The sequence below is a fragment of the Tasmannia lanceolata genome, unplaced genomic scaffold (assembly GCF_043159265.1).
Source record: "Tasmannia lanceolata isolate RefF3 unplaced genomic scaffold, GAP_Taslan_0.1 ptg000036l, whole genome shotgun sequence".
NCBI lineage: Eukaryota > Viridiplantae > Streptophyta > Magnoliopsida > Canellales > Winteraceae > Tasmannia > Tasmannia lanceolata.
In genome coordinates this window covers 3005901-3077989 of record NW_027518713.1, presented here as the reverse complement: position 1 = coordinate 3077989, position 72089 = coordinate 3005901, and the positions used below count along the sequence as shown (strand labels likewise).

Below are 72089 nucleotides of genomic sequence, written 5' to 3'. Positions count from 1 at the left end.
GCGCCGGAGCTGCAGCCGTAGACACTGGGTGTGCTGGTGTTCTACAGCAGCCGATGAGCAATGAACATACTTTGTATAATGCTGGGTGTGCTGGCGTTATACATCAAGGGTATGGTCATAAGCATAGTACCCTGCAGAAATGCCCGGGCCCTACTTTTATTTCATTATATTATGTATATATATTAGTTTCTCCCTTTAGAACCAAAATTAGGGAACCCTTGCTAGGACACTATATATATGTACTCATATAGGACGAACATGTGCGACCAGCATATGTAAGCCTAGGATAGAAGTCAGCCTACCCATGTAGTGTAGAAGGGTAAGTCACACCGTGGTTACCCGCCGCGTTATCTAGTACACTCACAGACACTTCTGGGTCAAGATTTTCTTGGCTGCGCTAGATTAGACTAGGGTTGGTGCCCCTGGTTAGGATGTATATATATATATATATGTATATATTTATTATTAGATTAGGGCTTGCTTCTTAGTTAGGTTTCCTTCTAATCTAATCAATTTTTCCCCATCTATCCATTCTATGGATTATCATAAGATTCTTGGCTCTTTTAGTCATGATCTGTTTTCCGTGAGCCTGATCATTTGATCGATCCTGATCAGATCACTCCGCATGTCGATTATGAGTCTATCTTGCCATCATCAGTACCGGAGTGTGTGTTCTTGCTGAGAGCCCTGCTTTATCTTGACCATGACGGCATACTCTTCATGTTTAGTTGCTGAGTCTCTCCTACTACAGCCGTCATGCTGCCGGATTTTTCCTAAATACCTTGAGTGTGGTCACTATCTTTTTAGGCTTGTTGACAAACCATGTGCTTACCGTACCATATCTCCTAGTATAGCCGTCATGCTGCCGATTTTTTTTTTAGAAACCTTGAGCGTAATCATTATCTTTTCTGGTTCGTTGACAAACCATGTGCTTATCTTACCACATTTCTTGCATAGATGTTATGCTGCCGGATTTTATCCATGGGAGGATATACTCGTATCATCTTTTGTCTCAGCTTGTGTATGGGATTTTCATTTGATTACCCTATATTGAGCTATAGTGTTTGTCCATTCCATGGCGGGAATCTGACCTTATTGACCTCACTCATTTGCAGTACCTATTTCTATTCAACCCACACCAGAACCTATGGCTGAATCTGGAAATACTCTGGCCGAGATGAATGAGTTGATGAAGTCTATGCTCCAACAGATGAATAATATGAGTGAGGAGATAGTCCGTCTGAAAAGTGATAGAGGTTCTACTTCTGAAGAACCTGTACCCCGGCAAATTCCACTTATACCTCCCCCACATCCTGCAATGGCCAGGCTTGCTGTTTTGAATGTCGAAGACGATGTCGAGGATGAGCAGTATGCAGAAGATAATTGTCTCCCTCATCTGGAGAGAGCCAATGAGGGCAGAGCGATAACAGATAGGTTGGATAAGCTAACCCGAGAAATGGAAAGCATAAAGTTCCAAGGCCCTAAGAAGTTGAGCATGTCCGACTTCATGATAGTCCCGGGAGTTGTTCTTCCTCCTAAGTTCACAGTACCTGATCTTGACAAGTATGATGGGACGGGATGCCCCACCAGTCATCTGAAATCTGTCATTCCTCTTCTACAGCAACATGGACTTTCTCCAGAGCAGATTGCCCTCGTATTCCCTCGATCTCTAGTCGGAACTGCTAAGAAATGGTTTTTGAGCTTAAAGTCTGAAGAGATCCGAACCTTAGAAGACATTGCTAACAAGTTTGTGGAACAATTTTCCATGGAGGAAGGGATAGAGGTAACCAAAAGGGATCTGAAAATGTTGAAACAGGGGCATAATGAAACTTTCACTTCCTTCATCCGAAGATGGAGAAGAAAAGCTGTTCGGATGACCCACAGATTGTCCGATGAAGATCAGATTAAAATTGTGGTGAAGAATCTGTCTCCACAGTATTATCATCATATGGCTATCCAATACTTTCTCGATTTCAATCACCTCATCAAGACGGGAACCCAAGTAGAGGATGCACTGGCTAAAGGCCTAAAGACAAGGACCTCAACTGATGTTAGAGACGGAAAGAGGACTATGGTGGCAGCTGAAGAAGTCAGTAATGTGGAGACCTCTCGTCAACCTTTCAAGAAGGTGGCTCAGAAAAGAAACAAGCCTATTCAGAAGCCAGGTAAAGAGATTCCTCCATTGCCGAAGAATTTTGAAAAAGCTTTGAGAGGATTGGTCGAAGTGGGTAAACTTGAACTTCCTGAACCTTCTTCTCCTCCAAATCCTCTTCCTAGCAACTTTTATGAACAAGACTTCTGTGAGTATCATCGAGTTCATGGACATTCAACCAACAGTTGCCAAGCCTTGAAGCATAAGATCCTAAAACTTATCAAGGATGGTAAGGTAGTTGTTGGAGAACCCGGGGCTACCAAAAAACCAGTGCAAAGATCAGTTGGCCCTTTACCGATGGTAGGAGCTATCTCTACAGATGAACCATTATTGGATCCTGCATCCCTTATTCGTCCTATCTCAGAAATGCCACCTGTTCCATCAAGCCTTCGACTAATGGAGGAATCTTTTGAAAGGTCGGCCCTTATCCGAATGGAAAACTGGATGGTTAAACTCTTTGGTCAGATGGCCATGTTAACTGAAGAAGTGAGGGAGATGAAAACTCAGATACGATATCTGTCTACCGGATGTAATTCAGCTCCTAAGCAGTTTGCCGATATGGGTATTATGACAGAAGAAACATCAGTTCAGAGTTTAATTCTTGACAGATACGTTGATTTGCATAGTGGGACGAAGCCTGTATTTGTTCCCAGTGAAGTTCAGAATGTTGAACCTTATCGTCAACCTTTTAAGAAGCCAATCATAGAAGTGGAAGAGAGGATGGGTCAGAGACTGAGGAGAGAATGCGCTCAGCTACCATGTTCTCAGGAAGTTATCATGAAGAAATGGGTCAGCGAAGGTCGTTTGACACTTTTAGATCCGAAGCTTATTCCTAACCCACTCCCCAAGCACTGGAGAAGAGATCAGTATTGCGAGTACCATAGAGGTATTGGTCATACAACAGAAAAGTGCCTGGCATTGAAACACAAAATTCAGGACGAGATAGATGGAGACTCTTCCCTTCTTCCTGAACTCTGTGCTTTTATGAATTATGCACCGGTTAGACCTATTCAACCCTTCAAAGGTTCCACCACCTCTGTTTATGCTGCATCAAAGCAGAGGGATGAACCGAAAGGGAAAGAAAAAATGTCAGAATGTGAGCCTCCGAAGAATGTCAGGGCAGAGAGCATGATGCCACCAGCAGGTTTTCAAGGGCAGTTTGGGCCAGGTCGACAGAACTGCATGGGACCGCCTCTTCCGAGATTCCTATACCAGGACCGAAACCACTAGCCGACAACATCATGGAGGAAGACGTGTACTTCTGAACTTCAGTGCCTAGTCCTTGTCCGCGTCCAAGTGTCATGTTTCAAGTAAGGTGTTCCAAATGTCATGTTTCAAGATTTAACTTCTATCGAGTGTATACCAACTCTTGTGTTGAAAGTTGGTGAGTCATAGTGTCAATGTCAAAAAAAGAAAAGAAAAGAAGGGGGTGTCCTGTTTGTCAGTCTTTTTCATTTAGAGTCGGTGTTTTATTTTCTTGTCAAGTCTGATGAAGAGCCCACTGAGGCGTGTTGAGAACTATTGATGTACTTGAAAGTTTTCAATTCAATAAAGTTTGATTTCAATATCTTCAATGTTTTATGATTCACTCTTGGATCTAATGTTTAAAATAACTAAAGACACCCTCCTCGGACGAGGATGCCGATGAAATTCTCCTCGTGATTTGAAAGATAATCAAACGAGAGGAAGAGCGTCGAGCAAAGCCACTTGCAGATGAAATCGATACCGTGGATAGTGGTATCGAAATCCGAAACTCGGGAAGTAAGGATTGGCAAAATCTCCCGAAGAGCGCAAAGAATCGATAAACCTATTTAGAGGGTTCAAAGAAGTGTTGCTTGGTCCTATGAGGATAAACCAGAAGCGTGCCTTGGCATCGTTCAATGTGAGTCACCCTCGGCTTCAGACAGGTCAAAAAAGCAAAAAAATTCAAATAAAGAATACCAAACATCAAATGCAGTGAATGAAAAATTGAGAGAAGACTTTCAGACAACAAAGTCATGAGCATAGAGCATGAACCCCAAAAAGAATACTTGGGCTATACATTGCGATGGAATTTCAAGTTAAAGCATTCCAGGCGTAGGGGCATTCCCCACATCCAAGCAAAAAAATAAAAATCAGAATGAACAAAGAAAAATAAGATAGAATCCAGAGAAGAAAGGAGAAGGGAGCATGCCCCGCGTCAACTCCTCAAGAGAATCAGAATCGCAGGAAGCGGAGTCGATAAGTAGATTGAAAATTTCAAAATCTTCAGCATTCAGAGAAGACCCAGAGTCGTAGAATCCCAAATATCAGTGCAAGATCTCAAAGACAAAGTGGGAATTCAATCAGTCTAGCTTGCACAGTGCAGATGAAGTCTTGCCAGGAAATGCCGCCAGACTCCTAAAAAAAAAAAAAAGTTCAAAGCCATTGAACCTTAGCCATTCAAGAAGCTTGTATGCCAAAACATCAGAAGGTCATCCTTGGACGCCAGAGCCTTAAACGCCACAAATCCCAAGTTTAAAAAAAAATCCTTTTGCGAACACCTTCGAGCCTCAACAAAATCAAACATTCTTTTCAAACACCCGCAAACCAGGGGCATTTCGACCCGAACTACGCGGACCTGATCCCCAACTCTTCGGGGGTACGTAGGCAACTTGATCAATTCAGGTTCGGTCAAATCCTTGGGGATAAAAACTAAATCATCCCCTTTTCAAACTTTTGAAGCTAAAAAGCTAAACCATTCTTTGTTAAACCCAAAGCGAACTACGCGGATCTGATCCTCCATTTTTGGGGTACGTAGGTAGTCTGGCAAGACCAGATTCGATCCAAATCGTTTGAACTTCCGATATCTAACCCTTTTGAACCCAAGCCCGCCTAGAAAGTCCTTCTGGTGAACAAGCAGAGGTTCAAAGTCAAGAAGAAAAAACGATGGAGTCTGAAGACCCGTTAGGCTGAAAACCCAGGAGGGCGGTCTAGGCAAAATTTAGGGTCATTCACCCGCTAAGTTGACAACTGAAAATTCAGCTTAGGCAAAAGTTAGGGTATCGAGCCCGCTGGATTGAAAACCCGAAAGGGCGAACCAGGCAAAAGTTAGGGCAAGCGGTCCGCCAGATTGAAAACCTGACAAGGCAATCTGGTCAATGGCAATGACTTCCAACGAAAAAGCGAATCATTGAGGTGGAGAAACAGTCTTCAACCAGGGTAAAATCTTGGAGTCCAAGTAGTGCCAGCAAGCTTACTTTAACATTCATCTAAACTAGGGGCATTGAAACCGAGCAATCCGAAAGGGATAATAATCATGACATAAACACCGAAAAAGGAGAATAGTACCTCTTGACACGGTCTTCGAAATACTCTAAGAGTGGCTAAGCCATACCCTTGAAAAATAACACATCAGATCCAAGAGTGAGTCGAAAGCGAGTCGAGTCCTCCGAACAACAAGAATCTTCTTTGACCGAGTCCTTGGAAATCTATTCCTCCTTCATATTTGTGTTCCCTTTCCTTGCAAAGTCCAAACTGTCGGGTGCTAGAAGAATGAGAGCGTGTCCTCCAAATTGCGAAGAAAATTCAGAGTAAATCCTGGTTTAGGTATCAGAAGGGGCGGGAGACATCTTGTTCAAACCTACCCGAGACCTTAAGCCTCCAAAAGTGAGCCATGTGAAAGAAGAGATTTCCAGACTCAGCCATCATGGTTATTGTCCTATTCTCTCCATACAAAAGAACTTTGCATCCTCGAGCCTTCATGAAACGAAGCATCTTTTCTTCAACCATCATTGCCCTGCCTCCTTAAAACTCCTGTCATGGAAACACAATATACTAGGGGCATCTTTTATGACTTGCGTCATAAAAGATATCAAGCACAAAAGGCAATCAATGCCAATGTTTTCAGTAAGTTGAGATAAGAGATGTACGAGTATATCTCGAGCCAAACTTCAAACTTCTCAGACGAGTGCACTCTCTGAAAGGTCAACTTCCCCAGAAAATCAGTTTCCCAAGCAGAGTCTAGAATTTGCTCGCGCAGCCTTCAATCCCTGGCAAAATTAGAAAAATGGTCAATACTCAAAACCTCAGCAAGTTACCTGTGTCTGGTTCTCAGCAGAGATCGCACACTCCTAACGTTCTCGGCAAGAGACAATCAATCATGTAATGGAATCGATCGAAATCTCGATTTCTTGAATCAAAATTGTTCCTCCTTGAGTTTCGTGTTCTTGATTCTTAGAGTGGTTTGATCATGATAGCTGTCTAATCATTCCGCCATGTTGATCTGTCAAGATGCTATCTTCCCAGATCCCAATTTAGGTTTGATCATGATAGCTGTCTAATCATTCCGCCATGTTGATCTGTCAAGATGCTATCTTCCCAGATCCCAATTTAGGTTTGATCATGATAGCTGTCTAATCATTCCGCCATGGTGATCTGTCAAGATGCTATCTTCCCAGATCCCAATTTCGGTTTGATCATGATAGCTGTCTAATCATTCCGCCGTGTTGATCTGTCAAGATGCTATCTTCCCAGATCCCAATTTAGGTTTGATCATGATAGCTGTCTAATCATTCCGCCGTGTTGATCTGTCAAGATGCTATCTTCCCAGATCCCAATTTAGGTTTGATCATGATAGCTGTCTAATCATTCCACCATGTTGATCTGTCAAGATGCTATCTTCTCAGATCCCAATTTAGGTTTGATCATGATAGCTGTCTAATCATTCCACCATGTTGATCTGTCAAGATGCTATCTTCCCAGATCCCAATTTAGGTTTGATCATGATAGCTGTCTAATCATTCCGCCCTGATCATCTGCCAAGATGCTATCTTCTCAGATCCAAATTCAGGTTTGCATATCTTCGACCTTTCGGTTCATTCGCAACCAGGTCAATCCTTGAGTTTTGACTCATTCGCAGTCTCGCTCATATCCTCGACCTTTCGGTTCATTCGCAACCAGGTCATAGGTTTGATCATGATCACTGTCTAATCATTCCGCCCTGATCATCTGCCAAGATGCTATCTTCTCAGATCCAAATTCAGGTTTGCATATCTTCGACCTTTCGGTTCATTCGCAACCAGGTCAATCCTTGAGTTTTGACTCATTCGCAGTCTCGCTCATATCCTCGGCCTTTCGGTTCATTCGCAACCAGGTCATAGGTTTGATCATGATAACTGTCTAATCATTCCGCCCTGATCATCTGCCAAGATGCTATCTTCTCAGATCCAAATTCAGGCTTGCATATCTTCGACCTTTCGGTTCATTCGCAACCAGGTCAATCCTTTGAGTTTTGACTCATTCGCAGTCTCGCTCATATCCTCGACCTTTCGGTTCATTCGCAACCAGGTCATAGGTTTGATCATGATAACTGTCTAATCATTCCGCCCTGATCATCTGCCAAGATGCTATCTTCTCAGATCCCAATTCAGGTTTGCATATCTTCGACCTTTCGGTTCATTCGCAACCAGGTCAATCCTTTGAGTTTTGGCTCATTCGCAGTCTAGCTCGTATTCTCGACCTTTTGGTTCATTCGCAACAGGGTCAAAATCTTAGGTTTCCGACTCATTCGCAGTCAGGCCTGTTTTCTAAACTCTTGACTCGTTCGCAGTCAAATTAATCTCTTTGACTTCAGTTCGTTCGCAACCAAGTCATCATTCCAGCCTTTTGGTTCATTCGCAACCGGGTCAAAATCTCGGACTCTTCGGCACATTCGCTGCCAAGTTCTCGCTGATTTCTTGATTCATTCGCAATCAAGATAATCTCCCTGACTTCGACTCCTTCGCAGTCGAGTCAATCTTTCAATTCTTAACTCATTCACAGCTCAAATCAAATTCCATCCTTTTGGTTCATTCGCAACCAAGCTAAAATCTTAGACTCTTCGGCTCATTCGCTGCCAAGTTTCTTGCTGATTTCTTGATTCATTCGCAATCAAGCTAATCTCCCTGACTCTGACTCATTCGCAGTCGAGTCGACCCCTCACTTTCTAGTTCATTCGCAACTAGGCCAGTATCCTTGACTCTGACTCCCTCGCAGTCAAGTCAAACCCTTTGCTTTTCGGTTCGTTCGCTTCGGTTCGTTCGCAACCAAGCCAGTTCCCGTTCCTTTGACTCATTCGCAATCAAGCTAATCTCCCTAACTCTGACTCATTCGCAGTCGAGTCAATCCCTGACTTTCTGGTTCATTCGCAACCAAGTCAATTATTCGGTCTCATAGTTCATTCGCAACTCGGCCAGTATCCCTGATTTTTGCTCATTTGCAGTCAAGTCAACCCTTCGCTTCTCGGTTCGCTCGCAACCAAGCAAATTTTTGACCTTCCGACTCATTCGCAATCAAGTCAATTCTAGGCTTCTGGTTCAATCGCAACCATGCCAATATCTTTCCCGGCTCTCTCGCAGCCAAATCAATCTTTTAAGGTTCTGCAAGAGAGGCTATCTCATCCATACATCCATTATTGAGTTACGAGTTCAAGAGAGGCTATCTCACCAGCGTTTGTAGAGTCAGAGTCCGGTGAAAGGCTATTTCACCATGTTATCTTTGTGAGTATCATTTTCAAAAATCAAAAAAAAAAAAAAAAAACCTCTGATTTTGGGCCAGTCAAAATGTGTTGTCTGTTCAGCTTTGACATTCGCGCGACAAGCACGCTCTGCCAAAGAGGGGCATCTGTAGACACCCCATTTTGACCGTGCCCTAAACCTTCCAATTTTGTGCAAAACCCCATCAGATCAATGATCTAGGGTCCCAAACTTAACCCTAGGCTAGCTTTGGGTCCCAGCTAGGTCCCCGCAAAATTTCGTCAAAATCCGAGTACGTTTGCCTAGCGAACGAGCAGAGAAAGGACCGTAGTGTAAACCAGAAAAGGGGGGTGAATTATCCTGGAACGGTGCAGAGCAGATTTCGAATAAGACACGATTGGATGGTGCGCCCATCAATTTTTCCGCCAATAGTGCGCCCATCAATATTGGTAGTGTCAATATCACCACCCTGTTTTTATAAAATAAAAAAAAAAATATATATATATATATATATATAATGTGGGACCCGCTTGTGTGGGGCCCGCTTGTGTGGGGCCCGCTTGTGTGGGGCCCGCTTGTGTGGGGCCCGCTGGTGTGGGACCCGTTTGTGTGGGACCCGTTGATGTGGGATCCGATTATATTCAAAGAAAGAAGAAAGGGGACATCATCATTTTCTTTTGATTTTTAAAATTTGTAAGCAATGATTATGTTTTTTGTTTTCTTTTGGTATCCTATGCATGTAATGATTTTTTATTTTATTTTTTTTAAAAAAAATTAAGAAAATGGGGGACATGAGGGGGACAACCACTCTCACTTTCTCTCCCCCTCATGATGACTCATGATGGTTTTCTTCTCTCTCGCGAGGAGAAACCAGAGGGGGGAAGAGAGAAAAAAAAAAGAGAAAAAAGAAAAACCAGAGGAAGAAAAGAAAGGAAAAACCAGAGGAAAAAAGAGAAAGGGAGAGGGAGAGAGAGAGAGAGATCTGCAGAGGGGAGAGAGAGAGAGAGAGGAGAGATCTGTAGAGAGAGAGAGAGGAGAGATCTGTAGAGAGAGAGAGGGAGAGAGAGAGAGAGAGTCTTCTCCTCCGGCAACCCAGCCGGAATCCGGCGAGGCCAAACCCATCTCCGACCGGCCATCCACCGATCACCACCACCTTCTCCGGCATCCTCCCAACCAACCACCGGAGCTCCACCGGCATCCACATCTCCTCCACCCCACCTCCAGCGGGCCCCACCTCCAGCGGATCCCACATCAGCGGGTCCTACATCAGCGGGTCCCACATCAGCGGGCCCCACACAAGCACGACTCTGTCAACACCTTCCTGGATCTCTTGTGGTGTAAGTTCATTTTTTTTATTTTTTAATTATTCATTCTTTGCACTACACGGGTCCCACAGCGGATCCCACATCAGTAGGTCCCACAGCGGGTCCCACATCCGCGGGTCCCACAACGGGTCCCACAGCGGGACCCACAGCGGGTCCCACATCCGCGGGTCCCACAGCGGGTCCCACAGCGGGTCCCACATCCGCGGGTCCCACAGCGGGTCCCACAGCGGGTCCCACATCCGCGGGTCCCACAGCGGGTCCCACAACGGGTCCCACAGCGGGTCTCACGTCCGCGGGTCTCACGTCCGTGGGTCCCACAGCGGGTCCCACAGCGGGTCCCACAGCGGGTCCCACAGCGGGTCCCAAAGCGGGTCCCAAAGCGGGTCCCACATCAGCGGGTCCCACAGCGGGTCCCACAGCCGCGGGTCCCACAGAGGGTCCCAAAGCGGGTCCCACAGAGGGTCCCACATCCGCGGGTCCTACATCAGCGGGTCCCACAACGGGTCCCACAGCGGGTCCCAGCGGGTCCCAGCGGGTCCCGCAGTGGGTCCCACATCGGCGGGTCCCACAGCAGGTCACACATCAGCGGGTCCCACAGCGGGTCCCACAACAGCGGGTCCCACATCAGCGGGTCCTACTATGAATAGTAGTTTTGAATAGTACTTATAAATAGTAATTATGAATAGTAGTTTTGAATAGTACTTATGAATAGTAATTATGAATAGTAGTTTTGAATAGTACCTATAAATAGTAATTATGAATAGTATTTTTGAATAGTAATCTTGTATAGTAATTATAAATAGTAATTATAACAGTCTTCAGCACAGGAGTCAGTCCTACAGTCAGTCCAGGAATTTTTCCTGTCATCATAGGGGTTAGGATTCTGTCCATCCTCTCATCAAGTCGTGATCTTTACCCGCTCCTGCAAGGTATAGGATGCTGTCCAACCCTTGCCGAGTTATTTTCCTGTTCGTTCCCCCGCAAAGTATAGGATGATGTCCAACCTTTGCGGGATTCCAGAAGTCTCCCTACCCTTATGATGATAGGATTTTATTCTCTGGTGTCAAAAAAACAACAAAAATATTTCAAAAATACTTGAAAACAACAAAAACATTTCAAAAATACTTGAAAACAACAAAAACATTTCAAAAACACTTAAAAATTCAAAAACATCTGAAAAATCAAAAATCTCAAAAAATCTTGAGTCATGTGCAGAGTAGTTAGGAATTCTGTCCGAACTACGGATGGCTTGATCCCTAGCTGAGGGGTACGTAGGCAGCTCAGGCGTGCTGCTGGCACCCTGAGTTCAGTCACCATTTTTACACCCTTTCACCATTTTTAGACACCATTTTTGTAAATATTTCTCACAACTTTCACCATTTTTCATAACTTCAAAACCTCAAAAAAATACAAAAAACTTCAAAACCTTTTCAAAAAGATCTTCCCCTAGAGTTAGGAGTCTGTCCTAGATATTTAGGGTGTTTTAGAGTTAGGAGTCGGTCTTGATTTGTATTGATGTGGTGTGTCCTGTCGTGTGAGTGTCCCTAGAGTTAGGAGGCCTCGAGTCGATCGGTCAGACACTTAGTCGAACCGATGGCTAGACTAGGAAGCATATAGTCAGCCCATGGTTTTCTTTATGTTGCACAGCCTAGATACACATAGGATGTAGGGCCCACCTGCATTAGCTTAAGGCTAAACAACCTGCATTAGTTAGGACATATAGAGAGTCCTAAAAATCACAATCCACTTGAATTTAAGCAATCGCACAAAAAGCTTTAAAAACTAGTCGAGTCTAGTTGATCGAGTCTAGGATAGCGGTCCTAGAGGTTTAGGCATTGTAGTTTAGCATAAGACACCGAACTACGTTGGCTCTGATTCTTCCCGAGGCCGGGATACGTAGTGCAGCTAGGATGGATGGCCATCCTGGTCCGAGTCAAGCATTGCATTAGAGTTTAGGGTTTGTCGTGTCAAGTCATGTGTTGTGTTGTATGCTTTGTTGTGTTTTCTTACTTTCATGTACAGATCCTATACCTTTAGTTGTAGCATGCATGTGTTCGTCCACCAGAACTTAGACACCAATCAGGCATGTCACACATAATCTAGCTATTCGTAGGCGACACTTCTTTCATTTCTTTTGTGTGTGTTTCTTATTCATCTCCGAGACATGCATGATTAGCTAGACGTTGTCTCGGAGATATTTGTTCCCATTTCGCATGATTTTTGCCCAAAACTCTTCAAAATTAATAATAAATGGCATAAGAGACCAGGTGCTAGCACTTGGGCGAATTGGGGGCGCCTAATCCCTTCCCCATTCGTCATCAGGCACGAACCCTATTTTATATCTCTGGTTATCCGTTGCAACAGAGCACAGCATGGGATCCAGGGCCCACTTCCTTGGATGGCGACTCTTTCTTTGTTCGAGGTGCGCCTCGAATCCGGGCTAGTCCCCGAATCGAGAGGTATCTCACTTTACATCGCCGCTCATGCTGTGAGGGGCACTCTTTCGAGAGTTCCTTGGTGGGGCTCTCCTTCATGTGGACGATCTAGAGACTCGCGGGGGCCCGTCCCCTCACGCCCGTCCCGGATCTGGTTCCACACAATCTCAGCGGGATTCTCTGCTCTCAACTCAGGGGGCTTAAAGAAACGTCCACCACGGGTAACATGACGAACCTCATCACACGGATCGTTCAACAGCAGCAAGTCCTCATCCTCAAGCTTAAGGACATATGGGACTTCGCTTTTCTCTTCTTCCCCCTCGAATCTGAGGACATAAGGACCTTCAGAGGACTCCCCAACTTCCTGCGCAGAGGACAAGACATAAGGCTCTTCGCGCTTAACTTCCTCATCATCGGATTCCCATCTCAAGATATACGGCTCATCAGAAATAACGGCACATATACGGGAATGATCCAGCACAACCTCTTCAGTAAGAATGGCAAAAACATTTGGAGGAGGCATAGTATGCGTCGGCAATGGGTTCCTGGTGACATTAGGAAGAGCTTCCACTGCAATTTCTTTTGCCTCAATCTTATCCTGGATCCTATGCCTTAGTGCCATACATCTGTCAGTCAAATGCCCAACACTCTGGTGAAATTCGCAGTACTGATCCCTTCTCCAATATTTCGGGAGAGGATTTGGGGCTTCTCGAGGTTCTAGTAGAGTGATCTTCTTGTCCCTCAACAGCTTTTTGAGAGCCACAGATAGGGAATATGGTAAGGGAGTGAATTGTCTGGGCTCAGTTCTTTCCGGACGAACTCCTCCGGGACCTTCTCTCCTAACTGGACGAGCAGTATTCACATTGTTAACTTCCTTCGGAGGCGCCATAGGCCTTTTTCCCTCTCTGACATCTGAGGTGGAGGTTCTAGCTCTCAGGCCGCCCTTAGCCAATATGTCTTCGATCCTAGTCCCGGTCTTGATCAGATGATCGAAGTCATTGAAGTACTGGATTGACATATGAGGAAAGTAAAAGGGGGAAAGATTCTTGACGGCAATCTTGATAAGATCGTCATCCGGTAACTTGTGGGTCATTTGTGCTGCCTTTCTCCTCCATCGCCGAATGAAGGAAGTAAAGGTCTCATTGGGTCCCTGCTTCAGCGATTTCAAGTCCCTTTTTGTCACGTCAATCCCCTCTTCCATGGAGAATTGCTGGACAAATTTGTTGGCTACACCTTCAAGGGTCCTGCTTTCTTCTGGTTTCAGATGCAAGAACCACTTCTTCGCTGTCCCAGTCAAAGTTCTAGGGAACACCAAAGCAATCTGCTCGGGGGATAAACCGTGCTGCTGCAACAGAGGAATGACTGACTTGAGATGGCTACGAGGGCACCCCATTTCGTCGTATTTGTCAAAGTCTGGCATTTTGAACTTGGGCGGAAGTACGACCCCTGGAGCTATCATGAACTCAGACATATCCAAATTTTTGGGACCTTGGCACTTCATGGTTTCCATATCCCGAGTCAGCTTCTCAATTTGGTCAGCCAATTCCTGTGCTTTATCAGGATTTCCCAGGTTAGGAAGACAGTTCTCTGCTGCGTACTGGCCCTCATCAAAGTCTTCGATTTCAGGCAATACAGCTGGCCTGGGAGAAACAAGAGGAACAGAAGGTATAACTGAAGGCTGCTGATTGGCCGGGTCTTTAGAGGTAGAAAGACGATCATTTTTCAGGAGGGCTATATCATCCTTCATGGCACTCAGCTGAAGAAGAATAGCCTTCATCATCTCATTCGTATCAGGACTGTTGTTACCGGTCCCTTCCATTGATTCAGATGCAAGTGAAATGGGTGAAAGGATTTCCGGACGACCAAGGAGAAGCGGCGCAGGAGAAGTAAAGGATTCTGGGGAAAAAGAAAGTCTATTCAGCCTGGAATCTGAAGACTGACGGGACCAGGCCGATTTTGAATTGACTTTCTTAGGAGCGATGATGTCCCGCTAAGACTCCTGAATGGAAGTTAATAAGTTAGATTGCACATTTGATAATTGAAATCAAGTAGCTTCCACAAATAGAGAGAAAAGAAAAGGAACACACTTTGCATTGATTAAATCGAGACAGGTTACAACGACAACGATTGGCAACATAAAAATTGATGAAACTTTGAATCGCCAACTGCTTATAACATGTATCAAGTAAAACTCTTTTCTCTATATTTTCATCTATAATGAGACCGGGATTACAATCTTTGACTTTGATTATGTTCAAGTAAAACAAGTGAAGACAGTAAAGAAATGATAATTTCATGCCGAAAAAACTCATGGTTCACCAATCCGAGCTTTTAGGCTTGCAGGCCCTCCAGACATTCCTTCCTTCCGAAGTTTAGACACGAAAGCAGATCTCCTCTCCACGATTTTGTCTCTCCAAGCAGCTACTATGGATGTAATGAGATCAGGAGTAAGGTCTTCACAGTTAGGTGGTGTGATAACCTTCGGAGCACAAGAGCTTGCATTAATCTGGCAAGGGAAACGCAAAGGTGCATAGAAAGATGATTTTTCTAAACCCATAAGATAGACGAATGAGTATGGGTAGGTGCTGGTGATAATTTTTGGACAGGATTGACTCACCCAATGAAATTGGTCTTCCCCTACATTCTTCAGCCAATGGCGCCACTCATTAAGCTGGGGTTGCTTAATCTTTGTCTTCCAAGAATGAAAACCCTTGAGGGTGTACTCAATGCTGTTTTGTGGCTGAAGGATAGTGAGTTTCTCACATAGCCACACATATAACAGCTTAGCACATCCGAAAAAATTATCCTGTACCTTTTTACTAGCAATAAGGTCTAAGCCATAAAAGGTTTCGGCTAGCATTGTAGGGACAGGATTCCTCCCCTCATTTATCTGATCTACTATTGTCAACAAAGTGAAAGGGGCGGCACTAGAGTCTCTGCGAAGGACATGGCGTGCAAAGACAGCAAAGACTAGAGCATTACGTCGACATTCCTGAAAACGGGAGTCAGTTGGGTCGACGTTTTTGGAAAACAACTCAATGAGGGTCTGAAATTGCACATCTTTCTCTGCTAAACAATGCAGGGTTCTCACAATCTTATTTTTGAATAATCTGCAAAAAAGGTCATGAGGGGAGCTTATGCTTGAAGGTCGGATCCAAAGTCCCCCAGGAGGAATCTCTAACAAGGCACACCAATCTTCGAATATAGGACAAAGTTCAAAAGACCCAAATCGAAAGACATGGAAGACAGGGTCCCAACATCCAGCAGCTGCTTGAAGAAACTTCCAATCTATACCGCGACTGTTCAGATGAGTAAATGAACCGATGAAATGCTCAGCCACACTCCTTTCTTCACATCTTAACGGAAAAGATTTAACAGTCTCCGCTATCCATTTATCTAACAAATTATTCGCCATGATCTGACCTATCATTCAAATAGGACAAAGATCAGGAAGGAATAGGAATAACTGTGCGCAGACAAATGACAAGGCTAACTCGGCAATCAGTTTTATAAAAAGGATACCGTCTGAGACAATGAATTTTTCATCCAAGATGAGAGGTAAACAATAGATCAGAAAAATAGACCACGGCCATAAGATGACAGAAGTAGGTCATAAACCGGATCTAAGTCTGGCGTTGAATACCAATAACTTTACGATCAAGAGGATCAGAATGGTAGACCATGGCCATAGGGACAGCGATAAGCTATCGGCTAGATCTCGAGGTGAAACAAGTATACAGACGAACATATATCACCAAAAATGGGTTCTAAGCTAAATCAAGGCTATACCTGGGAATTAGGAGAAGGAAAACTGACTCTAAAGAATAGCCGTCATGCTCAAAATGTGCTGCGAAAAATTCAACAGCATAACGGCTAGACAAGAAAGATAAGGTGAACTCATGGTTTAACTAACTCTGAAGAGTAGCGGTCATGCTCGAAATATTCTGGGTAAAATCCGGCAGCATGACGACGCTAGAAAGGATTCCCACAACTCAACCCAAGGTATATGAATAGCGGTGGTAAAAACAACTCCTAATCGGAAAACGAAATAGGGCTGCCGAAGAAAGGTGAGCAAATGAAGGACTGACCATAGGTGAGAACTCATGACAACGAGTCAAATCCCCTAATCAACAGATCAAGGACAAAGCAGGGCCAAGGTAATGGCAAGCAAAAGGCCACTGATCAGATCCAGATCTGAATAATGAATGGGTATAACTGATTGAAAAGAATGAGGGACTCTAACTAAGAGGAGAACCCTATATAATCAGTATACAAATATACACATACACATATCCTAACCAGGGGCACCAGCCCTAATCCTAATCTAGCGGAGTCAAGGAAGTCTCGACTCAAGACAGAGTGATGAGTGTACTAGGACCGTGCTGTAGCCATGTAAAATGAACTACCCTAGTCTACAAAGGGGACGGAGCTCCTAAACTCTAGGCTTGACATGTGTAAGCAACACATGTCCGACCCTTATATGAATGCAATATACTTATATAAACATAGGTACTTCCTAGTTGGGTTTCACTAAGTCAGTAAGTATATACATAATATATAAAACAAAGTAGGGCTCCGGACTCAATCTATCAGGTACTATGCGTATGAAACATACTTAATATGTATAACAAAAGTACGCCCAATGTTATACATAGTATGCTTCATTGCCCATCGGCTGCTGTAGACAAAAGTACGCCCAATGTCTACGGCTGCAGCACCGGCGCATAGCTTGGAAATAGATTCAACAGTACCATCAGGGTGTAACAACATCCCAGTCGGGCACGCACTGAATCTATCCCGTGGAGCCAATAATGATGAAAAACAAAGAAGAAATAAACAATAAACAATATGGTAATGCATGATGTGCAGTGTGTGTATCCCTCGTTTTAATTACGCACCTACTTGGTGCCCCTGGATTCTAACAATAAAGTTCCCGTTTAGCTTGGTTTTGACCCAAATTTCTTCAAAATTAATTAAAATGGCATTTTTACAGAGTTAGGCAATGTTTCAAGAACTCCCCAGCAGAGTCGCCAATCTGTGGAACCCGATCCGAGAGAGGCGGGGGGACGTGCCCCCACGCGAGTCTCGGGATCATCCACGTGAAGGAGAGCTCCGCCAAGGAACTCTCGAAAGAGTGCCCCTCACAGCATGAGAGGCGATGTAAAGTGAGATACCTCTCGATTCGGGGACTAGCCCGGATTCGAGACGCACCTTAAACAAAGAAAGAGTCGCCATCCAAGGAAGTGGGCCCTGGATCCCATGCTGTGCTCTGTCGCCACAGATAACCAGAGATATATAAAAGGCCCGTGCCTGATGACGAATGGGGAAGGGGTTAGGCGCCCCCAATTCGCCCAAGTGCGAGCACCTGGTCTCTTATGCCATTCATTATTAATTTTGAAGAATTTTGGGCGAAAATCACGCGAAATGGGAACGAAGATCTCCGAGATAACGTCTATCTAATCATGCATGTCTCGGAGATGAATAAGAAGCACAAAAAGGAAATGAAAGATGTCACCTAAGAATAGCTAGATTATGAGTGTCATGCCTAATTGGTGTCTAAGTTCTGGTGGGCATACACATGCATGCTACATCTAAAGGTATAGGATCTGTACATGAAAGTAAGAAAACACAGCAAAACATACAGCACAACCAATGACTCGACCCGACACACCCTAAACTCTAAGGTGATAATTGACTCGGACCAAGATGGCCATCCATCTTAGCTGCACTACGTATCCCGGCCTCGGGAAGAATCAGAGCCAACGTAGTTCGGCGACCTATGCTAAACTACAATGCCTAACCCTCTAGAACCGCTATCCTAGACTCGATTAACTAGACCCGACTAGTTTTTAAAGCTTCTTGCGACATTGCTTAAGTTCAAGTGAATGGTGATTTTTAGGACTCCCTGTATGCCCTAACTAATGCCAGTGAACCCTACACCCTAGGTGTGACTAGGCTGTGTGTCCTAAGGAAAATCGTGGGCTATCTAAGCGCGTTCTAGTCTAGCCATCGGCTCGACTAAGTGTCTAACCGACCACGACCTGAGGCCTCCTAACTCTAGGGACACTCACACGACCGGACATGACAAAGCAACACAATCAGGACAGACTCCCCACTCTACGACACCCCCAAACGCCTAGGACTGACTCCTAACTCTATGGGAGGATCTTTTGAAAATTGTTGGTAAAGTTATTTTGAAGAATTTTTGTAGTTTTGGAAGGTTTTGAAGTTGTGAAAGTTATGAAGTTGTGGGAAATTGCGGAAATTGTGAGAAATATTTACAAAAATGGTGACTGCACTCAGGATGCCAGCAGCACGCCTGAGCTGCCTACGTACCCCTCAGCTAGGGATCAAGCCATCCGTAGTTCGGAAGGAAAGTGAGAAATAATTACAAAAATGATGACTGCACTCAGGATGCCAGCAGCACGCCTGAGCTGCCTACGTACCCCTCAGCTAGGGATCAAGCCATCCGTAGTTCGGACCTGACTACTCCTAATGACTCGAGATTTTTGAGATTTTTGATTTTTAGTTGCTTTTGAAGTGTTTTTTGAATTTTTGACACAAGAGGACAAAATCCTATCACCATAAGGGTAGGATAGACTCCTGATGTCCCGCAAAGGTTGGACAGCATCCTATGCTTTGCGGGGGAATTGGACAGAATCACGACTTTGCAAGGGTTGGACAGCATTCTATACCTTGCAAGAGCGGATAAAATTTACGCGACTTGATGAGAGGATGGACAGAATCCTAACCCCTATGATGATAGGACAGACTCCTGAAAGACTGAAGGACTGACTCCTATGCTGAAAACGGACTCTGGAAGATGGAAAGGCGGAATCCCAAACTTTATGAAGGGATAGGACAGAATCCTAAACTCTACAAGGGTAGGACAGGCTCCCAAACCCTAGGACGGTAGGACAGACCCCTAAACTCTCTACGACTGACTCTATAGAGAAAGGAATCCTTTAACCTGTGAAGACTCTAAAAACGAAAGGAAACTCTAGAAGATGAAACCCAAGCATCAACACAAACCCCAAAAGAATGAGTGAAAAGGGAAGGGCAGGCTCCGAGATTCCTACGATTCAATTAGAAGTACACAAAGAAAGCCCAACTAGCAGGGAGAAGAAAAATGGTCTAAGGGTCTCACCACACAACCGGCTAGTCAGACAAAATGACCAAGAATTACCGATGCCCTGAGTGAATATATCAATATTGGCCAAGAGCGTCTGAAGGGAAGAATACCCCATAGGCCAACTGGATGGTCGAATCTATTGGGAATCACAAGCCTGATATCATTAACAGGTGGCAAGGATAATCAAAGAGTAATACAACTAAATTCGATTTGTAAGCACAGAGGTATCCAAAAAAAAAAAAAAGTTAGAATTGTAGAGTGCATTACAAAACCAAGACCAACTTGCGAGGACCGAGCAGTCCCAAATTAGTTTGTAATCAAAGTATAATACAACTGAAGTTTATTTGCAAACCCCAATCATAGCCCATTCCATCTGCAATCTCAGGGCATTCAAATACATATATCAAAGCCACAACTAAAGAGGACCGACGATCACAATCATTACCCGATGCTCAGGGCCAAAATAGATGCAATGGACACCATTCAATCGAAAAAAACGAAGCAAGGATAAACATCTAGTGCGATCAATATTACCAATAAATGGAAATGTTACCAGAGCTGCTAGAGGAGGAGGAATGACATACCTGAAGATCGCTACGAACCCAGGTCTGATGGCGGGATGCCAAAACGGGATGATCGATGGAAATGGGTGCGATTGGCGGACGGGCAGAGGCCGGCTGGAGGAGACGAAGTTCGGGGTCGAGCTCCCCCTCCTCTCCCTCTCTCTCTCTCTCTCTCTCTCTCTCTCTCTCTCTCTCTCTCTCTCTCTCTCTTTTCTTTTCCTTTCGCGACAGATATCGCAAAATCCGAGAGGGAGGTGCGGAGAAGACTTGAAAAAAAAGGGGTTTGGAGAGCTCCCTCTCTCTCTCTCTTTCTTTCTCTCTCTTTCTCTCTCTCTCTTTCTCTCTCTCTCTCTCTTTCTTTCTCTCTCTTTCTCTCTCTCTCTCTCTTTCTTTCTCTTTCTTTTGCGACAAATATCGCAAAAAAAGACAGAGAGGGAGGTGCGGTGGCTGGTGGAGAAAATACAAGGGTTTGGAGAGGTGATCGGAGGAGGTGGTGGTGAGGGTGGGAAGAGAATGATGGCTGTGGTTGCAGAAAAAAAAAAGGGGTTTTTCGATGGGACTGGGTTTTGGGTTTGGGAGGTGTGGAGAGGGGTTTGAAGGTGGAAGATGGAGGGGGTAGAACGAGGGAGATGGTGGCTTGAATTCCGGTGGGTTGCCGGCCGGAGATGGGTTTGGCCTCGCCGGATTCCGGCTGGCCGCGGTGGTGAAGAGGGTGAAGATGGGGGAGGTGGTGGAGAAAATGGGGAAGAAGAGGAAGGTGGGGGGAGGAGAGGCTGGCCGGAGGGATGGTGGTGGCCGGCGGCTCGTCCTCCCTCTATCTCTCTGTGTTGTTTATTTTTATTTTTTTTTTCTTTAAATTGGTTCTGCTGATGGAGGCTAGGGTTCGGGTTCGCAGAGGTGGAGGTTGTGGCTGTGGAGGTGAGGGTGGAAAGGAATGGAGGAGGAAGATGGAGGGGTTGTAGGCTTGCCGGATTCCGGCGGGCTTGCCGGAGAAGAAGATGGTGGCTGTGGGTTCTTCTCCCTCTCTTCTTTTTTTCCTTTTTTTTTTGGAATCTCCTCTTCTTTCATGCAAGAAATCCCTTTGTTTTATACTTAGGGTTGAATCCTTAGCTCTAATCCCAACCATTTATGTGGCATCTTCCTTCCCTTGGGTGATCTCCACCCTTGATCTACTTCCTCCACAAGCATTCCTTTTTAGAAACCCTAAAACCCTAAAATGTTCTAACTAATCTAGACCCTACACCTCATCTCTTAATCCAATGGCCCATGCATGTTGCTTGCAAAGAAAGTAATGCCCATTTTATTAAAATACCCCTAGGACAAGGTGATTTTACCCTATTGCCATTATGCCCTACTTGCTTTTATTTCCATCAATGAGCACCCTCACTTGGTTGTTTTCAACCCCCTCTTTCGTAATAAAGAGAGATAGCACCAATACTACCCTGCTTCGATAGCCGCGCTAACCTGTTCCGAATTTTTACACCGATTGACCAATGGGCCGACATGGGCGCACCCTCATTTTGTATCGGACGAGGGGAATGATATGAGCACAGCCAGTTTTGATGATGGCACACACTCGCCCGTCTTGTTCTCCATTTTTCGCCCGATTGCCCTGAAATTTTGCAGGGGGATTCTCGAGAATACTAACAACCTCCTGGGGATTTGTACCCAGAAATATGCGCCATAAGATACTCAAAGACTCAGGCCTTCCCCTCATTCTGGGCCCAGGCCTTCAGGAATTTGGGAATTTCGCTAGATTTTGAAGTTCTTATTTAATTTTTGGGAATTTAAGGCCTTGTCAAAATGGGGTGTCTACAGTCATTTGCATGGATTTATGTTTTCAAGATCCTTTAAAATGTATTTTGACAAACTTATAAAAGTATTTGAAAACATAGGACAAAAGCCCAAAAACCTTAGCCCATTGCTCCATGGTTTTAAATTGTAAAACTAAATTTCAAAGCAGGGCTGGTCGACCGAGGTCCCACGGTCGACCGCGGAAGAGTTGCTGGAATTCCAGCAATTACCTTTCAAAAGCGGGCCGGTGTAGACACCCCATTTTGACCGGACCCTTAAAGTCCCAAAATATCTCGAAATTAATCTCAAAAATTTATGAAGGACTGGGCCCAAAATGAGAAGAAGGCTTGAGTTTTGAGCATCTTATTGTGCGTATTCCTGGGTACAAATTCCCCAGGAGGTTGTTAGTATTCTCAGTGATACCCCTGCAAAATTTCATGGCAATCGGGCGAAAAATGTAAAGAAAGACAGGCGAAGTTTGTGCAATAATCAAAACTGGGTTGTGATAGGGTATGAATTATCAAAGCTTGGTTGTGTAGATATCACCCTCCTTTTTCTATAAAAGGCAAGATATTTTGTTTGGTTAAATGGTGATTTGCCATCTTTATGAGGGCAATTTTGGAATTCTGATATTACTTTGGTTGTAAGCAACCCTTTGCAGCCATTGGATCGAATTAGAGGGTTAAGATCAGTTGAAGAGAATGGAATTTTTGCCCTATTTTCTACCTGAGGCCCCCCTGGTAGTATAAAAGGAGTAGTCGAAATACACTAGGTGGTGGCTGTCCATGGAAGATGGGGGGGAGGAAAAATTTATCATTTCCCTCTATATGTATCGATTTAGGGTTTCTCAAGGGGGAGGGAGGTCTCATTTTTGTTGAAGAAAAAAACAGAGAGGGAGAAAACAGAGAGCGAAAGAGAAGCAGAGAAGCCCCATTTTCATCTTCTCCAGCAAGCTTGCCAGATTCCGGCCGTGCCTCCACCTTGCCCTCATCATCCACCACCACCTTTTCTTCCTCATTTCTCCATCTCTACCCTCTCCTCAAACCCATATCCACCAAACCCACCTTCTTTTCCGGCAAGCCTCCGGAATCCAGCCGCCCACCGAAATCCGAGCCACCACCACTTCCTCTGTCCATCTCCCACTTCATCTTCTTCCCCTCTATTTTACACCACCAACCATCTCAAACCCCATCCAAACCCATCTCCATCTCTCCACCGCCACCAACCACCCTCTTCTTCACATCCTCCGGCAAACCCCACCAGAATCCGAACCTACCCCTTGTCTTCTATCAAAACCCATTTCAAAACCCAAACCATTTACTCCGACCACCACCTCCACTCCCACCATTCGCCCCAACCACCTCCACATCCTCCATGTCTCCATCCCCATTAAACCCATTACCATCTTCCCCATTGTTCTTCGCAACATACTCTCATTGTACTCTTTGGGAGTTTTCTCCTATCACCGATTTTCCCCCAAAAAATGGGTGTTTTCACATTCGTCTGCAGAAGCTCCTGCAATGAATGGAACGCAAAGCAGTTCTCCAGCGATCTCGAAGAATCAGCTTCATCAACCTTCGAGTTGCAGAGAAAATTGGTGAGAGCAGCTCAATCCAGTGAGAACGGTGCTGCTCGGAGCTCCTTTTCTATGATTTCTCCTTCCTCAGCTGTTTTCCAGGCCCAAACGCCGATCCCTAGAGGCTTTTCACAGAGAACGATCTCCGCTTTGATGTGTAGTTCCGTTCTACATTGGATATGATGAGATACCAGAGAATAAGCCCAGATTGTCTTCCTTTGAGCAATGGAAGAAAACCCAACTTGAGGACATGTAAGGAGGACGATGTGGAGAGTGGGCGAATCTTGAATTACAATTCTTTCGAAGGAAAGACCCTAAGATTCAGATCTGGAACCACCTTACAAAGAACCAGAATCATGAAAGTGGCTCAGGAGGAGATGTACTGTTGCAATGGGGGCAGAATAAGAGATCGAGCGGGTCAAGGGCTGATAACAGAGTGGTGAGTGACGAATCAACAGTTCCAGCGAGGCAAGTGATCAAGATTCACAAAAGAGTGGTCTCTGGCGTGGAGAAACAGATGACGAATCATACGACCACCATGCTACCGTCTTTGGCTACAGCCCCGTACAGGAGAGGAGCTAATCTGAGTCCTTGTCTGTCGATCCGAGAGCCTACAGGAAAGTCTATGCTCAACAGCTCATGCAAACTTCTCTTAGAACCTTGGGGGTAATGCCTCTATGGAAGTATAATGGTAAGTATGAGTTCAAAGGCTAGAAATATGTCGCACCATGTGCTCATTTCTATTTTCTCTTAGCTTAAGTGGTTAAGCTCAACTTCATTTGTTCTGTATTGATAACTTATCTCATCTTTTGGTCATAGTCAAATTGTGGATGTTCCAGTTCATCGTCTTGTCCTTTCTCTTCGGGTTCGTCTTTAATTTTGATTGGCTTAGCGATGGCCCACTATATTAGCAATTTATTTGGGTTTAGGCTATGACGGAATGCTTCTTGAGCCAACCCCTCCCTTTCTGCCTTAGAGTTTTCGCAGGTTAAGGGATTTCTTCCTCTTTAGAGTCTGTCATAGAGAGTTTAGGAGTCTGTCCTACCACCCTAGAGTTTAGGAATTTGTCCTACCCTTTTAAAGTTTAGGAGTCTGTCCTACCCTTTTAAAATTCATCAGTCTGTCCTACCTCTATAGAATATAGGATTATGTCCAACCTTCATAGAGTTTAGGATTCCGTCCTTCCATCTTTGAGAGTCAATCTTTCAGGAGTCTGTCCTATCATCATAGGGGTTAGGATTCTGTCTATCATCTCATCAAGTCATGTGATTTTTATCCGCTCTTGCAAGGTATAGGATGTTGTCCAACCCTTGTAGAGTCGTGATTCTGTCCAATTCCCCCGCAAAGCATAGGATGTTGTCCAACCTTTGCGGGATATCAGGAGTCTATCCTACCCTTATGATGGTAAGATTCTATCATCTTGAGTCAAAAAACATTAAAAACAACTGAAAAACCAAAAAATCTCAAAAATCTCGAGTCATTAGGAGTGTAGTTATGTAGACACCCCTATTTTGCTACGCTTTAAAAAATAAAAGATTCGGTACTATCATCGAGTCTTGAATCCGTATTCAGCATTAGATTAGGAATCCATGCATTTTAGGGTAGATTTCATTTCATTATGGGAGTTTTGAAGTTGATTCGCGATCCTGAAGGTCTCTAGGGGGTTCCTTTGGCCTCTAGAAGATGAAAGTTCAAGTTTCCGAGTAAATGAAAACAACTTGCTATTTTTAGAATTTTCAGGGTTTCCCTCATTTTTGCCTATTTTAAACTGCAAGGGTATTTTGGTAATTCCCGATGTGTCTCATTTGACCCCCGAGTTATATTTGAGAAATCTTGAGTGATTTTACAAATTTTGAAAAAGTTGCTATTTTTAGAAACTCATGGGGCTTCCACATTTTCATCATCTTATGGATATTTCAATCATTTCTCATATGTCCAAAACCATCTCGAGGGTACGGCTGATGGATTAAGAGTAATTTCGTAAGATTTGGGAAACCTGCTAAATTTAGATCTCTCAAGATTTTCTCTTAGTCTTGCACTTCCGGGGTATTTTAGACATTTCCAAACATATCATATTTGGTCCCTAAGTTGTGTCTAAGAAATCTTGAGTCCGTTCATAAATTTTCGGAAATCTGCTATTTTTAGAATTTCTCAGGATTTTCCCTAGTCTCGCCAAACTCTAGCACCTCGGGGTAATTTGGTCTTTTCCTGTGTAATTCTTTTGATCCCCGAAATATGTCTGAGAGATTATGAATGATTTCCTGAATTTTGGAAAACCTGCTAAATTTATAATTTCTCAGGTGTTTCGCTTAATTTGGAAATTCTAAGTGTTGAGGGCATTTTGGATATTTTCAGGGGGTACCAAATGATTCTGTTTGAGATTGCTCATCAAAAGGACCTAAATTTAAAAGTTTCTATTTTTGAAGTTTGATCACAAAGACTTTCCATTTTAACTTTTCTCTTTAGGGGTGAACCAATTTAAGGTTATTTTAGTCACATTTGGATGTGTAATTGTCAAATAGGGGCATTTTGGTCCGAAAAATTATTTTCCCAAAAAAGATGGTTCGATCATGTGTGAGGGATCCACCATAAATGTCAAATGGGTTGGGTCCATATATAGAATGTTGAATTTAGAAAGATTTTATTGAATTTTTACAGAAAAACTCGAAACCCGTGTGAAATGGCCCATTGGGCTAAAGCCCGCAAAGATGGAGCTCATGTGGGTTCACCCATATGGGTCAACCACCATGGTGGGCGGCCCACATGGTTGACCCACATGAGTTGAGCACCCAACCTTGATGATGTCACAATGGTGACATCATATTTGTTAAAAGAAAAATAAAAAGAATAAAAAATGAAAAGAAGGAAAGAAGGAAAAGATGAATGATTGCTTAAAAAAGGTTTTCTTCCTAAGAAGCAATGTGAAATAAAGAATAGCATATCTTGATTGACAAGAAATTAAGATTGAAATCAAATCCAATTTGGAAACAAGAAAGAAAGAAAGCAATAGGGAAAAATTGGAAACAAGCCAAAAAGAGAGCTCTCACATTGGAAACTACTATTTCTCTCTTAACCCTAGCTTTTTTATATAAAAATCAAAGCAAACAATCCTAAAAAAAGGATTGGAAAAAATCCAAAGTCGTCCTTTTTCTCTCTCCTCCTAAGAAATTTTTTTTCCTCTCTTTAAGTGTGATCTCTCTCTCAAGTGTTCTTCACAAAAAGGAATTCTTGAATTCCTTCTTCTTCTCCAAGGCATCACACAATCAAGAATTATTGGAGTGTTCTTTCTACATTTTTTTAGCGTATAAAAGGGTTGAACAAAGCGTATATCTTGGATCACCAACCCTAGAGACGAGGATCGCGATCAACAGTAAGGATTCCTCATCTTTGGTAAGTAGAAAAAGCATGCTAGGGTTTTAATTTTGATGGATCAAATCAACGAGTTTTTCTTTGAAATTTCAGTATATTATAATATAGATTATGAGTTTTCAAAATCCAAAATTTGATCCAAAAATTAGTTTTCCTCAATTTAAAAATGGTTTTCTTTTGTTTTTACTCAATATGGATTTAAATTAGATTATCAAAGCAAGTGTTTGAAAACATGGGTCTTTTTAAGAAATGATATTTTCTGGGTTTTATATAAAATACAAAACTATTGGAAACTTAATTTTCAACCGCGGTTCAGCCGTTTTATTTTTCATTCTATTTTTCAAAGAATAACCCCGAAAAGGGTTATTTCTTGATGAATGGAGCCAAAAGTATATCAAATCATGTCAGAATTTAGTGAAAGTTTGTTTCCAGTAGTTTTACAAGATATTTAGATCACCCAAATATTTTCATATTTTTTGGAATTTATTTAATCAGATTATTATTTATTTTAAATTTCTGCTATTTTTAATAAATACCAAATCATTTTAAAAATTGATGAAACTTTTCAGAACTAAAGCCTAATAATAAATGGAAGTTTCCATTGAAAAATATTTTAAAACAAATATGGTTTTTACTGCTTTCTAATCGCTTCCCCATTTTACGTGCCATAATTCCTTTTCTTATTAAATTAATATATTTTCAAAATTTTTCTTTACAAACCAGTAACTTTGGTTACTGGAATGTTAGAGAAATATTTCCAATTAATTTTGCAAAGATTTGATAAGGTTTTACAATTTATTTTAATAAACGGGTTTTAACGCCTATGAAACAAATTGATCTCTTATATTTAAAAACCAATTTTATGGAGGAGATTTAAGTTTTAAGTTTTAAAATTTTGATAATAAATTCTATAATCTATTATATATCTACTGAAATTTTTCATTTGATTTTACGATACCACTAGGTTTGCTTTTTAAGTAATTCTTTGGTTTCATCTGATTTTTGTGTGAATTTAAATGGGCATCAAATCATCATAAAAATCCATGAAAGTCATACAGTAGTCTAATTTTATGATTATCTTTATACTGTAAGAGTTTAAGTTGATTTGAAATTGATATGCTATAGGTTACTGTGTTAATCTATAATCTGATTTGAATTTTGAAAAATCGGACATTGATATTTAATCTTAATGATAATTCATATAAATTTTTCCGTAAGCTTTAATCATTTATATCTTTATTCTGTAAAATTTTGGAGTAATTTAAAAGTGATATGATATAGGTTGCTGTGTTAATCTATAATCTGATTTGGATTTTAAAAAATCAGGAATTGATATCAAATCTTAATGATAATTCATGAAATTTTTCCAGTAAGCCACAATCATCCATATCTTGTTACTGAAAAAGTTTCAACTGATTTGGAATTCAATTGCTTAGGGTTACTGTGTATTCCTAGCAATCTGGTCTTAATGATATTAAATCACAATTTTATAGCAAATTAATACAAAAGTCAGTAAAAATCTCCAAAAAATCTTAAGTTTTCATCATAAATGCAATCCCTAACTTTTTTGAAACAGAAACCTTAGGGTTCATAGATTGCCTTTGTAAATTGGCTATTCTGTGACAATTTAACTGTCGAGATCGCAACCGTAATCATATACTAATTGCGATTAATCCTGCATAATTGGAGTGCGTAAATTATAGTATGATATTGGCTCCGAGGTCCACTATCCACGGAAATCCTGAGAAATATGCCAGGCAATAAGATACTATAATTTACGTGCTAAATTATACAAGTGTTGAGAGCACGATTCCCTTCCATGGTTGCGATCCGAGGCCGAAACTTGCGAACCATAGAGCCTTTGGTATTCCTTAGATGTTTAGGAATAAAAAATCCTCAAAAATTGAAAATCATTAAGTTTAACAAATCGAATTAACTCGATCCGTGTCTTAGGAGCCGTTGGATTACGGTCTCCTATCGTAGGAACCTTTAGGACCCCTTAGGAACACTTACTTCACGTTGTGTCCTAAGTTTTAGGGAGTCCTAGAGTTAGGAGTCCAGCCTCATCACGGGCGTTTGCTATGGATAGCAATCGTGCCATAGATCTAGTTACACTAGTCACCTCACTTTTCTCCTAGGACAAACCTAGTTGCCTAGGATGTAGGTTAACCTGCATTAGTCTAAGGGACGTCTTGCACTTAGATAGGACCATATAGCATCTTAGATGAAGTTCTAGGATAATAAAATCTTCAACTTGAATTAAATAATTTCTCTTAAAACTGTTGAAACAGTCAATCCAGTCTAGATCGGTGTCCTAGATGAGTTAGGCATAAGTAGCTTAGTTCAGGTGCACCGAACTACGTCGACTCTGATCCCAGTGAGGCTTGGGTACGTAAGCAGCTTGGATGCTTGATGACATACCAATCACGAGTCGGCTCCACACATAAGTGGGGTTTTGTACATTAATCCTTAAATTAAAAGTAATTAAATCACTTAGGACTTTCCATGAAATTAGAATTTTAGGACAACTTTCACTTAGATTGAATTCAAACAAATTAAAAAAATTAAGATACACATTTAGGAATTACATTGAAATTAGATCTTAGGATGCATGTCACATAGTTCGCACATTAATATAGAGTTAAATGAGCCATTTAAAAGAAATTCAAAAGAGTTAACTTTTGGAATTGAAGAGCGATTATCGGGCAGGAATGGTGCATGTGGTGGTAACTCCCCATACCTTCCATTCTTGTAACCAGGTAACGAGTCTAGATTTCTGGTCAATTATGGGTCCTAGATCTCTCATCTAGGTGGCGACTCTGTCACTCTCTTTTGTGTGGAATTCGGATTGCCTTAGTGATCCCAAGTTCACGGAAAAGATGAATTAAATCACACCTTGCTAGGCTCGGCGGCTTACCCCTGCCCTTATGGGTACTGGGTTGCACGTTTGTTTGCACCCTATGGCTTGGTTGGGTAATTAAAATCAATAATAAAAAGCACACGTCATTCGCGTGGGTACAAGAGACCAAGAGAGAGCGTGGCGGCTCGCGCCTTTCCCCTCTCACGGGATCGGGTCCCACAAGTTAGGAAAATATGTTCCGAACTACGGATGGCTTGATCCCTAGCTGAGGGGTATGTAGGCAGCTCAGGTATGCAGCAGGCATTCTGAGTCCAGTCACCATTTTTACAAATATTTCTCACTATTTGGTCCGAACTACGGATGGCTTGATCCCTAGCTGAGGGGTACGTAGGCAGCTCAGGCTTGCAGCTGGCACCCTGAGTTCAGTCACAACTTCAAAAACTTCTATAAGCTTCAAAACCTTTCAAACCTTCCAAAACTACAAAAATTCTTCAAAATAACCTTACCAACAATTTTCAAAAGATCTTCCCATAGAGTTAGGAGTCTGTCCTGTTTGTGTTGATATGCTGAGTCTTGTCGTGTGAGTATCCTCAGAGTTAGGAGGCCTCGAGTCGTAGTCGGTTAGACACTTAGTCAAGCCGATTGCTAGACTAGAATGCGCTTAAATAGCCCATGGTTTTCCTTAGGACACACAGCCTAGTCACACATAGGGTGTAGGGCCCACCTGCATTAGTTAGGGCATATAGGGAGTCCTAAAAATTACCATTTACTTGAACTTAAGTAAAAGCAAGAAACTTCAAAAACTAGTCAAGTCTAGTTAATCGAGTCTAGGATAGCGGTCCTAGAGGGTTAGGCATTGTAGTTTAGCATAAGTCGCCAAACTACGTTGACTGTGATTCTTCCCAATGCCCGGATACGTAGTGCAACCAGGATGGATGGCCATTTTGGTCCGAGTCAAGTATCGCATTAGAGTCTAGGGTTTGTCGTGTCGAGTCGTGTGTGGAGTCGTGTTGTGTTGTGTGTTTTGCTGTGTTTTCTTACTTTCATGTACAGACCCTATACCTTTAGCTTTAGCATGCATGTGTTTGCCCATCAGAACTTAGACACCAATTAGGCATGACACTCATAACCTACCTATTCTTAGGTGGCATGTCTTTCATTTCTTTTGTGTGTGCTTCTTATTCATCTCTGAGGCATGCATGATTAGCTAGACGTTATCTCGGGGATATTCGTTCCCATTTCGCATGATTTTCACCCAAAACTCTTCAAAATTAATAATAAATGGCATAAGAGACCAGGTGCTTGCACTTGGGCGAATTGGGGGCTCCTAACCCCTTCCCCATTCGTCATCAGGCACGGACCTTTTGTATCTCTGGTTATCTGTTGCGACAAAGCACAGTATGGGATCCAGGGCCTACTTCCTTGGATGGCGACTCTTTATTTATTTAAGGTACGCCTCGAATCCGGGCTAGTCCCCGAATCGAGAGGTATCTCACTTTACATCGCCACTCATTCTGTGAGGGGCACTCTTTCGAGAGTTTCTTGGTAGAGCCCTCCTTCACGTGTGGATGATCTAGAGACTTTCTGGGGGACCCATCCCCCCGCCTCTCTAGGATCGAGGTCCACAGCTGGTCGACCGCGGATATGCTCCTGGATTTATTGGAGCAATCCAGAAAGGTCTTTGCTGTCGACCGCCACTGGCTCGATCGACCGCCCATAGGTTTTGAATGAAAAATAAAATAAAACAAACAAGAAGCCCTCGGAGGACAACTGCGGACACCCCGGTAGACCGCGGCTATTTGAAATTAAAAATTAAAAATGAGCGCCCAATAAGGGTGGGCGACCGCCATAGCTCGGTCGACCGCCCCGGTCTGGCAAAAGAGCCGTTGGGGCCCGCGCAGGTTACGTTTTCTTGACCCAGTATTTACAGTATTGCCCCCAAACGGTCATAAAAGTACTTGGGCTATTTAAACCTCATTCAAAACCATCCAAAGAACCTTTTGTACATTGATCTTGCAAACCCTAGAGCTTTCTCTTTTGAAAACAAAAGGTTTCTTCTTCCTCCTCTTGAAGCATTTATTCTTGCATTTATTTCTTGTCAAGAGGCGAGTCTTAGGACTTTGATTTGTAATCATTCGGAGTGATTGAGAGCTTTGAGTGATTTCTATTTGCCTATCTAGAGGCTTGTTGAGCTTTACTTTCTTGTTTTTGCAAAGAGGACTTGTACCCTTTGAGGCGGTGTGCGAAGAGGGTTGATTCCTTGGAGGTGGTATTTTCGAAGAGGGTTTGTTCCCTTGGAGGCAAATTTTGTTGTAAAGACCCAGAGATTCAGCGTGCGGAATCTCAATATAGTGAAGGAAAAGACCAAGTACTTGGGTAGTAGAGTAGGTCCGTATGTGACCGAACCACTATAAAAATCTCTGTGTGGTCTCTTTACTCTTTTCCTCCTCTCCTTGGTGTTTGGTAATTTCTTTTCCTAACTTGAAATTTTATCTTGAATAAGGGTTAGCATAATCTAAGTTTAAATCTCACACTCCTTGTAGTTATTTACAAGAAATTTTAAAATTTTAAAATAACCCAATTCACCCCCCTCTCGGGTTGCCCATTGGGATTTCAGAGGGTAATCTCATACCCAGACCCCAACTATAAATAGCTTTCAAAAGCTCAAAGGTAAGGGTCCGATTCATATAAGACTTTCCTTATCTATTGCACTCATTGACTTAAGCATTGAAGGACTTTCCTGGAGTAACCACTTCGGGTTGGTCGTTTGACTGTTTGTTACATCGTGCAGGTGCACCTCAGCTCTTCCTAAGCCATTTAAGCGGATCTCCAATTTTTTAGTGCAACAAAATGTGTTGTCTGGCATACACACATGCAGATGGAGAGGCAGTAAAGGGTTACTTTGGCCTGAAGGAAGGAAGGGTGATCTGGTGGCTATATTGGACCTTATTCATGTACACGTGTCTTTGGAAAATATCTAAAATCTTACATTTTGGAATTGACCCATTGCCAACATTACTGATCAGTTATCAAACCTAACATATAGCCATTTGTTTCCCAATAGATCATCCATGACCTCCCTGTTGATGCATTAATGAGAAGGAGAGAATCTTTATCATTTAAGAAGATGTTGGCCTGAGTGGGCGCTATGACCCAGATCGAAGGTTGACAGCGTGGTCCTAGGCTTGTTGTGCCAAATCCCCCAGACACCATGATGGTGATACTTAATAAAGATAATGGTTGCGCCTTTCCTATCACCAATTGGTTTTGGGATAGTTGGTAGTGCCATGATCCTACAGAAGATTAAACTCTCAGGTTTCAGTTTTCTGTTCACTTCTTGTTACTAGTGAAGCTCTCTGGTTTTCTTTTACTTGCTGGACATTCAATTAAACCACAACCTCTGCTGAAGTTTATCTTTGTGGAGATGGATACCTCACTTTCCTTGATTTCTATCTTGCACTTAATCAAGGAATAGTGTTCTATGGATTTTAAACTGAAAGCTTGCTCTACATGTGTTTATTTCCAAACAAAGAAAAACACTTGAAAAGCATCGGAAATTGGATGAACTTGCTTGCCTTTGAACTTCATTTTGAGTTAGTATTATGAGACTGTCATACTGTATATCAGACTGCTTGAAAGCTCCATATAGCAACAATTTGTATGCTTACCAAAGCCTTGAGCATGAATTACAAGTTGACTCCTTTAAGGGTATCAACTGCATAGGGTGCTGGAATGGCAAGATCAACATAAGCATCTTCTTGAACTATTTGGTATTCAGCCATTCTCGTAACAATATCCTTGGCTTGAAGGTCTACAGAGCATTTGATAGAAAATACATTCACAGTAAATATAATCTTAGGAACTGTTTTGAAAATGAAACGATTGCTCATTTGCTCATGGACTAACATCAAATAGATCATTGGATTTACCAGTAGAAATCTTAAGGCTGCTAAGTTTGACCAGTTAATTCCCATGAAGCCTTCAACACATGTAGTTTGAAAGTAGAGGACTGTGTTTGACCTATCCATACTAACATAGTTGTCAAACTCTTGTGACTCGTATGAGTCAACTCCCGAGTCACTGGGCTTCCGAGGCTAGTTGCTTGGGTGACTCGCCTCTGTTGAAGACTCGTCTGAGTCGTCTGGTAACTCGAACGAGTCACTGTGAGTGGATTCAAAAAATAAGACTCCAGCAAGTCAAGTCGAGTCGTTGGGCCTTGGCTTTCTTGTTTTGATGGGTGAAAACTTGAAAGTTGGAACTCAGAACTTAATTATTTTTATGCATGCAACTTACAAGTATACATATATATATATATATATATAGAGAGAGAGAGAGAGAGAGAAAGGAAATGGTTTGTGAGCAGCTGCTCAAATAAGCTTATCTGAGTAGAGCTCACAAACCATGGGGGCACAATTTTGGGTGTGATCCTAAGCATTCATTTGGAAGGCCCCATCATGGATGGGGTGTGTACCAAAAATTAGCTCCATTGGATCACCTTAGGGTGTCCATTTGTGGAGGGAAAAATGGACAGATACTGTTTGTCCACAAATCTGCCCATTTTTTCCCTCCACAAATGGAAGGGTTAGGATGATCCAATGGAGTTGATTTTTGGTACACACCCCATCCATGATGGGGCCTTCCAAATAAATGCTTAGGATTGTGGGACCCGATCCAGCGAGAGGGGGACACGACCCACCTCCCTCTTTCGGTCTCTCGTACCTACGCGAATGACGTTTGCTTTTGATTATTGATATGTATCATCTTTTCCGTGAACTTGGGAAAACAAAAGAAATTCGAATTTCACACAAAAGAGAATAACCAGAGTCGCCACCTAGGTAAATGACCTAGGACCCATAAGTGACACTGCAATAATCTGCGATCCCAGAAATCTAGATTCGTTACCTGATTACGAGAATGGTAAGGTATGGCTGATTACCACCATATGCATCATTCTTGCCCGATAATCCGGTCTTCAATTCCAACGAATAACTCATTTAAATTTCTTTAAAATGGCTCATTTAAACTCTCTTAATGTGCAAACTACGGGACATGTATCCAAGATAATCTAATTTCGATGTGATTCCTAGATATGTCTTTTAAGTTTCTTGATTTGTTCAGATTCAATCTATGTGAAAGTCCTCCTAAATTCTAATTTTGAAAAAATCCCATGTGATTTAATCAATTTAATTTAGGATTTGAAAATGATAAAGAAATAAACAAAATAAAACCCTAAAAACCCTACTGAAGTGTGTAAGGCTGACTCGTGCAACGAATGACATCCAAATATCCAAGCTGCCTACGTACCCAAGCCTCACTGGGATCAAAGTCGACGTAATTCAGTAGCCTAGAGTAAGCTACATGCCTAGGACATCTAAGACACCGATCTAGACTGGAAATGACTGTTTCAACAGTTTAAGAAAATTTATTTAATTCAAGTTGAATGACTTTTATTATCCTAGGATTCCATCTAAGATGCTATATGGTCCTATCTAATGTGCAAAACGTTCCATGAACTAATGCAAGTGGGTCTTACATCATAGGTTAACTAGGCTTGTCCTAAAGAAAAGGGTTAACTAGTGAAACTAGTCTAAGACTCAGTTGCAATCAATAGCAACCAGTCGTGATGAAGCTGGACTCCTAACTCTCGAACACCCTAAAACCTAGAACATAACACGACGTAAGTATTTCTAATCAGCTTTAAGGGTTCCTACGAGATGATACCGCAATCTAACGGTTCCAAAAACAGCTTGAACATGGATTAATCCAACTCAATTCATTAAGTTGCTGATTTTTCAGTTCTTTAAGGTTTCCTAATACCTAGAATTTGAAAAAAATCTAGGGCTCTAAGGCCGTGCTTAGATTGCATTCATGGAAGGGAATCGTGCTTTCCATCCTTATACAATTTGTCACTTAAGTTATAACATATTATTGCCTGGCATATTCTCAGGATTTCCATGGACAACGACCCCGGAGCCAACAATATATTATAATTTAAATGCTTAAACTGTTAAAAATTGATTACAATTATGATACGATTATGAACACAATCTTTGCATCTAGACTAACAAGTTTTCAAATGAGATTAATGATTCCTAAAGTTTCTGTTTCAGCCACTTAAGAATTCCACGCCTTCTGGAAAATTATAATATTCTGCAAAATTTTCATGATATTTAGCATAAAATTCAATTTTTAATGATTTTCTCAAAATTTAGGCCAGATTAGTACTTTGTGAAGGAAGTTATTGATTTTTAGGGTTTCTATTTAAGTGGCTTATGGATTACATACATACTAGAAATTTAAGATATTCTGAAATTTTTTACGATTTTTGGAATTCAATTCAATTTTTAATGATTTAATCAAACTCACGCAAGGTTGTTAACATTAAAAACATCATTTAATAATAATATTAAAATCCTACTGTAAAAATTTCATCAAATTTTACTATTTTGATAGAAAATCTAGCTATTTTGAAAGAAAAATAAAATCTAACAAAATCTGGCTATTTTGAAAGAAAAATAAAAAATAAATAATTACTGTAATCCTAAAATCATGAAAAATTTACAGATGATCAACTATGAATCAAATTATTTTTCCTCCAAATTTTAGCCTTTAAAGATAAGTAGATTTTTGAAAACTCAATTTTTTTTTCATAAAAACCTTCAAATATATTTAAGATATTGATTTGGAAAGTTTTGTCGCTTTTCGAATTCGTTTGGGTTTTTTTAATAATTTACTCAATTTTAAAATAAGTTTTAAAGGTAATAAATTAAATAAAAAATCTCAAAAAATTTTGAGTGATCTAGAAATAATAAAAAACTACTGGAGTCAAAATGTCAGCCAATTCTAACTTGTTTTACTATATATTTGATTTTTCTCTTCGAAAAATCCCTCTTTTCTGGGCAATTGCTCTAAGAGCGAAATTGGCATCAAAATAAATCAAACTTGGCTGAAAATTTAGGTTTTCAGAAGTTTTTCACTATATTTTAAACTCAGAAAAATCGGGTTTGAAGAAAACCATTGATTCAAACCACTTGCTTTGAAAATCGAGTTTAAACCCATATCGAAAGATATTTGAAAAAAAATTGATCTTAAATCAAGAAAAACTAATTTTTCAGCAATAATTTGGATTTAAAAATAATATGATCCATATTAGATCATATCAAAAATTCAATTAGAAACACATCCATATGCATCATGGAACCAAAGAAAACCAAAAATCTAATCTAACATGCTTTTCTAGTTCCTAGTTTACATGAGAGATGAATACTAACCGTTGATCGCTTTTCTTGTCTCTAGGGTGCGTATATCCGGGATATTCGCTTTGTCACACCCTTATAAAAGCTAAAAAAATCCTGAAGAACAATCCAATAATCGCCAATATATTGAATTTAGAAGAAGGATGGAAGAAATAATATGGAACTTTGAAGAAGATGAAGTGTGGAAGATGATCTCCACACCCCAATCAAGATGGGATATTTTTTCAAGAAGGAGGCCAAGTTGGACATTTTTGTAAGCTCCTCATCTTGGGTTTGGTGTGCTATTTATATAGAAAATCAAGAGTTTGAACTGAATAAGAAGTTTCCTTTGTGAGGACTCCATATTTAGTAAGTTTCCAGTATTTTTCTCTTTCTTTCTTTCCTTTACTTTCTAAAATAGAGTTGTTTTCTAATTAGGATTCTTTGCTAAGCATGAATTCCATTCTGAGTATCCCAAAAGAGATCTTTCAAGATTATTCTAGAAGCTTTCACATATGGGAAACACACCATTTCATGAAATATTCTCGTCCAAAATGGACTGCCTAACGTTGGAGCTCAGTTTTTACCTATTTAGTGGAAGAATTACCAAAAGTTGTAGCCCTAGCCAATCGGTTGAAGAGTTATGACAATTTTAGTAGGATGAAATTCCCATCCAAATGGCATTACCTGATTTTAAAGCTCGTTTTGTACTTATTTCGTGGAAGAATCACAAGAAGTTGTAAACTAGAAAGTTATAGCCCTTCTCGAGACGTTTCCAACAAGTACAAATATGATTTTTTTGGACTAGTGGTTAAAACGTTATAGCCATTTTAATGATCTGATCATATTAGCCGTTTCTCTTTCTCATCTTTTATGAAGTCCAACCAATTTCAAAGAATAATTCAAAATTTGTAATGATGGGCCCACACCATGTGATGCATATGGTAGGTCCTACACACATGGCCTAACCTCATTCACCCCTTGGAAAAATTATTTTTGCCCAAATAACCTCGTTTGATCAACAAATATAAAAAAGTGACCAAAATGCCCTCAAACCGGAATACCCCTTTAAGGGTGAAGTTAAAAATAGCAAGTATGCGAGGGGAATTTTCAAAAATAGAAAGTATGAAGGATAACGTCAATCAAGACCATTCGGGCTAGCTTGAAAATACCCAAAATACCCCCAGGATACAAAATTTCCAAAAGAGATAGAAATCCTGAGAGATTCTAAAAATAGCAGGTTTTCACACTCGATTGGAAACATAAGATACCATCAACTAGAGACTAATGGAACCTCCTAGAGACCTTCGGAATGGTGAATCAACACTAAAATACCTAGAACGAGGTGAAATTCACCATAAAATGCAAAAATGCCTAACCTAATGTAGATGACTGACACAGACCAAACAAACCTTTCGCTTTTTTAAAGCGTAGCAAAATCGGGGTGTCTGCAAGTATCACCCCGAAAATGTGGGCCCCCTATGGTTTGTGAGCTCTGCTCAGATAAGCTTATCCGTGCAGTTGCTCACAAACCATTTCCTCTCTCTCTCTCTCTCTCTCTATATATATATATATATATATATATATATGTATGAGGAAAGTGAAGCTACACCGCCGGCTTAAAATACAATGGGCCCACATTGTTTTGGTGATCCAAACCATTCATTTGATAGGCCCTCACATTGATAGGGTGTGCCCAAAAAATCAGCTAAGTAGGATCATCCCAACCCTTCAAACTGTGGAGGCAAAAATGGACAGATTTGTGAAGGTTTTTACACGTTCATTTTTTCCTCCACAAATCGTAGGGTTAGGATGATCCTATGGAGCTGATTTTTGGGGCAGAACTTATATATGTGAGGGCCCATGAAATGAATGGTTTGCATCACCCAAACAATGTGGGCCCATTGTATTTTAAGCCGGCGGTGTATCTTCACTTTCCTCTCTCTCTCTCTCTCTCTCTATATATATATATATATATATATATATATATGTGTGTGTGCGTGTGTGTGTGTGTGTGAGGAAATGGTTTGTAAGCATCTACACAGATAAGCTTATGGTTTGTTAGCACACCCTATCTATGTGAGGGCCTATCAAATGAATGGTTTGGATCACCCAAACACTGTGAGCCCACTATATTTTAAGCCGAAAGAGTAGCTCAGTTAGCTACTCGATTGAGTAGCTACACTTTCCTCATATATATATATATATATATATATATATATATATATAGAGAGAGAGAGAGAGAGAGAGAGAGTAAAGGGCTCCTGCCCTCGAGCGCAGATAAGCTTATTTGCGCTCGAGCACAGAAACATGGGTGGGCCACATTGGGGGGGATCCAAAGCATTCATTTGATGGGCCCTTTTCATGGTGTCCACAAAAAATCAGCTCCATTGGATCACCATAGGGTGTCCATTTGTGGGGTGAAAAATGGGCAGATTTGTGGACAAACAGTATCTGTCCATTTTCTCCCCCACAAATGGACACCCTAAGAGGGTCCAATGGAGCTGATTTTTGGTACACCCCCCATCCATGATGAGGCCTGTCAAATGAGTGCTTAGGATCACCCCCCCCCCCAATGTGGCCCCACCCCTGTTTCCAGCACTCGAGCTCAGATAAGCTATCTGCGCTCGAGTGCAGGAACCCTTGTCATTTATATATATATAAATATATATATATAGAAAACTGTTGGTGAGCTTAAGCGCACCATTTTTTGGTACACTTAAGTTGTTATAACGCCTCCCATTGGTGTGCTTAAGCGGGACTCAGCGAGACCCAAACATTTAAACAAATGGCAGGCGTTATAACAACTTAAGCGCACCAAAAAACACCAACAGTTTTCTCATATATATATATATATATATATAGAGAGAGAGAGAGAGAGAAGAAGAATGGAAACTAATGGAATTATTTCAATTCTCCCAAAAATCTGTGGGAATTACATATCACTTTTTTTGACTTTTTTTAACAAAGGCACCCATTCAACCCACATATTTACAATCCTACCGCCTCCTTTATGCTTTCTAACAAAGGCACCCATTAAAGCAACTTAATTTCAATCCTACCCCCTCCTTTATGCTTTTTAACAAAGGCACCCATGAAAGCCACATAATTTCAATCTTACCCCCCTCCTTTATGCTTTTATAATAAAAAATCTATAGAGTGATCTTAACCATCCGATATAAGAGGAACAACATATTATGGAAACCTCTATCGATTGGACGGCTAGGATCAGCGTATGGAAATGATTTCTGGGGCACAACCTGTGGATGTTGTGTTCCAACACATGGACGGTTTGGATCAACTTGTGATGTGGTCCGTACAGTTCTTGGGCCGGGTACGGGTCCAAGATTCGTGACCCGTAAATTTCCTCTGGTCATTTTGACCTGGCCCTGTCACCCGGACCCTTACGGGTCGGGTCAAACCCTCCAATACTTTTCAAAATCTTTTTGATGGGCCGAGAAATTAATTTCTTCAAATCTTTGCATTGATCTATCCCCCATAGTTGGTAGGCCCAAAAAATAATTTCTTCAAATCTTTGAACGAGGTAGGCCCCACCTTTATTTTCCAAAGTGCATTGTACGCACCGCCCCATGATCCAAACCCTCCATTTGATAATCATAGCCCTCCGATCTAAAGAAAAACTGCATAATATGGAAACCTCTATAGATTGGAGAGTTGTGATCATCCAATGGAAATGATTTTTGGGGCACGACCTATTTACATTCTGGCCCATCAAATGAATGGTTTCGATCATCCTATGGTGTGGGTCGTGCATTAAGATTAAGGCCAAATTGTAGGCCCCACCCAGATTTTTCAAATTAAGTTTGCGGTCAACGCCATAGGATGATCCAAGCCGTCCATTTGATGGGCCGCGACACAAATAGGTTGTGCCCCCAAAATCATTTCGATGGGATGATCGCAACCCTCCGATCTATATGGTTTTTCCGTAATATGCAGTTTCTCTATTGTTTATCATGAGAATCTAAATATAATGTTTTCCCACTCCCCGTGCATCGCACGGGGTATCCCACTAGTATATATAGTGGGAAACTAAGGGAAACTAAGGGAATTATTTGAATTTCTCCAAAAATCTGTGAGAATTACACATCACTTTTTTTTACTTTTTTTAACAAAGGCACCCATTCAACCCAGATATTTTCAATCCTACCCCTCCTTTATGCTTTTTAACAAAGGCACCCACTAAAGCCACATAATTTCAATCCTACCCAGTTTCGGAATTATTTGAAAAAGCAAATCATTATTTGCTAGCCACCTTCTCCAAAGACTACGTCTCGCTCATCCTTTGAAATTGTATGTGTTCAGAGATTTGTCTTATTAGACGTGGTGAAAACCGCACTGAAATACTATTTCTTGAAAGGTGGCTAGCAATAATAAGTACCGAAAGAAGCTAGCAATAATAATCATTAGGTACTAAAGTTTTGAGGAACATTACTAGCAAAGTGCTTGAAAGTCGCAAAATTACGGGAAAAAGTACCAAAATGGGTACCTGTATATGATAATTATGGAAATAACTACAAAGAAGAGGTATTGAAATGACAATTACGAAAAAACTACTTTGCCTTATAAATTGTTTGAGGATATTACGAATTCATGACACCTTTAAAAATATTTACGAATTCTGGGCACCTTAAGAGGAACAACATATTATGAAAACCTCTATAGATTGGAGGGCTAGGGTCAGCCTATGGAAATGATTTTACGGGCACAACCTATTGATGTTGTGTTCCATCACATGGACGGTTTCGATCAACCTATGATGTGGTCTGTACATTTCTTTGTCGGCCCGGGCATCGTACGGGTTTTTTTACTAGCTTTTATATATATATATATATATATATATATATATATATATATATATATATGAGAAAAGGGTTTCTACACACAAGTGTAGATAAGTTATCTACACACTAGCTTAAAATACAGTGGAAGGCATATTGTTTGGGTGATCCAAACCATTCATTTGATTGGCTCTCACATAGATAGGGTGTCTGCAAAAAATCAGCTCCATGATCATCCCAACCCTACGATTTGTGGAGGTAAAATGGACGTGTATAAACCTTCACAAATCTGTCATTTGATATATAACTATAATTTTTTCAACTAAATTTTTGTTCTTGTTAAAAACTCCTACAAGTCACTATTCGAGTCGAGTCACGGGCTGACAACTATGCATACTGATACAAATGTCCTAATTGATCAGAGTCAATACAGCTACATTTGATCACCCCAGCCTCTCGCACATTTTACCCTGCAACAGGCTTGCACCTTCAACTCCTTGAAACTCAATTTTAATGGAAGCTCGTTCAGAAATCTGGGCCTGTCCATATTTGAAGGCAATAGCTCGTGCTGAAAATCGAATTACAAAGATGCTAAAACACATCGATGATTTACAGGAACTATCATGTCAGGCTTCAGTAAGAACTTCAAATTAAAGAATATGGAGAGATTTTAGGTTCTTCAAAAAGGTCTCTCCTATAAGGGAACCATACTTTACAAATACAGCAGGGTAGCCTATGGGAGCTTCAACCCAAGCTTCAAATCCTTGTCGTTTATAGCCAAAATCAGTTGTTGGTTTACCAAATAATTTTCCTGTCCAAATATGTTTCCAAGAACATCCTCCTGTCAATGGGAAATAGGCCTTAACTTCCTTCTTACCTTTATCTAGGACAGGCACCACTAGGATCTCTGTACCAACCAAGAACTGCTGAAACGTTAAGCTGTGGACATGCTCATCATCTGGAAAGTGGAGAAACAGATGCCGACAAATGGGCAGGCCTTTCTGAGAAGCTTCCTGCATTCCAAGAGTGCAAAAAAAAAAAACATAATAAGGCCGTGGTGGGAAACATCATTTGCATCTGAAACTTAGATATAGCTTTTGGAGGAAAAACATAAATAAGTACCTTCACAAGTTGGATTCTGTAGAACTCCCAGGCCTGGTATACCTTCGCAAAGCGGGAAAAATGCGATAAGGTACGGTTGTTTGAATAGAACTGGAAGTTCGATGATGGATTGTTTCCCTGTGCCCACGAATTGACAGCAGTAGCGCATATCAGCAGGGAACAATTTCTGAAACTGATGGGTCAGAGCATGGTAATTGGCCTCTCTAGCATCAATTTTAAGTTTTAAATGGAAATTATGATAGTACTATCTGGCAGTAGGCATCAAAGTCATGTAGTTCATAAAATGCATTTGACATGTGTATCGTAAATCTTAACTAGGAGTGATTATTATTACTTGTTGAACCCCGTGAATCATGTGAAATTAGGGTACTCCAAATTCGGATGTCAAAGAGTATGATAAAACGTTCTTGATGGAAAAAAATGTTAGTGAAAGAACACCCAGTGTCATAAAATCACGGGTCATTGTAGATAATGTTTTTCATTCATTATGCTCCCAGCTAAATCTAGTTCAGGTAGTATTGATTAAGGCAACGCCTAATCTCTGATGCCACGGGTTTTATGGATGGCCCATTGTTTTCATGGATTGAATTTGGATCTTATTGCTAAATCTCCAAAAATGCAACTTCTTTTGTTCTAAGAAGTAAAAGGAAGTCTATGAGAGTGAAATAAACATAAGGAGAAACTGGGTATGGACAAAAGCATACCAATAATATATGATGGCACTTGTAACATAATTATAAAAACATTGATTTGATGATAACTCATTCAAACAGGTTCCAAGATTATGAGGAACACCATTACCAATCCACCCTATTATCCCAAAGCTGAGAATGAAGTCATAATAAATAAGCCTAATGATGAGGCAGGTTTAACTTACTTCATGAGTCCGGTAAACTGTGTTGAATGCATTTAGCTCCATCCAACGGAGGAGTAGCTCTTCACCTCTGTGATACCTAATGAAGGGTATGTTCACCGAACAGTAGCCCCCAATGTCACTATGATTAAATGCATACCCAGAGAGCCCACTACTGAGCAAGCCTCCAACCGCACTCTTTATCCCATCATTCTTTTGCCAACTTACCATCTGGTCACCTTCCCAAAACAATGTCACCCATTTAGGGCTGTCCCTGAACCCAGCCCTCATAAAGAAAACCAACTCTTCTTCAGAATCTCCCCCCTCTGCATGATGTGTTGATCTCCACTCATCAACAAACTCTCTGTTTACTTTAGCCCATAGTTCAGGGTACCTATTGTGAGCAGAAACTGGATCTTCGCCTAACCAGCAAAGAGTCCCCTCTAGTTAGTTCCTTTACTGAAGCTTGGGGTTAAATTATTCATTAATCCAAAAAAGGAAGAGCTATAATTGTATACCTGAAAAAAGGGTGGCATCTAATGGTAGCCCTTCGCTGAAATCCGCCATCCAACCCCTTATGCCACTATCGACCATTTCACGTAAGATCTGTTTGAACCAACTGCTAGCAGAAGGGTGTGTGAAGTCCAACATTCCCACATCAAAACTTGTATTTGGTATCATGTATGTTTTTCCACTTCTGTCTTTCACTAAGATGCCTAGCTTGTTTGCCTCCTCAAAGCGGTTCCTTTTCTTGTTCGTCATGTCACCCGTCTGCAATTAAGTGCAACAGTGATTTATTTCTTTTGTTTCTGAATGGTACAATGGTGAAAATGCTGGCAAGAAGATTTTAATTTAGTGTAAATTATCATCTACTGCATGGTTTCTTTCTTTTGTTCTTCTTTACACTATGGAATTCATTTTTTCTAATTCAATATCTTCCCATCGACATCAATGAAGCAGAACAAAATCATATATACCGGAACGAGGCAGGGATTGCAGTAAGCCATCATTCTGATGCCATGAGCTTGAAGGTCTTCTACTAACTGTGGCCATCCTGGATATTCAGCTGTGTCCACTTCCCAATTCCACCAAAGTTGTGAGCCAATTATTGTTTTCCTCTGCCCCACCCAATCCTACACAACCATAACCAGATTTTGACATTGAGACACATGCACTTACAAAGACTATATTTAAATACACACATAAGATTGCTTGAATCTCAGTTTATGTACAATTACGATAAGTCACCTGTAACCAGAATGCAGAAATAGGCACATCATAGTTCTTTAATTGGTCCCAAATGTGCCGGACAACATCTGTGCCACCTTGCATTCCAACAACAGCGCCAGATATTATCCACTTTGGGAGCTCTTTGGGTCTCCCAATCGCTTCAGTGTACTGTTCAAGTAGCTCTACTGGAGAATTCCCATGCAATATCCTACCTTCAGCGGAGTCACTGTATAACTGCAAGCAATAATCAACACCAGCAGATGTGAAATTGTGAGGATTTTATGAAATTGACCATCACGGGCCCTTTGCTAGCATGACTAAGGTAATATGCAGCATGCAAACTGTACAGTAAGAAGAAAGAATGGAGTTGAAGGAAACCATGTCAAAAGCACCCTGAAAACGAAGTCATTAAGGCCCACTACCTTGTTTGTGGATGAAATTAGCGGATGCAATTTCCACTTTTTGTTCCATAAAGATAAGCATAATATCATAAATAGATAAAATTTACAGTAATAGCATCACTGTAGCAAGTTATCAGTTGCAACAAAAGCAATAGCACTGGTAGGGTTATCACAACGCAGTACTTGTGTTGAATCTAGCCCTCCTTTTGGTTTCTAATAAGTAGCTCACCGGATAGGATCACTATTCTGCACCTATAAGATAAAAGAAAAGAAATTTGAGTTGCACCCAAGAAGAAAAACTGAGACCAGTGAAAGAGGGAGAGGTGGAAGAAGGGATACACCAAGGGTTGGGCAATTTTCTGCTATCAAGTACCAACATGTGAAACAACTTGCCTTTCCATTTAAGAAATTTGCTCTTATTTTTCTCTCTTTCTCCCTCATTCAAAAAATTTTTCTTTCTCCAAGAACAACCACCATGACAAAAAGGGGGCAAAATCTCAAATTATCAATGGAGTACTTTTCTTTTTCCTCTCCTTTTTCTTATAGGAGAAAACTCACCCACCGAAGAATTGGGCAGAAGCAGTACATCTATCTTGGGAGTTACGCCAAATCCTCAAGACCTCTGGACTTCTAGCAGATCCAATGCCACTTTCCATTTCATATCTCCTCAATTATCGGATATTTGATTTCTCAGATCATTATCATCTATCTTGCTTTGTCAAAAAAAAATAAGAAGTTTAGCTTGATCATGACACTCTTGGCTTGATTCAAAAGTCTTTCACAGCTTTCTAGATTCACAACAACAAGTATCACTCCAGCAATTTTAGTTACCACAGCAAATAAAATCTTTTGCATGTAATGAAGCAATAAATAAATAAATAAAATTAGCAAGAGTGTGGTCAATCTAGGCCCCGCCAAGGGTATGCACCTTTGGTGGTGAGCTTTACTCGAAAGGATTCAGACGGTGGACTTTCTGCGAAAAAGGGGGGTTCTCATCATTGACCACTGTGCTTTATGTATAGCGGCGGAAGAATCGGTGGACCACTTATGCATTGCAAAGTTTCTAGAGAGATTTGGATCAAACATCTGAGTAGACCTGACATCGAATGGGTTTTCCTCGCTAAACTTATTGATCTTCAGGGATGGGGCACCGTCTCATGGAAGAAAAAAGGGTAAATCCTATAGAATGTGTCTTTTCTAGCAATGATATGGGTGATTCAGAAAGAAAGAAACACAAGGATTTTCAAAGGGATCTCAAAAGGTTCAGCATACCTTTTCGCCAAATTCATCGCTTTGTCGATCGCATGTGTGAAGTCAAATTTGTATCCACCTTCGACTAATAGGAAGGGTAGAGAGAAGTGTGTAGTAGTATGGAGTCTAGGCAACAACTAGTGCAGGAATGGATGGCCCCAGCGCCGAGTTTCACGAGATTCAATTTTGAAGGCTCTTGTTTGGGGAATTATGGCCCCGACGGAGTAGGAGTGATCCTGAAAAATGAGTTTGAGGAGGTGATTTGGTCCTTTGCGGGCCCCATTGGTGTGGCGGACGCAACAATAGCAGAGGTGCGTGCAGCTCACCAAGGGATGAAATTGTTGATTAGAGATGGCCTGGATTAGGTGGTGGTCGAAGGGGATTCCTTGAATGTCATACGTTGGCTTAATGGCTCTCAACCCACACACCCCCCCCCCCCCCCCTCTCCTGGAGGTTTGATAGGTTGCTTGATGAGATCTTTGATTGGAATGGATTACTCTCTATGGTGTTAGCATATGCGTCTCTCTGCCAATAAGGAGGCAGATAGTCTTGCTAGAGACGATGTCTTTAAGGAATCCTTGGCTTTGCTTGACACTCTCCCTCGATGAGAGACTGCCGTTTTTTGTTGTCACTAGCAATGCTTTACGTTGTTTACTTTCCCTTTGTCGTCCTGGTCTTTTCTTTTTCAATAAACTCTTGGCTACCATTCCAAATAAAAAACCAATTCCCAGAGAGAAAATTGCATCATAAAAAATATATCATCGTAGAGGAAGTCCATAATAAAAGCCCAAGAGGAGGAAACACTCCAAGACATAATAAAAGCCCAAGAGGAGGAAACACTCCAAATCAGGCTACCCTTCTTTGCCACGGTTTTCCATTGAATGCTGTTACTAATATAGAATGTTACATTAGTTTCTGCACCCATATAAAACCCTTCCAAGTAATTTGTTCTCTATAAGCAATTAACAGTCTGATGACACATTTGATGTCCATATCATTCATCCCACGAAAAATTTTCTTGATTAAATGCGAGGTAAAATATGAGGTCATCCATGTTGTATTGAAAGATCAGACCGCGGCAGCAAAATGGAATAGTATATGAAAGTATGATTCAAAGACCTTCATTGATTGTGCAACTAGAAGAAACACTAGAGTAATCAAACTAATGCTCTCTTCTAACATCTAACTATTACCTAATCTTAAATCATCTCTTCTACAGAAAAAAATGGACACGAAAAGATCAAAAGGAAGCCAGAAATAATGACGCAGTTGCTATAATGGATTACCTGAATCTGTACTCTATCAGGTTTTGTTAGATCGAAAACAGAATAGCTGTATCCTTCAAGATAAAGAGACCTCATCTTTGATGTCATATAGAATGGAGAAGGAGCATACGTTGTACTTTGATCACCCCCAGACCTGCAAAATTCTTTTCAAATTACAGAAGTTTTCCATGTGCTATGACCAGAATCAGCAATGGCTAGATAAACAAATTAAAATTCATGAAATTAAGCTGTTGGATTAATTTACCTGTAACTAACCAAATTAGCTACTAAAGTAACAGGTTGATCTCCCCTTCCAATACCTTGCTCTTGCACAAATATGGGTACCCTTCTCCCTTTAAATTCCATATGAGAAAACTGCTCTCCAAATCCATAAAACCTCTCATCTTCGTCGCTCGAATACGTGATAAACACCCTATTGAACTTCGAAAATTCTGTAATCTTCTCCTCTCCATCCTCCTCCAATGATAATTGGGAAAAGCCTCGACGCTTTGAGAGCCAATCAGGACGCTGCCACCAAGACCAACCCATTTTCCGCCTTAGAGTACTGTGGAAAGTTCTAAGAGCTCTTGGAAAAGCTGGTTTCAATTGTAGGTTGGGTTTTCCAAACTTGAGTTGAAACCCAACTTGACTATTGTTTTTCTGATCCAGCAAAACCCAATATCTTGCAGCAATGGAAAGTCTCCCTAGCCTCCCATATTTAAATTTCTTTATCTCTAGATCTACATTTCCATCTATGGTTTTTTTAAGCTTCCTCCTACTGAAAACCCAACCAGTTATCAGCAAAACAGGGATCTTGGCATCCTTAATTTGCTCTGAAAATATAGTTTTCTCCTCCTCAAATAAGAAATCATTATGTAGCATTCTTATTTCCTCAATGGATTGATTCTTACACATGAAATGAATAGCTTTATCTTTTACAACAAAAGAGCCTCTGCTTTCCTCAAACTCAGTTTCTACAAATGCTGCAGAAACAAAAGCTTGTCCTGGGATTGTAGACCAGATGGTTCTATAGGGTGGAGATTGGTGGGAAATGGAAAGACACCCACCATTTTTAGAGGTCCAATCAAGCTGGAAATCCTTCCCAATTTGGAAAGTCTGTTGTTCAGGGAGTGTTCGAAAATTGGGGAAAAGGTTTCCATGGACAAAAGGGAGGGATTTTGGGTTAGGAGGGAATGGATTGTTGATGTGTTGGTGATGTTTCTTAGAAACTTTGAGAGATGGCATGTTTTGGTTGGAGAAATGCATGGCCCATTGAATCTCACAGCTAGCCATTTGATTAAAAGATGTTGGATTTTTCTTAGAACTTTGTGGAAAACTTTTACACGATCACGTTGAAAAGGGGTGCGTTTACTGTTTCCTTCTTTGAATATCACACAAGACTATTATTTTTGGAGTTTTTGAACTGTTCTGTTCTTTTGGTGCAATGCACCTAGTCATGATTTGTAGCACTGGTCATTGCACAGCTTGCATCTACCCATTCTTCTGAAATTTTAAAGATCCATGCATCTTGCCATACTTGACGAACCCTTTCATTTTAAATGGTGTTCATACGGAGGACATAGCATCTTGGCTCATGCTATGCATGAGTGTAAAATAATAGGCCCCACCCTACCAAAGTATGAAGAAAAATGGTGGGTCCCACTCATGCACGAATTTTAGTAGACTTGGTGGGACCCACCTGTCAAAACATGATTTGTGGAGTTTTTGAACTGTTCTGTTCTTTTGGTGCAATGCACCGAGTCATGGTTTGTAGCACTGGTCATTGCACAGCTTGCATCTACCCATTCTTCTGAAATTTTAAAGATCCATGCATCTTGCCATCCTTGACGAACCCTTTCATTTTAAATGGTGTTCATACGGAGGACATAGCATCTTGGCTCATGCCATGCATCGGTGTAAAATAATGGGCCCCACCCTACCAAAGTATGAAGAAAAATGGTGGGTCCCACTCATGCACGAATTTTAGTAGAGTTGGTGGGACCCACCTGTCAAAACATGAGGTGTAAAATGGTGGGCCACACCCTTATGCATGGGTTGGATGGAGCTTGTGGGACCCACGCCATCAAAATATGAAGAAAAATGGTTGGGTCTCACACATGCATGGTGATGGCGGTCCAAAAAAGGTCCTCCAATCGCGCCTCAACACGTGGCAGAACCAGAAGGCACCATCTAGACAGGGTCATTGAAGTAATTGCCACTCAAAGGGTAAGAAGCGTAGTTGTAACTCCACCCAATCAAAAGCTGGCAATAGCCCAAGGGTAAGGGAGCAAAACAAAGCCAATATCCAACCAGAGATTGACACCTGGCAAGGGAGGGGTAAAACAGTAAAGCTCTGTTTAACCCTCCACTATAATTAGCTGGTGAAAATCCCAAGGAAAGGGTCCGAATCTCGAGAATTCACTGTTCATGGTCTCAGTTCAGTTTAATATTTGTGCCCATTATTGACTTGAGTGTTGAAGGGCCTATCCGGAGCTACGACTCCGGGTTGGTCTTCTGACAGTGCTCTACGTGTGCAGGACTAGCAATACCCCTTAACCGTTTTGAGCCATTCGATCAGTTCACCGCCACCGCCTCCTTCGGACTATCTTATCTGGTTACCAATTTTTGACCGTAACAGATTTGGCCCCATCCGTAGGACCCGACAAAAATCCATCCCATACCAAAAAGAAACATGGTAGGAAGGAGAGGCGGCCGGGCCGGATCAAACCACGCCACACATCATGCTCCGAGGAGAAACACTAGAGTTCCTCGATTAACCTCTCAAGTAGTGATCCTCACAAGGGTAGAGGAGCGATTCTCACCACAACCAACTGCGCACATCCAGGACGCAGCACCAACCACTACCCAATACCAGGCCTTGATCCAACAAATGGTCACTCTAACGGAACAGTACAGGACCTTAGTTCAAAACCTCCCGGGCCGAGAACTCCCAGCAGTGGCGTCTGGTCAAAGAGGAGCTTCAACCCATCAACACACTCCAACAAACAATGAACAGCCTGGGTCACCTAACAGACGTGACCCCAGCCCGGCTAGGATGCCGTCACGGCACAATGAGATTCCCCCCGGCATCCACCCGCCACCACCATATGCAGAGCCAATCCAGGTCTGCCCACAGACACCGGTCTCGACGAGGCCCTCCCGGCCAGACAAGGCACCACCGCCACAGACGCAGCCCCGAAGCGCGTCACCATAGCAAGAAAGCACGGACAGCCAGTCAGACTCAATTTCAAGCCCAGCAATGGGCGCGATACCCAGAAAAAGTGTCGGAGCTGAGGAGAAGCAAGATCAGGTTCAGAAGAAGTTTGATGAGCTCGATCACCGCATTGAAGAGCTGGCTAGGGGCTGCAACGCCCCCGGATCATTGCCTTTCACTAGCACGGCCCCGTTCACAGACAAGGTCCTGAACGCCCCTACTCCTCGAGGGTTTAAGATGCCTCCAGTCCCCCAATACGACGGAACCACAGACCCAGTCGATCACGTAGAAACGCTCAAAAATTGATGCTGTTACATGAAGTGTCTGATGGCTTCTTGTGCCGAGCTTTCCCCACCACTCTGGTAGGCACAGCGAGGGATTGGTATACCCGTCTGAAACCGTCCTCGATCGGGAGACAATCTCATCAGACACTTTATGAGCAGCAGATGGCCTCGCAAGACGGCTGCGTCCCTCATGGCGTTAAAACAGGAAGGTGGAGAGACTCTGAAAGCCTTCGTAATTAGGTTCAACAGGGAAGCGCTTCAAGTAGCCAACCTAGACCCATCAGCAGCGGTCAACGCGCTGCTCTCCGGAGCCAACTCTGAAGACTTTAGACGCGCAATAGCACGGGAGGGCCCAACCTCGCTGGCCGACCTCATCACGACCATGTAAAGATACATCTCCATTGAGGAGATGGTAGCGGCCCTTCGGCCCGCAAGTGGTCCGAAGCAACAAGAGAAAAGAAAACTTGAGGATGAGAAAAACAATTAGGGGTCCTCCCAGAGACCCCGAAGGGAAGATAAGCAACCAAGAAGAGAAACGAGTCCCTGGAGTAGTGAGGAAGAATATTCCCCGTTGAACGCCAGCCAAGGTCACATCCCAGCAACCATTCGCGATGAAAAATTTCTGAGATGGCCGAAAAAAATGCTAACTAAGGCAAACAAAAGAGACAAGTCTAAGTAGTGTCGATTCCACAGAGATCACGGCCATGATACTAACGAATGCAGGCACCTCAAAGAGGAGATTGAGCTCCTCTTCAACAGAGGGTATCTTCGAAGATTTGTAAAAGAGGACGACCACAAGCAAAAGCAGTCCCGGGCACGAGATGCTCCGGACAAAAGTAGTCCAAGACAAACTTTAGCGCATAGATCACCAACACCTAAAAGCCCACCAAGGCAAGAGCCTCATCAGCCCATTGCTGGAATCATCGTCACGATACTGGCGGACCTGCCGCTGGGGGAACTTCCTCCTCTGGTCGAAAAGCGTACGCCAGGCAGATCAGCACTGTACACGAATCCAGCAAGAGAGCAAAGGTGGACGATATGATCTCATTCTCAGGCAAAGATCTCGATTGGGTAATTCTCCCCCACGACGACGCATTGGTCATCACCATGAGCTGGGAAGTAAAAAGGATACTAGTAGATAATGGCAGCTTAGCGGACATCCTCTACTACCATGCCTCCAAGGGGATGATGCTCGGAGACGAACGGCTCAGACCATTCGATTCCGACCGGATCGGATTCGCAGGAAATCCTGTTAGGGTGGAAGGATCCATCGAACTGCCAGTCTTGGTGGGAACTGCACCTCACCAAGCCACCGCGATGATCAATTTTTTGGTGGTGAAGGCCACTTCGGCCTACAACGCCATCCTAGGGAGACCAGGACAGAACCTCTTCAGGGCAATTGCCTTCGTATACCATCAGAAGATGAAATTCGTAACACCAAGCGGTGCCAGAGAGATTTGAGGAGATCAAATCGAGTCTAGAGAATGCTACGCAACGACACTAAAAGGGAAAAGAACCACAAAAGAAATGCCCATCAAAATGTTTGACTTGAGACACGAGGCCCAGATGCCCATGAATGAACCAGCTGAAGATCTCATGCAAGTGCCTTTATATTAGCAGGAAGGTGGAAAAACTGTACAGATCGGTTCGTCCCTAACAAACTAGCTCCACGACGAGCTCATAAAATTCCTGAGGAACAATGCGGATGTCTTCACATGGACGCCCGCTGACATGCTTGGAATTGACCCTGAAGTAAGTGTTCATAAACTTTGCGTAGATCCGGCCTGCAAGCCAGTCAAACATATGAGAAGATGTTTTGCTCCAGAAAGACAATCCGCCATCAGAGAAGAAGTGGCAATGCTCCTTGAAGCCGACTTCATTCGGAAAATTGAATATCCAGGGTTGGCCAATGTCGTCATGGTGAAAAAGGCCAGCGGAAAGTGAAGGATCAACATCGACTTCACCGACCTCAACAAGGCCTGCCCAAAAGATAGCTATCCCCTACCGAAGATAGACCAGCTCATAGATGCCACCTCCGGTCATGAGCTCTTAAGCTTCGCATTCTCAGGGAACAACCAAATCCGAATGTAGGAGGCTGACGTACCAAAAAACAGCCTTCGTGATGGACCAGGGACTATACTGCTATCGAGTAATGCCTTGCGGCCTCAAAAATGTCGGGGCTACATACCAAAGACTGGTCAACAAACTCTTCAGGCAGCAGATAGGCTGCAATATGGAAGTTTACGTGGATGACATGTTGGTGAAAAGCTTAAAGGCAGTAGACCACATCACCGATCTCGAAGAGACCTTTCAAGTGCTGAGGGGCCACAAAATGAAGCTAAATCCGACCAAATGTGCATTTGGAGTCACCGCTGGAAAATTTCTTGGCTTTATGGTCAGCCAACGAGGCATAGAGGCAAATCTCGAGACAATTAGAGCAGTAATGGAGCTTTCGCCGCCTACCACCATCAGAGAAATCCAGAAACTCACCGGAATGATAGCCGCGCTGGGAAGATTCGTATCCAAGTCAGCAGAGAAGTGCCTCCCATTCCTCCAAGCCATTCAAGGAATAAAAAATGCTCCCTGGATGATGGAATGCCAGAAGGAATTCGAGCAACTAAAAGAGTACCTCGCGTCGCCCCCACGACTGTCCAAGCCAGAACCGGGGGAGGAACTGATCCTATACCTCGCGGTCAACCCGGTAGGAGTTTCAGCCGTACTGGTGCGACAAGAGTGGGGTTTTCATAAGCCTATATATTATGTGAGCAAAGTACTCAGAAACGCAAAAACCAGATATCAAAAGCTAGAAAAGTTAGCCTACGCCTTGGTTACGGCCGCCCGGAAGCTGAGACCTTATTTCCAGGCCCACACCATCAAAGTCTTAACAGACTCACCATGAGGCAAACCTTGCACAGACTTGAAGCATCTGGTCGGATGGTGAAATGGTCCATGGAGCTTAGCGAGTTCGATATTTGGAATCAGCCACGACCCGCAATCAAAGCCCAGGTATTGGCCGACTTCGTCGTAGAATGCACCATACCACTGGAAATATCTGACGAACCCCGGATTTCCCCAGCCCGTGAACGGGCCCTGGGTGAACAAGAAGAAATGCCTGGGGGCACGAACTGAGCACCAAAAATACCTTCACAGATCCAACCAGCCTTTGGAATCTTTATGTGGACGGGTCCTCCAATAAACAGGGAAGTGGAGCGGGCTTAATCCATGAGGGCCCAGAAGGTTTTATCCTTCAATATGCAATCCGTTTTGGCTTCCACACCTCCAATAACGAAGCAGTATGAGGCTCTTATAGCTAGATGGGTTGAGCTGCTCTGGTCAGAGCAGAAGATCTAAAAGTGTAAGCACAAGGGTCTACTCTCCTATCTTGTTTTGATGATTCTAAACATAATTGATTATGTTCTTGAATACTAATCAATTTGCCTTGAAGCATTGTGATAAGGTAGGGTGATCATAGAAGGAACCATTACATCACTTGGTCATGCTTGAAGATGTATCACACAAGAGTCAAAGGAGCTAGAGACCACATGAGATAACTCACATTGGAAGAACAATCAATGTGGAGCTCACCTCAACATACTCAAGCAATGCAAGCACACCATAGAAGATCTATGAAGACCAAGACCAAAGAGGAGCGTAACCATATTTAGATTTGTTGTACATCCTCTCTCTTTGATTTCCAAGTCAAGGCAAAATCTTTCAAATGTATTTTTCAAAACTAACCACACTCCCCGTATTAAAATTAATTGGTTAAGTGAATAGTTATGTGGTGGACCAACATGTTGGGACCCTCATAACATTCCAAATTATCATAAGAATTGAGTTCCAAAAGCCCAAAGTCAAATAGCAACAAAAATAGAAAAGTCTGCTGATTTTAGGCTTCTCGGAACTCCGAGAAATGGTCCAGTAGTGTAAGCCCAATGGTTTCCACCTTGGCATTCCCATCTTATTTTGATGATTCCAATACACAAGTGATTTATGATCACTAATGTGTTTGATTGTCTAAGTTGTAGATCACATTGGTGCTAAGACAACATTGCTTGGATTGAGGCCAAGAAGATCTCATTGGACCACATCATGAAGGCCAAAGACATCGAAGTCCAAGACAAATGAAGACTTGAAGAATCCATTGAAGATCAAAGTTATATTAGATTGTATTAAGATCCAATCCTAGTTTAGAATTTTGAAAGGCATAATTAAGTAATTAAACACACACCCTAAATATATAAGAGATTGTCTTTGTGGAGTTCCAACACCTTGAAACCCTCATAGCAATCCCAACTTGGTGTTAAGTTGGAAGCCTAAAAACAGAAGTGAAAATCTGCTCTTCATAGGCTTCTCGGAACTCCGAGAAATGGTCTAGTAAACTTTTCCCAACTTCTGTTAGTATTCCCGGAACTCCGAGATTTTTTTCTCGGAACTCCGAGAACACTACAACGGTCGGATTTTTAGCCGTTGCGATTTTTCATGAAATTACAACAATGCCATTGAACGGTCATATTTGGTTTTTCCTATATATATGGACATTCCAAACATTCAAATTATCAATCCTAACACTCTAAAACTTCATTTGAACATCCAAAGAGTGAATCAAACTTGATTATGCCTCTCATCCTCTAAGATTAGGATTTGGATCTATAGGCTCAATTTGTACATCTTCTACAATTTGTAAACCCTTGTGAGGAATTTTTTGTTCTTTCTTTCTTAGTCAAGAACTTGTATCGGGCGAGTGTTCGGAGAAGCGTAGCCCACTCTCCGTGGTGAAGATTGCCACCAAGGTTAAAGGTAATCGGAATTTGTAATTGGCACCGATCTTCGCCGAACTTAAGAAGATCACATAGTGAAGCCATCAACGGGTTTGGTTGGTGGAGTGGAGTAGGCCTCACGTTTGGAGGACCGAACCACTTTAAATCTCGGGTGCAATCTCTCTTACTCTTGCTCTTTATTTTGCATTTGCACTTTAGATTTAACTTGTGTGCTTGAACTTTATTGTTGATCTCTTAATTTCCAAAATTGGGTTTGAGTTTTCAAAAGAGTTAAAACTTGTTAGCAACCTAATTTCTCACTCCTCATAAGTTGCCGTACTTGGGACCACCCTTGGATTTTCAGTTGGTATCAGAGCAAAGGCTCTTAAAAGATTTTCTTTTCTATAAATCTTTGGTAAATTTTTCTTTATAAATTTCAACAAGGGAAAGATCATAAGATCTTTGGCAACTTTCTAATTGTGAAATGGCGGATAGAAATTGAACCGGACTTCCGGAGGGCCATTCCAAAACTAGACCTCCCTTCTTTAATGGGTCCAATTATGGACATTGGAAGACAAGGATGCGCATCTATCTTCTTTCGATAGATGTGGAGCTTTGGCACATTGTTGAAAATGGATACATGTTGCCTTCCAAACCATTTGAAGAATGGAATGTCGTAGAGAAAAGGCATGCAAATTTGAATTACAAAGCTATAAATTCTTTGTTTTGTGCCTTATCTACGGAGGAGTTTAATCGAGTTGCTCTTTTTGATTCCGCCAAGGTTATTTGGGATACACTTGCCGTTACCCATGAGGGAACATATCAAGTTAAGGATTCCAAAATAAACTTGTTAAAGAGCAAATATGAAATGTTTAGAATGGATCAAAACGAAAGCATTTCCGAAATGTATACCCGTTTTTCTAAAATTTCTAATGAACTAGCAAATCTTGGTAAATCTTATCCTACTGATGAGCTTGTGAGTAAGTTGCTTAGGTCTCTTCCTCCATATTGGGATCCAAAGGTAACCGCCATACAAGAATCAAAGAATCTCAAGACGCTAACCATGGAGGAGCTTGTAGGATCTCTCATCACCCATGAGATGCTCCTCACTAGCCGAGAAGAGGAGAAGAAGCCGAAAGAGAAAGAAAAAGAGAGTCGATCTCTAGCTCTAAAAGCCTCCAAAGCAAACTCATCATCCTCTAGCGAGGCGGATAGCGATGAAGAAGAAGCATTAAAAAAATTTAAAAGCTTATGGAGAAAGAAACATAAAAAGGATAAAATGAAGAAGAAAGAAGAAAGTGAAGTAGAAGGAGGAATAAGGTGCTATAATTGCAAGAAGGCCGGACACAAAAGACCGGATTGTCCACTTCTCAAGTCATCTTCCTCAAAGTACAAGGGAAAGAAGGATTGGAAGAAACATAAGGCTCTTGCCGCCGGATGGGATGCTACTAGCACCTCGGGAAAGAGCTCAAGCGAAGGGGAAGAAAAGAAAGATGATCTTTGCTTCATGGCATTCACCCATGAAGATGAGGTAAACTCTAACCCCTCGTGTTATTCATCTAGTAGTGATAGTGAAAAAATATCTTATGATGAATTATGGTCAACCTTGCATTCTCAAATTTCTAAAAATAAAGTTCAAAAGAAATCTATTTCAAAATTAGAAAATGAACTTAATTTTTTGAGAAATGAATCTTCTTCCAAATCTCAAGCACAACTTGAAAATTTTAATCTTGAGATTGAAACCCTTAAGGGTTGTTTGGATGAGAAAACTTGCCAAATTGCAAGACTCCAAGATGTGGCAAGCTCTTCCAAATCTTATGAAGATGAATTTAATGATTTTCTAAATCAAATAACTCATCTTTATAATGAAAATGAAAGGTTAAGATTATGTCTCCATGGATTCTTAAATGATGACAAAGATTATGTCTCCATGGATTCTTAAATGGTGACAAAATTATTGACATAATCTTAAAGAAGACTAGTCAAAGACCTAAACATACATATGATAGGACTAGCGTATCTAACCCTCATGTTAGATGCCATTATTGTGGAATAAATGGTCATTACCAATTCCAATGTGTATCTAAGATTAGGGATAGTGTTGGAACCAAGAAATCTTGGGTTCCCAAAGCCCCCATATGATTTTCATCATATGTGCTTAGATTAGGGGCTTGCTCTAAAATTGAATATCTTTCTATGGATAATTAAAATATCCCCTCTTATGTTGAATAAAAATTCTAAATAAGGGGAGTTCTAGGTTTGTCTTTTTCCTTGAAAAAGGGGGAACTTTAAATTGAATATTTCATCCCTTTGTTTCTCTTTTACCCCAATCTTTTTGATTGATGCCAAAGGGGGAGAGAATTCTAGTTTAAGGAAAATATGAATGCTTTTATTGGAAAATCTCTTGTGCTTGTCATCATAAAAAAGGGGGAGATTGTAAGCCCAATGGTTTCCACCTTGGCATTCCCATCTTATTTTGATGATTCCAATACACAAGTGATTTATGATCACTAATGTGTTTGATTGTCTAAGTTGTAGATCACATTGGTGCTAAGACAATATTGCTTGGATTGAGGCCAAGAAGATCTCATTGGACCATATCATGAAGGCCAAAGACATCGAAGTCCAAGACAAATGAAGACTTGAAGAATCCATTGAAGATCAAAGTTATATTAGATTGTATTAAGATCCAATCCTAGTTTAGGATTTTGAAAGGCATAATTAAGTAATTAAACACACACCCTAAATATATAAGAGATTATCTTTGTGGAGTTCCAACACCTTGGAACCCTCATAGCAATCCCAACTTGGTGTTAAGTTGGAAGCCTAAAAACAGAAGTGAAAATCTGCTCTTCATAGGCTTCTCGGAACTCCGAGATAATTTCTCGGAACTCCGAGATAATTTCTCGGAACTCCGAGAAATATTCTCGGAACTCCGAGAAATATTCTCGGAACTCCGAGATAATTTCTCGGAACTCCGAGAAATGGTCCAGTAGACTTTTTCCAACTTCTGTTAGTATTCCCGGAACTCCGACATTTTTTCTCGGAACTCCGAGAAATATTCTCGGAACTCTAAGAACACTACAACGGTCGGATTTTTAGCAGTTGCGATTTTCCTGGAATTACAACAATGCCATTGAATCGTCATATTTGGTTTTTTCTATATATATGGGCATTCCAAACATTCAAATTATCAATCCTAACACTCTAAAACTTCATTTGAACAGTTGGTGGAGTGGAGTAGGCCTCACGTTTGGAGGACCAAACCACTTTAAATCTCGGGTGCAATCTCTCTTACTCTTGCTCTTTATTTTGCATTTGCACTTTAGATTTAACTTGTGTGCTTGAACTTTATTGTTGATCTCTTAATTTCCAAAATTGGGTTTGAGTTTTCAAAAGAGTTAAAACTTGTTAGCAACCTAATTTCTCACTCCTCATAAGTTGCCGTACTCGGGATCACCCTTGAAATTTCAAGTAGTATTTTCCAACTTCTGGCCGTTCTCTCGGAACTCCGAGAATGGTTCTCGGAACTCCGAGAACGTCGCAACAGCACAAAAAAGAGCCGTTGGGTTTCAAATTAAAAATTGATTTTTAGTGTCTTTTTTATACTCACACCCCCAAACGGTCATATCTTCTCAAGGGGCTATAAATACACATTCAAGAGGATTATCTTCCTCTCTTGAACAATTTGAAAAACATCCTTAAGCATTTAGAGAACTTGCAAACCCCTTTTAGCTTGAGACTTTGTTTTTCTTCTCCACCAAACTTGCCTTGCACTTGCAAATCATTAGAGTTTGGATTTAGGGCTTTCATTTGCAACCTATTGTGGAGAGCACTCAATGAGACTTCATTGTGCATCAAGCTTTCAAGAGAAGCCAAGCAATCTTCATCTTCTATTCATTGTAAAGGTGGCTAGGGCATCCTATTTTTAATACCCTAAGGAGTAATGCTTGGAACTCGGCGAAGAAGGAGAGTCGGTGTAAAGGTGTCAAGGGCATCCTCATTTAATACCCCTTGGGAGTGTAATCGCCTCGAAGCCGGGCATCGTGGAGGTCTCACATAGTGGAAATCCTTGAGGACGATCTCAAGAAGAGTGGAGTAGGGCTTTGCCCGAACCACTATACATCGGTGTGTTCCTTCCTTGTCTTGCACTTTCATTTTTGTTTGGTTTGGAATTTCCTTTTGATTTGATATTATTTGAATTAACCAAAATCTAATCAAGAGAAGAAAAAATCAAATTAGGTTTAATACTTGAATTTAAAATGGTATAAATTTTTGATAAAACCAATTCACCCCCCTCTTGGTTCTATAGACCCTTATTTCAATTGGTATCAAAGCCTCGTCTCTACTTTGTTTAAAATCCTAACCGGTCTAGAGAAAAGATTCTAAAAATGGCAAACTACCCTCAACACCATGAAGGATACTCAAACACTAGGCCACCTTATTTTGATGGAACAAATTATGGATTTTTGAAAACCAAAATGAAAATCTTTTTAACCCAAGATTATCAAATGTGGAGAGCCATTCATAATGGATATACCTTGCCCACTAGAAATCTAAATGAATGGACCGAAGCCGAATAACAAGCCTCAAACTACAATGCCAAAGCCATGAATTCTTTAATTTGTGCTTTGTCACCCGAAGAATTTAATAAAGTTTCAAACTTGAATTCGGCAAAGGAAATTTGGGTCACCTTAGAAGTTACCCATGAGGGAACTAACTAAGTTAAGGAATCTAAAATGAATCATCTATTTAGGCAATATGAAAATTTTCAAATGACACCCGATGAAACCATTGCCGACATGTACACTAGATTCACTAACTTAGTAAATGGACTAAGGGGACTTGGAAAACAATTTTCAAATAGAGATTTAGTGACCAAAATCCTTAGATCCCTACCTTTATCATGGGAATTCAAAACCTTCGCAATCACCGAAGCCAAGGACATGAACACATTAAACCTAGATGAACTAATAGGGTCCTTGATAACCCATGAGATGATTTTTAAAACAAAAGCACCCGAAATTGAAAATAAAATTGAAAAAGGAAAAGGTGTTGCTTTTGCTTGCAATATAGGTGATGATGAAGAGGCAAAGGGAGACATGGAAGATGAGGTAGCCCTCCTAACAAGAATGATCAAGTTCTTGCAAAGGAATATGAGAGGCATGAGAAATAGAAGGGCCAATCCTCCATTCAAGAAGAAAGAAGAGCTCGGTGACGGATCATCTCAACCCCGATGCTACAAATGCAAGAAAGTTGGACACATTCGCCTGGATTGTCCACTCAACAATGAGCCTACTCCAAACAATCGTTTCAAGAGAAGAGAAGGCAACAAAGGAATGACCGCCACATGGGATGAGGACAATGAAAGTGAAGGTGAACCGAATGATGGAGAAGATTGCTTGATAGCAAAAAATGTATGCTTCATGGCTTCAACAAATGACACTTAAGAGGTAAGTACTTTAAATGAAGTCATTATTTTAAAAGAAGTTCTTGATTCCTTGCAAAGTGCACATGATGAACTTGAAATTGAACTTGATAAAAATGCATCTCTTGAAAATTCTCTTTCTAGCATAACAAAAGAATTTGGTTGGTTAAAGAAAGATCATGAGTTTTTAGATGATGAAAATGAAAAATGTAAAGTTAAAATTCATGATTTAAATGCTACCATCAAGATTTTAAATGAAAATCGACAAGAACTATCTATTGAAAACAACAAACTAAAGCATGAAAATAGTAAACTATCTCATGAATATGACGAGTTAAAGAAACTTTTTGAAAGATTTGAAAATTGTTCACTAAAATTGGATAGGCTTGTTAATATTCAAAGATTGTCACATGATAAGAGTGGACTTGGACAGAAATGGGATACTACAATGTCAAATTATAAAAACAAATTTGTGAAGGCTTCTTCTAGTGGTACTAAAATTTATTTTTATTGTAGTCTAGAAGGACATTATAAGGTTGCTTGCATGTATGCTAAATAAGATAAAATCAAATTGAACGCTAAAGTAAAAATAAATGAACTTAGCAAGATTAGGAAGATTTGGGTACCTAAGGGATCTCACTTGCCTATTCATATGTAGGTATGCCTTAAAAGCCATAACAAGAAGAACACATAGTCCCTTGATAGTGGATGCTCTAGACACATGATCGGAGACATCACTCAATTTGCATCCCTATCACTCAAGGATGGTGGAGATGTTACCTTTGGAGATGATAAGAAAGGAAAAGTTAAAGGAGAAGGCACCATAGGTAACTCTACCTCTCCCATACATGATGTACTTTATGTTGATGGCTTATCTCTTAATCTTTTTAGCATTAGTCAATTGCGTGACAATGGTTTTGAAGTAGTCTTCAACCCCGACAAATGCATTGTTAAGAATAAGATAGATGGAAAAGTGCAATTCATAGGTTCCAGAGACAATAACATTTACACTATTGGGCTAGATGATCTTAGACTCCAAAATGTAACTTGTCTTAATGCCATTAGTGAAGATTCTTGGTTATGGCATAGGAGTGGATGACGTTTCGCACACTCTTTATAAAACGGACTACAACTCTCTCATCACAACAAATTTTGAATTGAGATTTCTTTCCCAGGAAAAAGAATCTTAGGACCTCTGATTGGTAGAAATTTCACAACTTTTTGACTTAAAATGAGAGGGTTATGGAAGTTTTAATTTTGGGTGACGTTTCACACACTCTTTATAAAATGGACCAAAACTCTCTCATCCCACCGAATTTTTAAATGAGATTTTTTCCGTTAAAGGAGAATTTGAAGACCTTCAATTGGTAGAAATCTCAAACTTTTGGACCTTAAATGAGAGAGTTATGGAGGTTTTAATTTTGGGTGACGTTTCGCCCACTCTTTACAAAATGGACCAAAACGCTCTCACCCCACCTAATGTTAAATGAAATTTTTTCCGTTGAAAGAAAATTTGATGAAGACCTCCAATTGGTAGAAATCTCACCACTTTCGCACTTAATATGAGGGAGTTATTGAGGTTTTAATTTGGGTGACGTTTAACACACTCTTTACGAAACGGACTACATCTCTCTCACCCCATCAAATTTTGAAATGAGATTTCTTTCCCATGAAAGAGAATTAGAAGACCTCCGATTGGTAGAAATCTCACCACTTTTGGACTTAATATGAGGGAGTTATTGAGGTTTTAATTTGGGTGACGTTTAACACACTCTTTACGAAACGGACTACATCTCTCTCACCCCATCAAATTTTGAAACGAGATTTCTTTCCCATGAAAGAGAATTAGAAGACCTCCGATTGGTAGAAATTTCACCACTTTTGGACTTAAAGTGAGAGAGTTATGAGGTTTTAATTTTGAGTGACGTTTCGCACACTCTTTATAAGACGGACAACAACTCTCTCACCCCAACGATTTTTAAAACAAGATTTCTTTCCCCGGAAAGAGAATTTGAAGACTGGTAGAAATTTCACCCCTTTTGAACTTAAAGTCAGAGAGTTGCAGAGGTTTTAATTTTGGATGACGTTTTGCACACTCTTTATTAAACGGACTACAACTCTCTCATTTCAACAAATTTTGAAATGAGATTTGTTTCCCAAGAAAAAGAATCTTAGCACCTCCGATTGGTAGAAATTTCCCCACTTTTGGGCTTAAAGTGAGAGAGTTATAGAGGTTTTAAATTTGGGTGACGTTTCGCACACTGTTTCTAAAACGGACAACAACTCTCTCACCCCAACGATTTTTAAAAGAAGATTTCTTTTTCCGGAAAGAGAATTTGAAAATTGGTAGAAATTTCACCCCTTTTGAACTTAAAGTCAGAGAGTTACAGAGGTTTTAATTTTGGATGACGTTTCGCACACTCTTTATAAAACGGACTACAACTCTCTCATCCCAACAAATTTTGAAATGATATTTCTTTCCCAAGAAAAAGAATCTTAGGACCTCCGATTGGTAGAAATTTCCTCACTTTTTGACTTAAAATGAGAGAGTTATGGAGGTTTTCATTTTGGGTGACGTTTAACACACTCTTTATGAAACGGACTATAACTCTGTCACCCAACGAATTTTGAAACGAGATTTCTTTCCCATGAAAGAGAATTAGAAGACCTCCGATTGGTAGAAATTTCACCACTTTTGGACTTAAAGTGAGAGAGTTATAGAGGTTTTAATTTTGGGTGACATTTCGCACACTGTTTCTAAAACGGACAACAACTCTCTCACCCCAACGATTTTTAAAAGAAGATTTCTTTTCCCGGAAAGAGAATTTGAAGATTGGTAGAAATTTTACCAGTTTTGAAATTAAAGTCAGAGAGTTACACAGGTTTTAATTTTGGATGACGTGTCGCACACTCTTTATAAAACGGACTACAACTCTCTCATTCCAACAAAATTTGAAATGAGATTTCTTTCCCAAGAAAAAGAATCTTAGGACCTCCGATTGGTAGAAATTTCACCAGTTTTTTACTTCAAATGAGAGAGTTATGGAAGTTTTAATTTTGGGTGACGTTTCACACACTCTTTTTAACATGGACCAAAACTCTCTCATCCCACCGAATTTTTAAATGAGATTTTTTTACTTGAAAGAGAATTTGAAGACATCTAATTGATAAAAATTTCTCCACTTTTCGACTTAAAATGAGTGAGTTATGGACGTTTTAATTTTGGGTGACGTTTCACACACTCATTATAAAATGGTCCAAAACTCTCTCGCCCTACCGAATTTTTAAATGGGATTTTTTTCGTTGAAAGAGAATTTGAAGTCCACTAATTTGTTAGAAATTTCACCACATTTGGACTTGAAAAGAGAGACTTATGGTGGTTTTAATTTTGGGTGACGTTTCGCACACTCTTTTTAAGACGGACAACAACTCTCTCACCCCAACGATTTTTAAAACAAGATTTTTTTCCCCGGAAAGAGAATTTGAAGATTGGTAGAAATTTCACCACTTTTGAACTTAAAGTGAGAGAGTTGCAGAGGTTTTAATTTTGGATGACGTTTCGCACACTCTTTATAAAACGGACTACAACTCTCTCATCCCAACAAATTTTGAATTGAGATTTCTTTCCCAGGAAAAAGAATCTTAAGACCTCCGATTGGTAGAAATTTCACAACTTTTTGACTTAAAATGAGAGGGTTATGGAAGTTTTAAATTTGGGTGACGTTTCACACACTCTTTATAAAATGGACCAAAACTCTCTAATCCCACCGAATTTTTAAATGAGATTTTTTTTCTTGAAAGAGAATTTGAAGACATCTAATTTATAGAAATTTCTCCAGTTTTCGACTTAAAATAAGTGAGTTATGAAAGTTTTAATTTTGGGTGACGTTTCACAAACTCTTTATAAAATGGTCTGAAACTCACTCATCCTACCGTATTTTTAAATGAGATTTTTTTCCTTGAAAGAGAATTTGAAGTCCTCTAATTTGTTAGAAATTTCACCACATTTGGACTTGAAACGAGAGACTTATGGTAGTTTTAATTTTGGGTGACGTTTCGCACACTCTTTTTGAGACGGACAACAACTCTCTCACCCCATCAAATTTTGAAACGAGATTTCGCACTTAATATGAGGGAGTTATTGAGGTTTTAATTTGGGTGACGTTTAACACACTCTTTATGAAACGGACTATATCTCTCTCACCCCATCAAATTTTGAAACGAGATTTCTTTCCCATGAAAGAGAATTAGAAGACCCCCGATTGGTAGAAATTTCACCACTTTTGGACTTAAAGTGAGAGAGTTATAGAGGTTTTAATTTTGGGTGACGTTTCGCACACTGTTTCTAAAACGGACAACAACTCTCTCACCCCAACGATTTTTAAAAGAAGATTTCTTTTCCCGGAAAGAGAATTTGAAGATTGGTAGAAATTTTACCACTTTTGAACTTAAAGTCAGAGAGTTACACAGGTTTTAATTTTGGATGACGTGTCACACACTCTTTATAAAACGAACTACAACTCTCTCATCCCAACAAAATTTGAAATGAGATTTCTTTCCCAAGAAAAGAATCTTAGGACCTCCGATTGGTAGAAATTTCACTACTTTTTGACTTCAAATGAGAGAGTTATGGAAGTTTTAATTTTGGGTGACGTTTCACACACTCTTTTTAAAATGGACCAAAACTCTCTCATCCCACTGAATTTTTAAATGAGATTTTTTTACTTGAAAGAGAATTTGAAGACATCTAATTGATAGAAATTTCTCCACTTTTCGACTTAAAATGAGTGAGTTATGGACGTTTTAATTTTGGGTGACGTTTCACACACTCAGTATAAAATGGTCCAAAACTCTCTCACCCTACCGAATTTTTAAATGGGAATTTTTCGTTGAAAGAGAATTTGAAGTCCACTAATTTGTTAGAAATTTCACCACATTTGGACTTGAAAAGAGAGACTTATGGTGGTTTTAATTTTGGGTGACTTTTCGCACACTCTTTTTAAGACGGACAACAACTCCCTCACCCCAACGATTTTTAAAACAAGATTTTTTTCCCCGGAAAGAGAATTTGAAGATTGGTAGAAATTTCACCACTTTTGAACTTAAAGTGAGAGAGTTGCTGAGGTTTTAATTTTGGATGACGTTTCGCACACTCTTTATAAAACGGACTACAACTCTCTCATCCCAACAAATTTTGAATTGAGATTTCTTTCCCAGGAAAAAGAATCTTAGGACCACCGATTGGTAGAAATTTCACAACTTTTTGACTTAAAATGAGAGGGTTATGGAAGTTTTAATTTTGGGTGACGTTTCACACACTCTTTATAAAATGGACCAAAACTCTCTCATCCCACCGAATTTTTAAATGAGATTTTTTTACTTCAAAGAGAATTTGAAGACATCTAATTGATAGAAATTTCTCCACTTTTCGACTTAAAATGAGTGAGTTATGGACGTTTTAATTTTGGGTGACGTTTCACACACTCATTACGGAACGGACTACATCTCTCTCACCCCATCAAATTTTGAAACGAGATTTCTTTCCCATGAAAGAGAATTAGAAGACCTCCGATTGGTAGAAATTTCACCACTTTTGGACTTAAAGTGAGAGAGTTATGAGGTTTTAATTTTGAGTGACGTTTCGCACACTCTTTATAAGACGGACAACAACTCTCTCACCCCAACGATTTTTAAAACAAGATTTCTTTCCCCGGAAAGAGAATTTGAAGACTGGTAGAAATTTCACCCCTTTTGAACTTAAAGTCAGAGAGTTGCAGAGGTTTTAATTTTGGATGACGTTTTGCACACTCTTTACAAAACGGACTACAACTCACTCATTTCAACAAATTTTGAAATGAGATTTCTTTCCCAAGAAAAAGAATCTTAGCACCTCCGATTGGTAGAAATTTCCCCACTTTTGGGCTTAAAGTGAGAGAGTTATAGAGGTTTTAATTTTGGGTGACGTTTCGAACACTGTTTCTAAAACGGACAACAACTCTCTCACCCCAACGATTTTTAAAAGAAGATTTCTTTTTCCGGAAAGAGAATTTGAAGATTGGTAGAAATTTCACCCCTTTTGAACTTAAAGTCAGAGAGTTACAGAGGTTTTAATTTTGGATGACGTTTCGCACACTCTTTATAAAACGGACTACAACTCTCTCATCCCAACAAATTTTGAAATGAGATTTCTTTCCCAAGAAAAAGAATCTTAAGACCTCCGATTGGTAGAAATTTCCTCACTTTTTGACTTAAAATGAGAGAGTTATGGAGGTTTTAATTTTGGGTGACGTTTAACACACTCTTTATGAAACGGACTACAACTCTGTCACCCCAACGAATTTTGAAACGAGATTTCTTTCCCATGAAAGCGAATTAGAAGACCTACGATTGGTAGAAATTTCACCACTTTTGGACTTAAAGTGAGAGAGTTATAGAGGTTTTAATTTTGGGTGACGTTTCGCACACTGTTTCTAAAACGGACAACAATTCTCTCACCCCAACGATTTTTAAAAGAAGATTTCTTTTCCCGGAAAGAGAATTTGAAGATTGGTAGAAAATTTACCACTTTTGAACTTAAAGTCAGAGAGTTACACAGGTTTTAATTTTGGATGACGTGTCGCACACTCTTTATAAAACGGACTACAACTCTCTCATCCCAACAAAATTTGAAATGAGATTTCTTTCCCAAGAAAAGAATCTTAGGACCTCCGATTGGTAGAAATTTCACCACTTTTTGACTTCAAATGAGAGCGTTATGGAAGTTTTAATTTTGGGTGACGTTTCACACACTCTTTTTAAAATGGACCAAAACTCTCTCATCCCACCGAATTTTTAAATGAGATTTTTTTACTTGAAAGAGAATTTGAAGACATCTAATTGATAGAAATTTCTCCACTTTTCGACTTAAAATGAGTGAGTTATGGAAGTTTTAATTTTGGGTGACGTTTCACACACTCATTATAAAATGGTCCAAAACTCTCTCACCCTACCGAATTTTTAAATGGGATTTTTTTCGTTGAAAGAGAATTTGAAGTCCACTAATTTGTTAGAAATTTCACCACATTTGGACTTGAAAAGAGAGACTTATGGTGGTTTTAATTTTGGGTGACTTTTCGCACACTCTTTTTAAGACGGACAACAACTCTCTCACCCCAACGATTTTTAAAACAAGATTTTTTTCCCCGGAAAGAGAATTTGAAGATTGGTAGAAATTTCACCACTTTTGAACTTAAAGTGAGAGAGTTGCTGAGGTTTTAATTTTGGATGACGTTTCGCACACTCTTTATAAAACGGACTACAACTCTCTCATCCCAACAAATTTTGAATTGAGATTTCTTTCCCAGGAAAAAGAATCTTAGGACCACCGATTGGTAGAAATTTCACAACTTTTTGACTTAAAATGAGAGGGTTATGGAAGTTTTAATTTTGGGTGACGTTTCACACACTCTTTATAAAATGGACCAAAACTCTCTCATCCCACCGAATTTTTAAATGAGATTTTTTTACTTCAAAGAGAATTTGAAGACATCTAATTGATAGAAATTTCTCCACTTTTCGACTTAAAATGAGTGAGTTATGGACGTTTTAATTTTGGGTGACGTTTCACACACTCATTATAAAATGGTCCAAAACTCTCTCACCCTACCGAATTTTTAAATGGGATTTTTTTCGTTGAAAGAGAATTTGAAGTCCACTAATTTGTTAGAAATTTCACCACATTTTGACTTGAAAAGAGAGACTTATGGTGGTTTTAATTTTGGGTGACTTTTCGCACACTCTTTTTAAGACGGACAACAACTCTCTCACCCCAACGATTTTTAAAACAAGATTTTTCTCTCCGGAAAGAGAATTTGAAGATTGGTAGAAATTTCACCACTTTTGAACTTAAAGTGAGAGAGTTGCTGAGGTTTTAATTTTGGATGACGTTTCGCACACTCTTTATAAAACGGACTACAACTCTCTCATCCCAACAAATTTTGAATTGAGATTTCTTTCCCAGGAAAAATAATCTTAGGACCACCGATTGGTAGAAATTTCACAACTTTTTGACTTAAAATGAGAGGGTTATGGAAGTTTTAATTTTGGGTGACGTTTCACACACTCTTTATAAAATGGACCAAAACTCTCTCATCCCACCGAATTTTTAAATGAGATTTTTTTACTTCAAAGAGAATTTGAAGACATCTAATTGATAGAAATTTCTCCACTTTTCGACTTAAAATGAGTGAGTTATGGACGTTTTAATTTTGGGTGACGTTTCACACACTCATTACGGATAGGACTACATCTCTCTCACCCCATCAAATTTTGAAACGAGATTTCTTTCCCATGAAAGAGAATTAGAAGACCTCCGATTTTTAAAACAAGATTTCTTTCCCCGGAAAGAGAATTTGAAGACTGGTAGAAATTTCACCCCTTTTGAACTTAAAGTCAGAGAGTTGCAGAGGTTTTAATTTTGGATGACGTTTCGCACACTCTTTACAAAACGGACTACAACTCACTCATTTCAACAAATTTTGAAATGAGATTTCTTTCCCAAGAAAAAGAATCTTAGCACCTCCGATTGGTAGAAATTTCCCCACTTTTGGGCTTAAAGTGAGAGAGTTATAGAGGTTTTAATTTTGGGTGACGTTTCGAACACTGTTTCTAAAACGGACAACAACTCTCTCACCCCAACGATTTTTAAAAGAAGATTTCTTTTTCCGGAAAGAGAATTTGAAGATTGGTAGAAATTTCACCCCTTTTGAACTTAAAGTCAGAGAGTTACAGAGGTTTTAATTTTGGATGACGTTTCGCACACTCTTTATAAAACGGACTACAACTCTCTCATCCCAACAAATTTTGAAATGAGATTTCTTTCCCAAGAAAAAGAATCTTAGGACCTCCGATTGGTAGAAATTTCCGCACTTTTTGACTTAAAATGAGAGAGTTATGGAGGTTTTAATTTTGGGTGACGTTTAACACACTCTTTATGAAACGGACTACAACTCTGTCACCCCAACGAATTTTGAAACGAGATTTCTTTCCCATGAAAGCGAATTAGAAGACCTACGATTGGTAGAAATTTCACCACTTTTGGACTTAAAGTGAGAGAGTTATAGAGGTTTTAATTTTGGGTGACGTTTCGCACACTGTTTCTAAAACGGACAACAACTCTCTCACCCCAACGATTTTTAAAAGAAGATTTCTTTTCCCGGAAAGAGAATTTGAAGATTGGTAGAAAATTTACCACTTTTGAACTTAAAGTCAGAGAGTTACACAGGTTTTAATTTTGGATGACGTGTCGCACACTCTTTATAAAACGGACTACAAGTCTCTCATCCCAACAAAATTTGAAATGAGATTTCTTTCCCATGAAAGCGAATTAGAAGACCTACGATTGGTAGAAATTTCACCACTTTTGGACTTAAAGTGAGAGAGTTATGAGGTTTTAATTTTGAGTGACGTTTCGCACACTGTTTATAAGACGGACAACAACTCTCTCACCCCAACGATTTTTAAAACAAGATTTCTTTCCCCGGAAAGAGAATTTGAAGACTGGTAGAAATTTCACCCCTTTTGAACTTAAAGTCAGAGAGTTGCAGAGGTTTTAATTTTGGATGACGTTTCGCACACTCTTTATAAAACGGACTACAACTCTCTCATCCCAACAAATTTTGAAATGAGATTTCTTTCCCAAGAAAAAGAATCTTAGGACCTCCGATTGGTAGAAATTTCCTCACTTTTTGACTTAAAATGAGAGAGTTATGGAGGTTTTAATTTTGGGTGACGTTTAACACACTCTTTATGAAACGGACTACAACTCTGTCACCGCAACGAATTTTGAAACGAGATTTCTTTCCCATGAAAGCGAATTAGAAGACCTACGATTGGTAGAAATTTCACCACTTTTGGACTTAAAGTGAGATAGTTATTGAGGTTTTAATTTTGGGTGACGTTTCACACACTGTTTCTAAAACGGACAACAACTCTCTCACCCCAACGATTTTTAAAAGAAGATTTCTTTTCCCGGAAAGAGAATTTGAAGATTGGTAGAAAATTTACCACTTTTGAACTTAAAGTCAGAGAGTTACACAGGTTTTAATTTTGGATGACGTGTCGCACACTCTTTATAAAACGGACTACAACTCTCTCATCCCAACAAAATTTGAAATGAGATTTCTTTCCCAAGAAAAGAATCTTAGGACCTCCGATTGGTAGAAATTTCACCACTTTTTGACTTCAAATGAGAGAGTTATGGAAGTTTTAATTTTGGGTGACGTTTCACACACTCTTTTTAAAATGGACCAAAACTCTCTCATCCCACCGAATTTTTAAATGAGATTTTTTTACTTGAAAGAGAATTTGAAGACATCTAATTGATAGAAATTTCTCCACTTTTCGACTTAAAATGAGTGAGTTATGGACGTTTTAATTTTGGGTGACGTTTCACACACTCATTATAAAATGGTCCAAAACTCTCTCACCCTACCGAATTTTTAAATGGGATTTTTTTCGTTGAAAGAGAATTTGAAGTCCACTAATTTGTTAGAAATTTCACCACATTTGGACTTGAAAAGAGAGACTTA

General features: G+C 40.6%; 1 protein-coding gene across 3 annotated transcripts; it reads right to left on the bottom strand.

Annotated features, from left to right (window-relative positions):
* Nucleotides 1–41989: 41989 nt before the first annotated feature.
* Nucleotides 41990–49204, bottom strand: LOC143859726 (uncharacterized). 3 transcript variants are annotated; one of them, XM_077370376.1, is made up of 8 exons: nucleotides 48101–49202; nucleotides 47857–47989; nucleotides 44937–45152; nucleotides 44666–44821; nucleotides 44207–44459; nucleotides 43713–44110; nucleotides 42836–42952; nucleotides 41990–42726 (listed from the first exon to the last, which is right to left on the bottom strand). In XM_077370376.1, the coding sequence occupies exons 1-8, from the start codon at nucleotides 49126–49128 to the stop codon at nucleotides 42364–42366; spliced, it is 2664 nt and encodes an 887-aa protein (XP_077226491.1). In that variant the 5' UTR covers nucleotides 49129–49202; the 3' UTR covers nucleotides 41990–42363. The 3 variants fall into 3 exon arrangements, with proteins under 3 accessions (XP_077226491.1, XP_077226492.1, XP_077226493.1); XM_077370377.1 differs by having other exon boundaries at nucleotides 42537–42726; nucleotides 42836–43007; nucleotides 48101–49204; XM_077370378.1 differs by having other exon boundaries at nucleotides 42537–42726; nucleotides 42836–43001; nucleotides 48101–49204.
* Between the last annotated feature and the right edge of the window lie 22885 nt (nucleotides 49205–72089).

Excerpts from the sequence above, each read along its gene's own strand:
- LOC143859726 (XM_077370376.1), bottom strand. The coding sequence starts at position 49,128 with ATGGCTAGCTGTGAGATTCAATGGGCCATGCATTTCTCCAACCAAAAC. Across the intron at positions 44,822-44,936 it reads TTTCTGCATTCTGGTTACAG|GATTGGGTGGGGCAGAGGAA; the intron begins GTGACTTATCGT and ends ATGGTTGTGTAG. Across the intron at positions 44,460-44,665 it reads GCAATCCCTGCCTCGTTCCG|ACGGGTGACATGACGAACAA; the intron begins GTATATATGATT and ends ACTTAATTGCAG.